We start from the raw sequence: 68,945 nt of genomic DNA, 5'->3' as shown, positions 1-68,945 counted from the left end.
GTAAAATGAGTAATTTTATAAAAATATACCACACTTACCCTTATTTAATGCAGTATTGACTATGCATTTTAGTGATGTTTGTTCTATTTTTAATGTAATATAGTATAATTAATGAGGGTATCCATGCCATTTTATCATTTTAGCAATAAATAACTGCCTATAATTTGGGACAAAAAAACTTAGAATAGTGCATATCAATTTGGGATGGAGGGAGTATCATTTTAGGTTATTTGTGCGCACACAGCTGTACTTTTCTCTATCTCTCTATATATATTTTTTCCTCTTAAAATTTTCTTTTTCTTTATTCTCTTCCATTCGTCTACTTCTCTCAACTTTTATTTTTCCATTCGTCTACTTCCGCTGCACATCGTTTTTTTTTTCACCTTGCCATCGCGCGTTTTTCAATGGATTTTTCACCGTTGTTGCGTTTTTCAATGGATTTATCATCACCGCGATTCTTTCAATGATTTTCTCGCCGCCGCGTCTTTGTGATGGATTTCTTGATATCGCATTTAGATTTTTTTTGTAATTTTTTAAATTTTTTGTGATAATTTATTTTTTTTATTCTTCTATTGTTCATATAATTATGTTGTCTTTCTCTTATTCATACATTTGTTCTTTCATTTTGATGCTACCGAATTTGTAAACAACAATTTTTTTTATGGTTATATGCAATTTTTTAAGGTGTATTTACGTTATAGTGTATTTCTGATGTATTTGTAGTGTATTTCTAGCATTTTTAGTGTTTTCTAGTGTATATATGGTGTATTCGCAGTGTTTTTATGGTATACACTACACTACAAAGCCACTATATATTCATTATATATACACCATAGATACACTATAAAAACACCATAATTACACTAAAAAAACATCATAGGTGCGCTATAAAAGTATCTCAGTTACACTAAAAAAAATGATAAAAAAATATCAGAAAAAAAATCTGTAAACAAGAGCATAAATCAATAAAAAGTGAAAAAAAGTATTTTAAAAATTAAAAAAAAAGATATTCTTGATAAAAAAAAAAGTCTGACTAGTAAATATATTTAAAAATATATAAAACCGAAAATAAAAAACAAAATAGTGTTGTAAAAAAATTCTCGCTAAACAGTTAAGATAATTTCCATCGATATAAAATAAATTTAAGAAACATAATATATCAGTACAAAAAAATTTAAGAAATTTGAACATTTGAATTCTCTATAAAAAAAATAAAATTTGGATTCATTGTTTTTTTCCCCAATGTTTTCAATTATAATTATAAATATATAAAACTCATTACTAATTAGTTGATTATCCTATTTTTTTTATACCTTTTAAATTTATTTATTAGTAATTTATTACATTTAATAATGAGGATATTTCGATCATGTTCAATTTAATTTAATTTAATAAACTCTAAAATTCATATCATACTTTAACGAATAAAATCAAAATTCTTTTAATCAAAATTTTTTATTTTTTTGGTTTATTTTTGTTATATATATAGACACACACACACATACATATACCGTTTTGGAATTTGATGTCTCAGTTGGGTTGGATAATAAATAATATAAAATTAAATTATAATTTTAAATTTAATTTTTAGTATTCACATTTAACTCTATTTTTTATTTTTTTATTAAATTAACATAAGTTTCAAATTAGTATAATTCATATCAATAATTCGGGTTTTACATTTTACTCAGTTCTAAATGCAATCAAAATTTTCCAGTAATTATTTTAGATTTTTGATTGATTAAATGATTTTCTTTAACTAAATTTGTTTCTATAATTTAATTATTAATTACTATTATTTGAGACTAATTATTATTATTAATTATTTTAACAATGCTAGTTTTCTTCTTTTGCCACCTTCTAGTTCCTGGTTCTTGACCTATTTAAAGACGGAAGTCTCCCTAATTGTAGCATTATTTTGACCTTAAAGTTTTTCTTTATTGGGTTGATTTAGATTAGGGCTTTGTTTTTAATTTCTAAAATTGATTACTAGTAATATATTTTCAAATGTCATCTTGCAGAAGTCAAGATTAATGTGCTCGTAAAAACATTTCTTCATTTTCTTAAATACTATAAATTGGTGGCATGAATGGAAAGTATAATATTAAAAAATCAAAGTACAACTAACTTTTCAATAATAAATTGATCAAAGATAAATTGCTAATCCACATTTCTTAAAAAAAAAAACCACATTGATCGAATAAGTAGTTTTTTTTAGAATAAATAAATAGTTATTGTTTCTTTTTTTCAACTATATAAGTATCATAACTAATGTGGAATCTTTGATTTAATTGAAAGAATATTTGAACAACTTTTGTAAAATTAAATTCATTATACATCATTGGCAAAAAATTAATTTTAAAATGAATATACTATAAGAATTCAACCCAATGATTGGATCATGACATAGTTGTTTTAAATTATTCAAAAAAATAGTTGTTACATATAAAAATAACATTATTTGAAAGAAAGTCATATAACTATATCATTCAAAAATCAAGAATCATATACAAATTATAAAGTCAGACTATGATAATAAAGATATTTAATTCATTAGTTGAAAGTGCACTATAAAATAAATAATTACAAAAAAAAATTGGAAACTTTACTTTTGATATTAATTTTTAGTTTTAATAATTGAAAACATTAACTATCAGTTTTTTATAATTATAAATAATGATCAATTTTTAATAAAAATTATTGTTGTATATCAAAACAATAATATGGGTAATCTATATTGTGACGTTCATATAATTATTTATTATCATTAAAAAAATTACTCAGTATTCTATATTATAGAAAAATTAATTTTTTTTATTTATATTTAAAATTTAAAATTAATATTAAAATTATAAAATATGTTAAGTTTATACTTTGTCTTAATAATGATACAATTGAAAAATAAGATTCTTTTGTGTGGACAATTAGGTTGGTGATGCACAGAATTAAAATTGACTACTCCTTAAATAATTGGAACCTGAGAAATTCTTAGGTAGACTCGGTCTACCACGTCATCCGTAGACCAAACCTATCACATTATGACACGTCATTAAAATGATGGCAATCTTGTAATATTTCTATTCAAAGGTGTAAATAAGTAAAAAACGAATTTACAGGATTGCCATCATTTTAATGACGTGTCATAATGTGATAGGTTAGTCTACGGATGACGTGGTAGACCGAGTTTACATAAGAATTTCTCTTGGAACCTCTGGTTATAGCGGACCTAAAGTTATCCATAGCTATTAAAAATGAAAAGTGCGGGTTATTTAATAAATGAATTAAAGGAGAAACGAAGATCAATCTCTCTAAACTCCATCAACATGCTAAATTGCTAATTATGTTATGTGCAAGAATAGATTATGATCGAGTGTTTTTCATGATATTTTAAGGTTAATTTAGTCTATTTTGGGATGTTAAGAAACTATACAGTAAATTAGAAGTAAATATATAACAACCACCTTGTACATTAACATATTAATATTAAAATTAGCTACATGTAGACGGTGACTTCAATCCTAACATAATCTTTTAATAGGCTGGATTTAATCTTTCTGATCTTTCATAGTTTTTTTTTTTAAATTCTGACGTCGGTTTAAAATGGAGTCTACTCTAGTTTTCAAAATAGTCTTCTTTATGCATGCAGAGACATAATTAAGGAGTCAAAATTAGTTTCGTCTTATAATAATCATTTATTGAATAATTTTTATTTATTTTTTAGTATTGATTATTTTTTATCTCATTTCATCATCTTTCCGGTCATTAATCGTTTTCTTTTAATTTTTTTATTTCATCTTTTAGTCATCTAGTTTTTTTTGTTGAATTTTATCTTTTTTGACTCCGATGAGGACTATATGATAATATTGTTGAACAAATTAATGTTGAGATACACAAATGAATGAAGGTCATTATGGTAATCGAATGATCCAATCAAAAGAATCAATGAAATAAAGAAAGCTGGCAGGAGACAAGAGCAACTAATTGCAGCCTAATGGTCTGTCCAATTATATTACCATTAACTTAATTTTATAGTATTAGTAATAAGTATAGGCTTTACTAAAGGTTATTAAAAACTACTTATGAACAATAACATTGATTAAAAAATGGATTCATGGTAATCATATCATATGTGTACAAAACTAATTAATCTAATGATTAATGTAAAGAGATAGTGTTAGTCCAAAAGGAGTAGACTGGGTCAAAAAGGTGATATTGCTTGCTTGGAAGTTGATGCACTTGATAATGAAATAAAAGAAAAAGAAACACTATGCTCTTAAACAGACGACTAAAGACAGAAACATAGTTCTAATTTTAATTTTTTTAGGGAAGTTCTAAAATTAATTTATCCACAACAAGCAGAAAAATAGAGGAATATTTAGAGAAATACTTTTTTCAACAAATATAACATTTTTAAACTCTATTTTCCAACTTGATTTTCCTACCCTAACCGCATCATCTAATTATTTGCATACTCTGCCGATTTTGTTTTTATACTCTATATCTATTTTATATGTTTTAGTTACAACTAGACCTGGCAATTTTAGACACGATATGAAGTTAAACGGGTTTGGATTTGATGTAAATGGGTTTGGGTCATAAACGGGCCAACCCGTTTATGACACGATTAATATATATTATAGTATAATTTATTTAAAAATCACTTAAAGACAAATTAGTATTTGATTAAATAAGGATAATTGAAGTATTTTTTTATAACCGAATTTATTTTACTAAGATAAATTAAATGTTTTTATATTTATATTTATGTCAAATTATTTATCAAATTAATTGAGACAGATGAAATATAATAATAGGATATAAAGAAATCAAATTAGATGGAACTTATATCATAAAACTTTTATGTAAAAAGATACATTTTCATGAAAAATTTAGAAGATTGTTAGTATTAGAGAAAATAACACTTACTAATTTATTGTTATGAAGTGTTATAGAGTCTAGACCATTGTTTTTTTTTTTTTAAATGGATAGGATTTGTAATTCAAGCTTCTATACCCATCAATTTTTTTATATTGGCATTTGGTTATAAGATATTGACATTTTAGAACTGTTGAATATATTACTATTGAAAATAAAAATGACAAAAGGAACAGATCATCAATTGTTGAAACATGTTGGACCCATTGACACTGAAATAAATCATTTTCTTTATCCGATCATTGCTGAGGCTTGAGAACGCGATTTCATAAAAAGGTTAAATAGTTTAAGTTGAACCGAACCAGTCAATTCGGTTCGGTAGTTTGTACCAAAAATGAACTGGAATATTTTTATGCAACAAAATTGAAACTTTTTTATAACTTCAAACCGAACTGAACGGATTTTTACACACTTGCCCTGCCTTTCCTTCTTCTACTTAGAAAATCACTTTATCTATTCATAATTGGTGACAAACTGACAATCAAGTATGCACACATAAGGATCAAGATGATGGATATGTAATCTACTAACAGTCTTAAGATCCCCCTTGATGATGCTAGTTCCCAAACTTATACAAAACATGCTCGTCCTCTACGGAAGCCGTATCTCCGGAAACTGAAACCCAAGCTTCTGCGATCTTATCTACTCTGCCTTGAAGAATCTCAACTAATGTAAAAACTCTCTTTGTTCCCCGTTCGTCAGCAATTTTTTTAACTCTTGGAACAACAGCTCCATTCAAGTATATGGTATTGTCAGCACCAACCACAATCATTTTCCGGAGACCGTTTCCATAAGCTAGCTCTTTATGCATATGCCCAAATACAACCAGAGGAACATTCACTTTAGTAGTCTCTTTTATGCGGGCAATGGCTTGTGCTAGATCTGTACCAAAGGGTATTCTTGTAAACATAGAATAATCATTATTGATGCACAAAACAAACTATGTACAAATTGGATGAACAAACAAGATACTTGTAACTAGAACCTGAGTGTCACAGAAAAAACAGTTACCTGCATCACCATGATCGCCGCCTTCAGGTATCCAGTCTTTTCCACATATATCCTCTATATTTGAACCAAGACCTGGAAAACACGATAACAAATAGATATCAATAAATATGAACAGTTTGCTTCTTGGGTAGCAGGTTTGGCCAGTAAATACACCTGTTGGCCCATTATGTCCAAGAAATATGGCGAAATGATCTTCCGGAGTGCCCGAAGCAGCATGATAGATCCTCATGGCACTGCCATCCATGTCTTTGATTCCATATCTGAGAGAAAATGCCAATAAAAAAATAGTTGCAGGATAAACAATAATATTAAGCAACATCTTTTTTTTTTGGCCAAATATTGTAAAAAGGCCAAACCTTTCACAAAAGTTTCACAAAAGTCCCGACCTTTCAATTTTGTCGATTTTGGCCAAAAACTGATTATTTGGTTTCACAAAAGTCTTAACCTTTCAATTTTGTCGATTTTGTCCAAAAATGGATTATTTGGTTTCACAAAAGTCCTAACCTTTCAATATTTGGCATGCCACATAGGCGTCACATAGGCTCCACATAGGCAAATTGAAATCAAATTGAGAGTTGGCCACAATTGAAACCAAATAATGTATTTTTGGCCAAAATCGACAAAATTGAAAGGTCAGGACTTTTGTGAAACTTTTATGAAAGATTTGGCTTTTTTAAAACATTTGGCCTTTTTTTTTTTGGAAAGAAACTAAAAGAAAAATGTTTTCCATATAAGCCAGTGTTACCATAGTTGTCTAACTTGGTCATTTTTTAGTGTTAGTAAGGATATCCTTACCGACTCTTGTCTAGCAAGTCTAATGACAATGAGACTAAGTTTTTCAATTATAGTATCAGGACAAAGGCATTTCAATTTGTTTAATGGAAAAAAACAAAATTAATCTAATACCTGACAATACATTCAACAATATATGTCTTCCACATATATTCTTTTAATTCTTTTTCAATTTTTGTAAGCAGCAATAAAACATAACCAAAAAAACGACAAATAATCATAATTGACCAATTTTCAGCAAACAATACAGACCTTGCAGATAAAAGGTTTTTCCGGAATAGCCGCTCACCACCACATGTAAATGGCCGGCCACCAATAATACTGAGTTTTAGTGTTGGGAAATCCAGACGTCTGTAACCTACATGCTCTTCGCCAAGACTGATCGTTTACAAAAAAAGTAAATTTATTCAGCAAACATCTTTCATCAGAACCAGTTTTTGCATGATCTGCAATGTGCAGGAAGATGTGTTCTAGAGTTTTCCTGCATCTTTCCCTCCATAACTTATGTCTTACATGAATGTTATGCACAAATCTCAAAAATTTAGTGTTGAAGGCTAGACGTGGATGAGAATTAATAACTTAGTCCCGCTTATTTGTATACTTACTCTTCCAGGTTATTTACACACTGAACCACTTTTCTCTTCCTTCCCTATTCACAGATAATAGCTCTGCAGTAAGAACTGAAATAATGACTTGATTTTACATTTAAGGGTTCTTTCTATTTTGCCTTATATTTTACAATTTTTTAAAAGGACAACTTTGAAGAGTGATTACAAAAAAGAACAAGGTGGCTTTTTTGACTTGCATTACCAGCAGAGGCAACTGATGAAGGAAAAATGGGTATAAATGCATATAAGTTAACTAGTGGGACACAACCAAGTGTTTGAACATGGATATTGTACGGAAATAAAGGATTTGTAGCAACACTAAAGTAGCCATTGCATGTAAGCTTCTTAGTTTCTGCATTAGCCACTGAAATTCTTCCCAAATGCATAGTCTCTCACCAAGCAACAAATATAAAAGGGTATGATAACTACACACAAACAAGTGAATGAAATAGGACCATCATATGTGTCCTACATACACTGTATATAAACAGAGAACTTAATGTTTATGAAAATGGAGTACAAATCAGAGACCTTTAAATTGTAAGTATCTGAACAATGATAACAGAGATGTAAGATATGAAGGGCATCATCCATAAAATTGGCATGCTTAAAGAAAATAAGCTCACCATTCCAGTTGAAGTTGAACAGCGTCCTTCTTCCTGAAATTAGAGAACGATTAGATGAACTAGAATTTACTTGTATGTCTCATAGCTTTGATGCCAAATCATAGAGTCTATACTCTCTAAAACTTATAAAAGTAAAAACTAGCTGCTTGTACATATGCACATATCCACCAATCCATGCACAGAATAAACACACACTTAGCAGAATTTTCATAATATATTTAGGACCTTTCTCTTTTTTAAAATCTGGCATTGCATAAAAGAACTGAAATAACAGTTCACAACTCAGATGGTTTAGTTTCTTTTTTTTTTTACAGAAATTCAAACATTTTAGTCCTGTATCTATCTACAAGATGTATTATTGAAGCGAGCTGGGGCATCTGGACTTACTTCTTAGAGAACTCATGAGTATACCAGGCATCGTGATTTCCCAAAATGACTGCTTTAGGAAATTTAAGATCTGCTACACTTTGGACAAGCTTAGCATTCTCCTCACCAAAATCACCTAAATACACCATACAGAAGGATAATAAATATAACCTAAGAAGGGGAAAAAAAGACTATAAAGGTTATTTTGTGAGTAATGCTGCAATTATGATCTCAAATTAACTGGACCATGGCGCATATTGGGCGAGTCTCCACATAATCTGATGTTAGACAAACCTAGTGCCTATAATGTGTTAGCTTAATCAATTAAAGCCAAAAGTTATGGTGTCTGGCATGGAACCAGAATCTTTGTAGAGTTCAGTTGATGCTTTTCTCAACATTTAGAACAAGTGAAAAGCGATTGTATAGGCACTAGAAATGAAGGCCAGCCAAATTTAATCAGTTAAGTAAAAGCTGAGAGAAAGAGAACATGCCTGTAAACAGCACCAAATCCGGCTGCACTGCCATATAACACATATTAGGTCTTATATCAAAACTAGAAATTATAGCAAATGCTTGTGAATATGCTAAAAGAAATTTGACAAAATATATAAGCAACTGGTGTATGAGTAAGCAAGATAAAATAGAAATTATATCGATCTCCAGGTCTAGGCAAGTGAACAACTGAAATGTCATCTCTACCCCGCTAATAGGCTGGAAGATAGTAATTTCTTCACAAAGGAAGCTCCAAACTTTTGGGGGTCCAAAAGGGTGAGAGTTTCCACAAAAAGTTGAAGTGTTATTTCTAAATCTTCCTGAAACTTCATTCACTAAATTACTTCCACAACAACATACACTGAAAGGAAGCTTCTTTCGTGATTTTGACAATCTCTCAATCATAATAGGATTGACAAGAAGAAAGAAAACTTGATTATATTGATAGCCTATATCTTTTGGATTTGGTTACTAGTGTTGGACTCAAATCCTTGACAAGGTTAGTTCGATTTTTTAATTTGTTCCCACATTTCCTTATTTTTGAAGGAATTGCATCCTAGTTCCTCTGTCTTTTCTTAGCTAACAGCTGTTCATGGCAGAACTATATTAACTTAAAAGGACAAGACAATTAATAAGACATCTTCATCTTTATTTCCATATTCAGAAAATAAAGCAACCATTGTTTTCCCCAAATGGAAGCTCAGATACCAATTGATCTTTCTTCGACTAAAGCAACCGAAAGAATCTGAAGCACTGCGTTTGAAAATTGATTTAATTCTAGAATTGAATTCCTTAACTGCCTATATATAATATTTTAGTCAAATGAGAATCAAAATAAAGAACTGACAGTCATGGGATAACTCTACTCATATATATAATTTGGGGAGGGGGGAGCGCTAGTGGGAGGAATCGAACCCACGACTTAGCAGTTTGCTGCTTAGCGCTTATACCATTTGAGCTATAGCTCATTGGTACAATTAAACTATCCTTAATTGCAGTATAAACCAGAATTCCAAATACAAAAACTACAAATAGCAGAATTAAGAAAAGAACCTGCAAATGTTGAAGTGCCTTTGTATCTTCTTCTAGATTCCAGTCATTATGCTTTTCAAAACCAAAAAATACTTGAAAAATTATGAAAAACGCACAAAATACAGTAAAATTACATTCGTAGCTAGGGTTTCAAAATTGAAACAAAAAGATTAGATTAATAAGTAGCGAAATAACTCACCACGTCTCCAACAATAGCAATTCGAGCTGAGACCGCCATAAAGGAGGAGGATGTGGAGGCGGCGGGCTTAGAGGAGAAAAAGGGGCGAGACGGAGTAGTTGTACAAGTAGAAGATGGAGAAAAGAGACTAGGAGCGTGAAACAACGCGCTTAAGCTGGTCATAACCTTTACCTACCGCTTTGGCGCGCTATTATAACTGAAAATACTACACCTAACTTGTAGTCGTTATTAGAGTATGTATATTTTTTATTATTATTATTATTGTATTTGGGGCGTGTGAGAATTTAAACTCACGACTTAATAATTTGATGTCCAATATTTATACGATTTGAGTTGTAATTCATTGCTTGGAATATGGACTGTTGGTTGGCGCACTTTTCCATATATAACTATTCATATTAAAAAAAAACATATTCTAATATTTTTTATTTATATTCATATTATACTTATTTTTATAACTGCAATTTTTATTATAAGCACCTTAAGTTTTAATATGTTATTAGTAAGTGTTAATAAAATACTTATTTGTTATTCAATTAATTAGCATTTTAAATCGGAATCATTTTAAAATATTTGAATTTAACAATTTATTTATATGTTTTTCACTATCTTTTCATACAAATATATTTACAAAAATAACTTACTATATATAGAAGGCTTCAACTCGTTTTAGGTTATAATTTCACATAGTCACCGCACATCTCTCTCTCTTCATTTCTCTTCCTTTCAAATTTCTCTTTTTTTTTCCTCTTCCGTTTGTCTATTTCTCTCAATTTCTTCTTCCGTTCTTCTACTTTTGCCGCACATTACTATCTTCCATCTCGCTGTCACATTTTTTTCGATGGATTTCTCATCGTCGTGATTATGCTATTGATTTTTATATCATCGCGTTTCTTCCGCTGAATTCCTCGACATCGTTTTTAGGAATTTTGTAATTTTTTAAGTATTTTTGTGATAATCTAAATTTTTTATAGTTAAATTATTGTAAATCTATTAATTTTTTTGGTCTATACAAATTATTCTATTGTTCATAAAATTATTTTGTCTTTCTCTTGTTCATAGATTTCTTCTTTTATTTGGATGCTACTGATTTTGTAAACAACAAATTGATTTATAGTATATTTGCAGTGTTTTATGGTATATTTATGTTATAATGTATTTCTGGTGTATTTACAATGTATTTCTATTGTTTTCTAGTGAATCTATGGTGTATTTACAGTGTTTTTATGGTATACACTATAAATACACTACATATACACCATAGATACACTATAAAAACACTATATTTACAATAAAAAAACACCATAGATATTCTATAAAAATATCATAGTTACACTAAAAACACGACAAATAAAAAACACCAGAAAAAATCTATAAAAAAGAGTATAAATCATTAGAAAGTGAAAAAATATATTTTTAAAATAAAAAAATATATTTTTGGTAAAGATAAAAAGATACAACCTATAAATATATTTAAAAATATTATCAAGTTGAAAAAAAATATAAAATAGTGTACTGCAAAAAAAATTCTTTTAAATCATTTAAGTTGGATTTAGAAATTTTATGTATGTTTATTGTTTTAGTAGTTATTGATTCTTTTAACTTATTTATAATTTTTATTAATTAATTTGGATTGATTTTGTATTTTTCTCACGCGTCTAGCTAGTTGGGTTATAATTTAGGAGTGTCCCAGTTGAGTAATTTTAAAGTGCATACAGTCAGCTAAAGGTCAAGTATACAATTGTAGTGAAGGACTAAATATCAAAACTTAAGCCAAATAACCAACATTTGATGATGCTCAATGAGAATTATGAATTCTTTCAACAAATACCCAAAAGTTAGATATAAGTCAAATTTCTAATAGAGATGTTTTAATCCACTAAAACACAGAAAAAAGCACAACCATTTAATCATTTTATGTACATTTATCTTTTATTTTTATCAAATCAGGAGAGATATATAAATTCTCAAATGCCGAAGCCATATCTTCGATAATACAAGGTCTTCGATAATACAAGGCCAAACGTGATTATAACATTTTCCATAATCACTGATTCCTCAGAAATAGATAATGCATAATGAGATAAGGTATGTGCAGTTTTGTCACGACGAGTAAAAACAAACTGATACTAGTAAAACGCAGAATCAAATCGAAAATATCATCCATAACAAGATTCTGGTGGGCTGAGTCAGTAACCTCATTATGTAGGCGTTGAATGATAGAGAGGGCATCACTTTCCGCTACCAATCCGAGAAGCCACATTCCAACGCGATATTCAACCCAAAAGAGACAATAAGGCTTTATCTGATAACGAAATTATGCATTGCCGAGATGGGCTTGCCTACGAAGACCATTATCTGCCCCTCATTATTCTTGATAATAATTATCAGACCTGCTATTCTACCATTCGAGGTGGTCGCCAAATTCGAGTTCAGCTTCATCACATTCGCAGGTAGAGCCATCCAACTAGTCTGCACAACAAAGGTCGACCGACTATTCACGCCGCCCTTGTTCATCACAGCCAGGCTGTCCCAACACTGTCCTATAACAGTATGGACCGTTTCTTCTTTCCCTTTGAACAGAAGAACATTCATGGAATTCCATAGCTACCACAAGATGGTAATGAGCGATGCTAGATCTTTTCGGCTCAACTTCTTCACAATCGCCTCTACCCAAAATGACATATTAGGGAACCAAGACCCGCCCAGTCTGAAACGTAGTCGAGATAAGAGCCACACTCCCCTTGCGCAATTACAATTTTTAAGACGTGTGGCATGTATTCGTGTTCATCGCCACACCGAGGACAAACCTCATTTGTATTAATACCCATGTTTTTCAGCACTTGGAAGCAATGCAAAATGTTTATTAGAGTTCTCCAAAGGAAGTGTTTAATTTTGGCAGCACTTGCACTTTTCAAACAACTTTCCAGAGGTCCGAGTTCAAGTAGGAAGAGGCTCCAACTTCATGATTGCACAGTTTCAGTTGTTGGCAAGCATAATAACCGGACTTGACCGGGTAATCTTCGTTCTTTAAATATGAATTTAACAACTTAGTCTACACTTGCAAGCACGTAGAGAAAAACTATAATTTTTATTATTGTTTTAAATTCCACAGACTTAAAAAAAAAGAGAGATTTATGAATTTACCTAAAAAAAGAAAATAATTTGAATTTCTACCTCAACACGGAAAAGTCAACAAAAATACTCCATGATTTGGCCACTTTGATATTTTTACTCTCCATGTCTAACTTATTAGAATTTTACTCTGCCTTTATTATAGGCTTCTCTGACACACTCTCTTTCCTTTTCTCTCTTTTTTCTTTCTCTTTCTTCCTCTCTCTCTTTTCATACCTGACGTCTCTTTCTTTATTTTTTTCAAACTTTTATTTTGTTTACTTGTTTCAAACTTTTTTCAAACTTTTTAAATTAGATATTTTTTATTTCTTCATACTTTAAATTAACAAATTTGCTATTATAAATTACCAATAAATAAAACATTTTCTTTTCATTTATTTCAGTATTATCAAATATTTTATAATTTATAAATATATACTACTATTTAAATATTTTATTATATTAATAGCATATTCAAAAATTATTTGAATTAAATAAAAAATCACAGTATCACATTATCATATGATTATCACTGTATCACTTTATCATATGATTATCACAGTTTCATCTTAGCATGTAATTATCAGTGTATCCTATCGTATTGTCATCTTATTATCATATTATTATCAGTATCGTATGTAACAGATTATTATATGATAATGTGATGATACTGCTGGATAATATTAGACAAAATCATATTATCATGTGATTATCACAATATTATATTATCATATGATTATCACAGTTTCACCTTATCATATAATTATCAATATATCATATTGCATTGTCATTTTATTATCATGTCATTATTAGTATCGTATGTAGCAGATTATTATCATCTCGTTATCATAATTTTTCTGTAATTTGTTTTTATATAGGTATCATATTATCATACCATTATCATTTTATTATCAATAAGAACCTTATCATACTACTCTATCTTCACATTATCATCTCGTTATCATATTTTTTATGCATTGTTTTCCATATAAGTATCATATTATCATACTATTATCATAACTTTATTATTTAATTATCATCTGGTTATCACTGGTGTCATGAATCTTTTAGTAATTATATTTTCACGTACATTATCATCCAATTATCGTATTTCATTATAATCTAGTTATCATACTGCAGTGTTATATGATAATATTATGATAATAACATGATAATCAGATGTTGTTTTTTTCATGCAGTGTTATGATAACAAAATGATAATATAGTGATAATAACATGATAATCATGTTATTATCACTATATTATCATATTATCATACTATTATCACAACTTTATTATTTAATTATCATCTGGTTATCACTGGTATCATGAATCTTTTTGTAATTATATTTTCACGTACATTATCATCCAATTATCATACTACTCTATCTTCACATTATCATCTCGTTATCATAATTTTTATGCATTTTTTTCTATATAGGTATCATATTATCATACTATTACCATTACTTTATTATTTAATTATCATTTGGTTATCACTGGTATCATGAATCTTTTTATAATTATATTTTCACGTACATTATCATCCAATTATCATAATCTTATCATATTTCATTATCATCTAGTTATCATACTGCAGTGTTATATGATAATAACATGATAACCAGAGGGTTTTTTTCCTGCAGTGTTATGATAACGAAATGATAATATATTGATAATAACATGATAATCAGAGGTTGTTTTTAATAAAAAAAATCAATTTTTTCTGCAATGTTATGATACTTACATGATAATGCAGTGATGATACTCATATGATAATCAGAATCTGTTTTTTTTTTTGCAGAAAATCATTTTTTGTGTATAAAATTGTTTTTAATGCAAATGTTTAGATCTAAAAATGAGAAAATTTAAGAGTAATTCTTTTAGATCTGAAAATTAAAATAAATCGTACTAATCACCACGAGTTGAGAAAAAATTTCCAAAATTAAATATAAAAAACGGCGGAGCAATGAAAGAACGGCGGCGGAGCAATGAAAGAACGGCGGCGGAGCGACGAAGGAACAGCGGCGGAGCGACGAAGGAACAGCGGCGGAGCGATGAAGGACGGCGGTAGAGTAAAGAAAAAAATAAAGAAAGAAAGAAGAAATAAAAAAGAAGAAAAAAGAACCAGAGAAGAAGAAGAAGAAGAAGAAGAAGAAGAAGAAGAAGAAGAAGAAGAAGAAGAAGAAGAAGAAGAAGAAGAAGAAGAAAAGGATGAGGAAAGAGGAGAGAGAAAAGGAAAGACAAAAATAAAAAAAAGCCAACTGTAACATGATAAGAGTAGGAAAAATATACTTGGAATAAAAAAATAATAAATAGTAGGTATAATTATAATATAAATATGTTTTAGAGTAAAAAAATAAAAACATTAAAATTGTGAGGTATTTTTTATATCTTTTTCTTGTTGAGGTAGGAAATCAAATTATTTTTAAAAATAGAGTATTTATCCTAATTTTCTCTAAAAAAAATGATAGATTAGAGATGGAATTAGAAAGTTGACGAATTGGAGCAACAATTTATTTATTGGGCTCCAAACGCAAGACCCCAAAACTTTAAAGTCTGCAAACCCATATTATTTTCAAAAGCAAGCATATCCACCCATGGCATAGTAGCCTGCTCATGATGGGATTTGAAAGTTGATATCAGTTATTTTACCGTCCCCACTTGAAAAACAACAACAATGCAAGTTTTGCATTTTTGCTACCTTTATAAATCCTTGTATAATATATGGGAATTTTCACTTCAGTTTTAGAATATAAAATATAGATTCTTGGACCTCTCTATGCTAACATAGGAGAAAAGTCACGTTAATATTTTTCTTCATAAATTGTTTCCATTATAAATTGAGTTGATTTCGTAAATTTTCCCTCTTTATATTTTTTTATATCATTAATTGAGTAAATGATAACTTCGGTCTTTAAATTTGTATTTTAGAACCAAATAACTTACTAACCATTTTGATCAATTAAAGATAATACTCTCAATTTTTTAACTACTAAAGATAAAATTATAAAATATGAACAAATTTATGGACCTAAATAATCTAATTTTATCTTTAATTGATCGACAAATAGAGAGTATTGTCCTTGATTTTTTTAAAAAAAAAGATATTATCCTTAATTGATAAAACAAAATAGAAAGTATTATTTGACTTTAAATTACAAATTTAAAGACCGGATTAATAATTCTACTATAATTTCAAAAGTTATGTCTCACTGTATCAATAGGATGTATCAATTCTTGGAGCGGATATTGGATAACAAATTAAGTTAAAAATAATCAATTGTAGTATTTAAAATTATATTGATTAAAATCTTACTAGTAAATTTGAGTAATTAGAACAAATTAGAAGCTGCAGGAGTTAGGCAGCCTATTTCAAATTGGTGATGGCTTGTGTGGCTAACTAGTTGTGCCTTGCTGTATACGTAATTAATTCAAATAGCTAGCGGTCCACCTTTCAATTTGAAGACAACTTTTAAAAGCATATTATTGTAGAAAGTCACCGAATACAATGAACTCGTTTTAATCAACTAAATTTTTATAAGCGCATTATTTATAATTTTTTTATAAAAATAACTAAAATTTTAAAAATATTTATAAAAATATCCCTTGACTTTTTTCATTTAATTATAAAAATACCGGATTGGCTTAAAATATTTATAAAAATATCAAAAAATAAAAATTATTTACAAAAATACAGTGTGTATAATGTTGGTATAATATTGATATAATATCGGTATATTAAAACTATGAACTAGAGAATTTGAAAACAGTATTTGGTTTAACATTGATATAATTTCAGTATACTTTTGAAATATCGATAATAATTTTTTGTATATATTTTCTAGTTGATAACATATACACGTTTTTATATGTATTAGTTTGTTCTGCACGTGCGCTACACGTGGTTTATAATTTATAATTATTTATATTTGAAATGTTGAATGTAATATATATATATATATATATATATATATATATATATATATATATATATATATATATATATATATATATATATCGTGATTTTATATTTGAAATAGTTAAATGTGTTTTTTTATATTTATCATCGTTTATATTTGATACTATTTAAATTTAAAATTAAAACAATTAAAAATTAAATTAATAATATTAAAAAACTAATACATATGGCCATACAAAGACGTTAAAACATAAAATGTATTAGTTGCATAAGATTTTTAAGATCTATTTTCTGCAAACTCCAAAATTTAACATAGGTATGTTCATGAACCTATTTGATAGTATTATTTATTTAAGATTATAAACTTAATTTATCTACTTATATTTTAGATGTGATATGAATGGTTAATTAATATCGTATTTGTAATATGATCTGTTAATGTAATATTTATAATAATAGATATAAAAATAAAAATATAAATTTTATAAGATAAATCACATATATATTATATTAAGATATAAATATTTAAAATTTATTACCTAATAATTTATTATTTATATTTAAAATTATTGATTGTGATTTTAAAACTTTTATGTTTAAAATTTTGGCATGTGATTTATATTTTTTATAAATTTATCGTAATTCATATTTAAAATTATTTAAATGTTGAAAAAAATTAAATTAATAATATAAATAAACTAATGCGTATAAAAAAACTCGATGTTATTCATAAATTGCAATATTATATGTTTGATTAGGATTAGGAAAGTTAAGAAGATATGTAAATAATTTTTATTTTCATGAAAGTGTTAGAGGTTGATTAGGATTAGAAAAGATTTCTAATAAGGAAAGTCTATTAGTTATGGAGAGGATATTTTTTTTCTATGAATGAAAGTGTTCCCCCGCTAATACACTTTTATATATGTTATAGATTATAGATATAGATTATAGATTTTCATTATAGGTGGTAGTGAACCAGAGAATTTGTATATTGTTTGTATAATTTTAGTATATTATTAGTTTAATTTTTAGTATACGATGTGGTTTAATGTTGATATAATTTTTATTTAATATTAATAAAATTTCAGTATGTTCTGATGTGTACTCTTGGTATAATATTAGTATAATTTTAGTATATTTTTGATTTAATTTTTAATATACGATGTGGTGTAATTTTGGTATAATTTTTATTTAATATTAATAAAATTTCAGCATATTCTGATGTGTATACTCTTGGTATAATGTTGGTATAATGTTAGTATATTTTTAATTTATTAGTATACTAACATTATACTAACAATATATATAATATTTTTGTAATTATTTTTTATTTTTTGGTATCTTTATAAATATTTTTAAATCAATTAGGTATTTTTTTTAAATGAAAAAAATCAACATATAGTTTTATAATTTTTTTTAAATAAATGATGTAACTTCTCTATTTATAATTGGCTCCAAATTATATTTTTGTGGACTATAAGTCAGACACTCCATTAAGAGTGAGCATTTATATATTACCTTGATTTTTTAGTGTATCAAAAATTATTAATTATTAATCCTTCCACGAGTCCTCAAACAGTAAACTGAATTTTATTTGAACGCCCAAATTATAAATTTATTATTATAAATCTATTTTTTTTAGTATATGATCATGAGGTGTTCAAAACGGATTGCAAATATGAAACGACATTTTTATGCCTTTCACATTAAGATTAATCCCCACTCGAGCTGGATAGGTTTTTTGTAGAAGGAAAAATTTTGACCCCATGTTTTAAATGGCCGCATAAATGAGTATGGTTCGAACCTACAACCTTATTTAGGTCAGAACGTTGCCTTACCAACTCATAAGCCTTTAGGTTTATAACCCACCTTTTTTAAATCATCTTTTATAACTCTTCTTATGTGGATATATTTCATTCGTCTAATTCCTTTTCAAAAGTGTATATCTTAAAAAATAAAATTTAATCCATCTATTTTTTAACTGTCACGTCAGAAGATATAAAAAAATGAATTAAAAGAGGTGGGGTTATATAGTATTTTTTAAAAAATATTATAGGTACTTAATATATGTATAATTCAAATAAGTTATCTTTTATGGACAAATTATACATTTTTTATTTCAATAAATAAAAGTCAAATCGAATTAAAAAAGTTGAGTTTAATTCAGTTCGGTTCATGGATACTCCTACACTATACTCATGAGTCATTAGCAAGCGCACCCACCCTATATATATTTAAAAGTCCATCAAAGAAAATTATTCACATTTCTCTCCTTTTACAATGGCATTCAAAATCCTCTCGTTTATCTTTTCAATCCTCCTCATTGCCTTCCAATCCCAATTATGCACTAGCCAAACCACCGTCGTCAAAGGCGGCTATTGGTTTCCCGGCAGCGGGTTTGCCGTTGCCGACATAAACTCTGCCCTATTCACTCACCTTTTTTGTGCATTTGCTGATGTTAATCCCCAAACCTATCAACTTACCATCTCATCAGCAAACCAACCTCAATTCTCAACTTTCACACAAACAGTCCAAAAAAAGAACTCTAAAGTCAAAACCCTTTTGTCCATCGGCGGCGGAGGAGCCAACGTCAATATTTTTGCTTCTATGGCAAGTCAGTCCAGTTCAAGAAAATCATTCATCGATTCGTCGATAAATCTAGCACGATCAAACAATTTTCACGGCCTTGATCTCGACTGGGAGTACCCTTCGGACGCCACTCAAATGACCAACTTTGGCAGTCTTCTTACTGAATGGAAAACCGCCGTAGCAACAGAAGCTAAAAACTCCGGCAAGCCGCCGTTGCTTTTATCAGCAGCGGTTCTTTACATATCTAACTACTATTCACCTTCTGTCTCGTATCCGATTCAAGCTATATCAAACAGCTTAGATTGGATCAACCTAATGGCTTATGATTTCTTCGGCCCCGGCTGGTTTCCTTCCGCCACAGGACCGCCGGCCGCTTTATACAATCCGGGCCGTCCAGAAAGCGGAGATAACGGTGTGAAATCTTGGATTCAGGCAGGCTTACCAGCGAAAAAATTAGTTCTAGGAATGCCATTCTATGGTTGGTCATGGCGTCTTGTTAATGCTAATAACAATGGTATTTATGCACCGGCTAACGGAGCTGGTCTCGCCGGAGATGGATCGATAGGTTATGATCAGATCAAAACGTTCATAACACAGAATAATGCCGTTAAAGTGTATAACGGCAGCATTGTTACGGATTATTGCTATAGTGGAACGACATGGATTGGTTATGATGATTTGCAGAGCATTTCTACAAAGGTTTCTTATGCCAAATCGAAAGGGTTACTTGGTTATTTTGCTTGGCATGTTGGTGCTGATTCTAATTGGATGCTTTCCACCAAAGGTACTTCATTAGTATTCAGTTTTGGTTTAAATCGAATTTAGCTTTGAGTTTGATACATATATTCATGCATAATTTAAATTATTTAATTATTTAGCTAGGTATGACTTACAAGTTGAAAATCCCATAATGAAAATAAGAAAAAAAAATCATACACATAACTTTGATTGCATAATTAAATATATCTTTTAAAAAATTGAATAGTCTGATCTATATCAATTTTATGAATTATGATAAACAAATTTTAAATGTGTCACGTAAATTGCTTATATAAATTTATCCTATTGGTTTAGTTAGAAAAGATAAATTCTATAACTTTAATTGAATTTAATTATCTCATGTTATAAAATTAACAGATCATTTATTTAGAAATATATTTGATCAATACAGTCAAAGTTATGGATGAATTTTTTTTCCTTTTTTATAAATCTTTTTTTTGTTGATAATTTTATCAAATTTAAAAAGCTGATAATATATTTTTGTAGCTCATTTTTATAAATTATTCGATAAACATGTGACATAGTGCATCAAATGTTAATCTTTATACAAGTCATATGTACAAAACTATGAAAAATAAAGTGATTTTTCAAAAATATTTATATAATTTTTTTGTAATTCTTTATTGAAAACATTAAAAATATATATCAAATGGAAAAAATAGTGGATCTTAGTGTTAAAATTACAGTTAACTTTTTAAATTAAAATAAAATTATCGAAATTGAAAATTTTGAATTGATTTATAAGGTAAAATGGTGCAGATTTTTTAAACCCTTAGGGCATAAGCAAATATTATTACTTTATTTTTCTTAGCATGAAGTGTGATTTTGTATTATTTTTAGGTTTTCATTAATCTAACGTGCAATTTCTTTTCTTATGGCAGCATCACAAACATGGGGAGCGTAATTAAGCTGGCTAAGTGTGAGAGATTACAAATTAAATAAACAATGCCTTTCAATAATCATCTACTCCAACTAAATAAAAATTGTTGCCAATATGGGAGATATGTTCTTAACTGTTTAATGATCATTAGAAGTGTTTCATAAGTATATACCACATCAATAAACTACTATCTGTATTTCACTCTTTCTTTTAAGAGGTAGGAATTGCGATTTTTTGATTTTATGCCAATTGAAATTGGTAGTTTCAACCATTGATTTTAGTTTTTTTTTTAATTGAAAAAATAAACATACATGCCAACAACTATAGTTTATTTGTTACACATATCACGGTTTTTAAATTTTGCCAATCTGATTAGTATTATCAAATATACACTTGGTTCATTTGAAAATCGAAATAGAATAAGACTTTAAAGAAGTTTTAGTTTCCATGATTGATTTTATAGTTCATTTTTAATCAAAGAAATATCTATTAAATAAGAGAATGGACATTTTTATGTTGAAACGGATAAGTAGAAGAAGATGATGGTAAGAAAAATGTACTTATTTTTGGTATGGATTAATGAAAATTTAAACTTTAAAATTTATCAAAAACACTTAACTTTTTGTAAAAAAATGCAATCTCATGTCTAAAATAAGAGTAAATGACTCCGAAATCCCCATATATGTCATAATTCACAATTTATTCCTTTTATTAGAAAATCCAACTATTTGGTCCTTTATTTTTTATTCCGTCAATGATTTATTCCTTCCGTCCATTTCTGGTGTTAGTTAACCGAGTCAAAAGACTAAATAAAAAATAATTAAAAAATGATTTGGTCTCCCACTTTTATTTTTATCTATGATTTCGTCCCTCAAATTTGAAATTAATTTACCCCTAAATCCTTTAACTTGATTGACTAACACCAAGAATAGATGGAGGGACTAAATTGTTGACAGAATTAAAAATATAGTATAAAATTGTTTGATTTTCAAAAAAGAGAGATCAAAGTGTAAAATTTAATAAATGCGAGAGGTTTTAAAGTAATTTACTCCTAAAATAATTGTAGAATTAAATAAGTATATGATTATTAAAGAAGAAAATGATATTTATTCCACCGTTTCACAATAGCCAATTCTGATACATGACTGCGTATCTGGTGGAGGAAGTATGTCAATTTTAACGGTGGAACCTGTTCAACAGGTCCACCGGCAACAATAAAAACCCGAAGTTGGAACGTTCAGGGTCTGGACTCCCTTAAAACGTTCAATAAGTCTAAATTTCATTATTAGATCTAGTTATTTTAGCCTATATATTTGGGTGACCCTTGGTGGTTAGTTTAGCCCTAGTCGATAACTGTATTTTTACAGCTCTCATCACCTTTTTTAGAATAGTTGACTCAATTTGTTGAGAAACCGTTCATGTAATTTTCGTTATTTTTAATGGAAATTTTAGCCTTTGAGAAAAAGAAAAAAAATTCTGATACATGCATGATTTAGGACTTTGATTCTCATTAAAAAAAAAACTAATTAACGACTTGTAAAATTAATGTATCGGATTACAATGCAACTTTGAATGTGAAATTTAATAAAACTAGCACAATTAAACAACAAAAAAAGTTTGGTATTGAAATGAATCATATATAGAACAAATTGTTGACCAAGCTACTGTGCAACTTACAATCTTGATCATCAAATTTTAAATTTTGTTGTAGAATTTTTGAAAGACTATTAAATTTTGAAAAACATTATTACAATATTTGTCTTATTCACTAAATCATTAGTATTATTTATTTTTAAATATCAATTTAATGTTTACGATAAAAACAATTTTTTTAATATCCTAATTTTAAGTATAGTTATTTATAAATTATCTTAATTTAATATTGATGAATGTGATTATTTAATGAGTGATATATTATCAAAAATTAACTCAAGGGACTTAATTTTAATAAAACTAGAAATGTAAGATTTAATTTTGATAAAAGAGAAAGACAAGTACTTTTTTTATGTAATAAAATTACTAAAAATACAAAATAAAGTTTATTCTTATTAACAATGTGTCTAATATACACGTTATTTTTCAATTGTGAAAGTACCTATTTATTATTAAAATAAAATTGCAATATTCTATTTTAATATAAATAAATTATAAAATCTGTAATTAAAATTGAGTGATAGTACGTGGGTCGAATATTTTCTTTTAATTAAACTGATTAAACATCTGAATAATTATAGTTTTCCAAAAAATAAGCATTTAGTTGAGTTATTTTCTGCAATTCAAATTTATATATTTTTAGATTTAATTTCCGTAAAGCTTTAAAAACTGTACATTATTTTTTTTTTTTATGGTGGTTTGACATTTTTTTTAGAATTTTCTAGATTTGGTATTAAAAGAAAATTAGAGTTCGTGGTGACAGTTTTGAGTAAAATATAGCGATTCTGAAGATTTAGACATTAACATATTTACTGTTGAGAGGGGACAAAAGTTAATAAAAACAAAAATAATATGCAGAAAAAAGAGTAAATGGGAGGGTCCAGGGAAGTATGAGAAGAGAAAGTGAGGGATGCAAAATGTTAATTTGAGTGCACAAATGAAGCAGTGGAGTGTAAAAATCGCTATCCAATCTACTTATCAAATACTCTATCGTTTTAGGGTTATTATTATAAAACATTTTTATGTTATGCGCTTTTTTTTTCGAGTTAATTGAAAAAAATTTATCAAACGTCTCACCTCACATTTCAATCTTAGTTCGTTTTATGAGTTATTTTTCGTAAAAATGATGTCGAATTGCCTGTTTTGAATGATTAAAATGACACGTATAAGGCAATTAGGGTACAAATGCCAAAAAAAGGGTTGGACTTTATAAGCCAAAAATAAAAAGTTAAAATGTATGGTGCCACACTTGGCAGAATGTGTTGAAATCGAAAAAACGCGAAAATGAGGATATTTTATTAAATAATCCTTTCTTTTATGACCAATTATTGGATTAAAATAATATAGCTACATATTCATTTCTACTTAAAGTTATAGCAAGCCAATTAGTTACTGTTATGTAATTAAACAAAGTCAAAATCAGAACTTTGAATAGGTCTTGTGGGACGGCTTCTAGAGAAATTGATTTATACCTAATCCATTAACAAGTCTAACAACTAATTAAATCAATCAAAGGAGTTTATCTAAGTTTGAATTCTATATTTTTCAATTTTAAAGCTCCTATACTATATTATACTCGATCAAATTAAAAGTTAAAAATATTATTTAATAGTTGAAATCATTAGCGAATTAATAATTTTTTTCAGCCCGACTTTAGTTTCTAATTGATCTTTGATTTTTGGTCAAATTGAACATAACGTCTCGAGCTCCAAATTTACTATAAACCTATCTCTATTTAAAAAATAATTACCTCTATTTTTTTTTAAAAAGCCTTAATTTTAGTCAGAACTGAAGCCTATACTAACTTAAGAGTAGTTCCACGCATGGTTGAACTATAGTGTTATTATATTGTAGCATTATTTCATATTGTATATGTGCAACACCTTGTGCCATGGATCAATTCAACATTCAAACCAATGTACGTACGAATTTAAATGAAAAATTGTCAACATCACCTTCAAGCAATATCTACATACTTTTCTTTATATACTCTTATCTTATGCAAACCTTTTAGAATAAAATCAGTGCATTTGACCTACTCCTCAATAACTTAACAATGGCTACCCTTAAATTTATGTGCTTCCTTTCAATCAATTTCTGCTTGAATGTGATGATCACCGGGCAAGCTGGACGAATAATTCCACCGGGAGCGATCGTCGGTGCTTATTACCCTTCATGGTCTGAATCTTCTTTCCCACCCTCTTCCATAGACACAACTTTCTTCACTCACATTTACTATGCTTTTCTCGTACCTAATAATGTCACGTTCGAATTTGAAATACCCAAGTCAACAGCGGGGGCGTTGCTCGATTTCACTACCACGCTCCGCCATAAAAATCCGCCGGTGAAAACGCTCGTATCTATTGCTGGTGGAGGTGCTGATCCTCGACTTTTTGCCAGGATGGCATCGGGAGAAAAGTCACGTACAACTTTTATAAATTCAGCAATTGAAGTAGCAAGAAAATTCGGGTTTGATGGGCTGGACCTGGACTGGGAGTTTCCTCAAAATCCAAAAGAGATGCAAGATTTGGGCTTATTGTTCGAAGAATGGAGAGTTGCTATCCAGAATGAGGCCAAGTACACAAAACAGCCTCCGCTGCTGCTCACGGCTGCCGTATATTTTTCAGTGGAGTTTTTATGGTCCAACGTCTACCGGAAGTTTCCGGTTGAATCAATGAAGAATAGTTTGGACTTGATCAATGTAATGTGTTATGATTATCGAGGTTTATGGGACACTTCAGTAACGGGGGCCCATGCAGCTTTGTATGATTCCAACAGTAACATAAGCACAAGTTATGGGCTTGAGTCATGGGTTAGGGCGGGGATGCCTCGGCACATGATCGTTATGGGTCTACCGCTTTACGGGAGGACTTGGAAGCTGAAAGACCCAAATGTAAGCGGGATTCGAGCCCCGGCGGTCAGTGTCGGTCCCGGAAACGGTGTGCTCACATTTTCACAGGTGGAGAAGTTCAATAAGGAGAACAATGCAACAGTGGTGTATGATGTGGAAACTGTATCCACATATTCATATTCTGGGTTGTCATGGATTGGGTATGATGATACCTTGTCAACCTCAGCCAAAATAAGATTTGCTAAGGCCCATGGACTTCGTGGATATTTCTTTTGGGCCCTTAGTTTTGATAATGAATGGAAAATCTCAAGACAAGGTAATTTATTCGTCTCATTAATTACTACAAACCATACTTCTTAATATATTGATTAAGTTGATGTTGCATTAATAATGTAATTTATGGTTGGCAGCTGTAAAAGCATGGGCTATTGGCAAGTGATGACAGTGTTGAAAAGTTCATTTGGAGATTGGGAGATTTTCTCATGAGAGCTGATTGGAGATGATGGTGATGCAATGAAAACTCTTATTTCATGTGTCTTAAGAATACTTCATCAGTATCAATGAATGATTCTCAAATTCAATAGACTAGAAAATAAGATGCCATGTCTAAACAATTAGATAACTTAGATTGTAATTTTATGAAGAAAAATTTGATAGTTTATTATGATGTTAGATTTCTACATGTTTTGAGTTTATGAAGGCAGCGCTATCGGTAGTATTTACTAGCAATTCTAGCTTCATGCAAGCGAGTTTCAAATATTTGTGTAAGATACTATTTGGTGTGGAGGGTTACTATAAAGCTGTAGCCTGTGCGAGAGTATAAAAATCAAACCAAACCGAATAACCGAATTAAACCAATAAATTCAGTTTACTTCGGGTTGACATCATAAAATATTTCATAGATGGTTCAATTCAAATTTAGGAAAAAAAAATTCAGTTGAGTTTTGGTACAAACTGAGCTAAAATAATCAACAGAACGTCATTTGAAGCGTTGTTTGTCCATAAAACTGGAGCAAGAGTTGCATATTTCATAAGAAACAAATTACACCTAAACACAACAGTACCTTTCTACAGCACTTCAATGGATTTAGACAATTAGCCCCAAACAGCAAAATAAACAATCATATTTTCTGAAGACACTGAGCTCAGAAGGAGTATTCTTGGTATCAAAGTTTGTGTGTAAAAACTGTTTCTATTAGTTGTAATCTGGTAAATCCCTGCGTAAAATACAGATATCTAATAAAAATACACCCAGGTTGTGCAAATCTAGAAGTAAAGAAACTGAGTATAGAAATAAAATAAACAAAAACAAAGATTACCTTACTGCTTAAGAATTTTACTCTCAAGCCAGGGAGCAAAATTGGTCATGAAAGTCCTACAACTACTGACGATTTTCTTTCATCCAGTCGACAAAATTGTCGAGGATCAATGGCCAAGCATCACTGGCGTCATACTTGTCAAGATCTGTAAAGCTAACCTGCAGATTGAATAGGGTACTTTACATTTAATATGTGCTTGAGCATCAACGTGAAATAAATAGACAAAAGTAGAAGTCCAGACTACTATCCGATACTGCAAAATTCTAAACATCATGGAAATGATCAGTCTTGCTACTGAAATATTAATGAAGATCCCAAGCAGGCCAGCATTCTTAAATCCTACGAAGTTTTACTATTGGTTCAAGAGCAATAACAAGCAAAGACTTCTAATGAATTTGACAGCAAAAACTAATAATAAGATACCTCCTTGAAAAAACGAAGAAAACACGTCCATTGATCCAAGTTTATCACCTTGTAATCACTCTGTATCTGTTAGAAAGACACATTAAGAGATGAATAAATGCACTCCCAAAGTTAACAAGCTACACTAGTACAGCAGTGGCAACAACCACCTACCTTAAGATACTCGGTCAAAGAAGCAACCTCGGAACAAAATCGGGAACGAAGTACGAGATTCAACAATTCACAAATGCTATCGATATCTACAGTTTTCTGTTGCTCTTCTGCAAAATTAATATGTACCAATAATTAAATGGAAATAGAAAGCAAATGCACCAAGCTACAGAAAATCCTTTCAAATACTAAGTATACCTGTAAGGCAATATCGAAATGCGTAAGAATAGAAATCCTCAAAATTGTTTGCCATCCCTACCTAAAAGAAATGAAGAGCGAATCAGTAACTCATATTTTCTAGCAGCTAGCATCAGACACAGGAGAAATTCAGTAACTAATCCAGAAAAGTGTAATACCTCTTTCTCCAGTTCTGGGAGTGCTTTCTTCAGTTGAGCGAGAGTATTAACTTTAAGGGCCTTCAGGCCTGTCTGCCACTCTTCCTGATAAAAGGAGGGTAAGTATCATCATAAGTAGAGAAATAAAAACAAAATCACATGAAATAGTTAAATTTGGCCAAGCTTGACATTCAAAGGAACAAGTTATTACTCATATGCACAAAATTTCACGTTTTCATGTAGTCTAATTTTCACAATGAACAAGTTACAGTCAAAATTGACATGTGTTCTCTTTTAAACTAAATAAACTAGAAAATCTCCTTCTATTTGTCAGGTTACTTCTGATATTAACATTTGCATCAAATTTAGAAAATGGATCTTCATGAACTTGTCATCAATCATATGATACACTAGATAGCAAGCAATTAGAATGATGCACTGCATGAACAACGGTTTTAAATACAGGAGCAGCAAACGATATAGATATAAGTTTGCTTTAAGCTTACCCGTGAGAAATAAGCCTGCTTTTGAGCTTTCATTTTCCTGATATACATAGACCACTAAATATAAAAAAAAATATATACAAGTAACTGATAATGAAGCAATGTGCCTACAGGTGCACGATAGTTAACATACCAGGCAAGCATCAAAATCCTAACATCAGTATATTCAACTTTCATGTCTGAACAAAAAGCCTCAATTCCGGCTGGGCTGGTTGAGCAAATATAAGAGAGAAAGAACTTTAACATCCCATTAAAGGTTGACATCTAATAAGTGATTATACACAATGCATAGTGAGCGAATTAGAAAGAGAATCACGTTTCCAGCAGTTTTCTTTAGTTAAATGGTACAAAAATATCTTTGAAATGAGAATTCCCCAATCTATCCACATACATCAAATGGAACAAAAGAATTACAAAATCAAGTTTAATTCTTCCCTTTTTAAAGAACATGCTTCCTAGAAAACTAAGTAAATCATCAACTGGAAAATAACATGAATGGCTAAATTAACAAAACATTGTTTCCGAAAGAAAACTTACTCAATCATGCCTAGTGATGTGTTTGCATATTTATCAAATAAGCTCTCTACCCGCGTAGTCTTCTTTGCTCTAACCTTAGCTGAGACAACAAACATCAAATCATGCAGCTTTACTAACAATGGAATGGAGGACATCAATGATCAAACCCTTAACATGAAATTTTACAATTACTTAGTAAAATAAAAAAGTTGTAAACTTGTTTTTCCAATTCCTAAGTATATAGGGTTCTAAGCTGAATCTTCAATTATAATTTGCAATTAAAATTAGAATTAACACTAACCTTTAACACTACACAAGAAAGCTCACATTAGATTTCTTGATTTTTCTTTTTCCATCAAGAAAGTTCACATTGCAAATACCAAAGATTCTTTTGTACTAATAAATCAGTAATTTTCTTGAATCTTCCCGCGTTTTATTGGAAGCAACCAAAGATAAGGATAAATTTTTTGAAAGAAGAAGAACTAAAAAATTGTAACAGTGAAGAGTTGAATACCAGGACGGGAGTCAGTAGTTGATGATGTGATCAAGGAGTCGTTCAGTGGGTCCGCTTTTCTCTTCGATGGTGACGGTGATGCTGACGGTGATGCTCTTGGTTTAGTCATTTTGCTTTATTTTTTTCTTATGATAGACGATAAACAGCAACCGTCGGATTCAACTACCAAAATTATGTCAAAAAATTTCTTATCGATTTCTTCGAGAGATCACAGTCGTAGTTTTATAAGAGCGATTGGAAGATTGCTGGGTGGGGTTCGTTTTGTGAACTCAGTGGTTCGCTGAGTTAAGCAGCGCGTCTCTTTATGTGTGGGAGAAGAAAGGTCTGGCTCAATAATTTTGGGATAATTAATTGTTCATATATTGTTTTTCCCGTCAAGATAAAAATTACTATATATTTTCAAGAATTAAATTTTTTATTTATAACTAGTTTCGCATTACGTGCTATGCACGTGGCTTGTAACGTAACTCGTCAATAAATATATTAATAAATTTATTATAATTATATCAATTTTTTATTTATAATTAATATTAAATTAGTTAAAAAATTTTGTAAAAATAAATATAATATATTCGGCTATTAAACTTTTTTCATACTGAATTTATTCTTCTTTTGGTTTTATAATAATCATAATTAAATAATTAACTTAATTTTATTAATAATATCTTTAAAATTAATAAGATAGAAATATAAATAATATTATAATAGACCAAATACAATATTTTAATTTTATAGTTCAATCAAACTAAAAGATACAGTCGACCCTCTAATAATTCATACACATAGTAGATCAAAATTTTATTAATTATTAAAATTATTAATTTATTGAATTTGTATAAAAAATAAATTATAAAAGATATTTTAAAGCATTTACATTAATAGACCTAATATTAATATTATATTATAAAAAAACTAACTAAATACACTTTACAATCACTCAATTAAAAGAAATAATTTTATATTCAATTTAAAAAATATCAATTAATATCAAACTAAAAAATAATTATTAAGAAGTTGTATTTATAAAATAAAATAATTGTCAATATTTTTATACTAGAGATACTTTACTTACTTTAATTTGTTTATCTAATAACTTCTTTTAAAATTTCTTAAAGAATAAGAAAGTTATAATTTGATGGTATTTTAACTTCCATTTTATAAATTAAGGTTAGTATTGCTTCAAATAAATCATCAATTGTTATATATTTCTTTAAAAAAATCTCTCTAATAATTAATATTCATGTAGAATATATTTTAAATTTTATTAATTATTAAATAATAGAATTATTAATTATTCGACGTGGAACGAAGCTGGTTCTCTCAATTTTCTATTAATTATTAGAATTATTAATTTATAGAATATTAACTATTAGAGGGTCGACTGTATTTTTATTAATTTGGAGACAATTTAGTTATTTTTTACATACTAAAAGCTAAACTAGAGATAATTTAGCTATCTATTCTAATTAGGACTTTAATTACAATAGTGATTAATTAAATAACTAATTAGTTAATGACTATAAAACCTTTATTTAGTAGTAAATTGAAAAGGATTATTCATTAAATTTGTCTGCCCCCCTTCCGTACTTTTATATATAGTATAGATAGATATAGATATAGATATAGATATAGTATAGATATAGATATAGATTAATTATTCACTTGAAAGTATCTACAATATCTTCCTAATTTCTTCAAAAGGGAATCATTTAAGAGTTTTAACAGAGCAGTAAACTGTTAAGTCGTTGATTAAATTTTTCCACAATTGCTCATTCTCTACAATTATTAAAAAAAATAAAATATTTAACTTTATGTTGATGAAATTATTTTGACAATTTTATCTCTAACTAACATTAATTATAGTGTTTTAGCCTTTGAAAAAAAACATTAATTATAGCGATTATTTTTTCGATTTTTGCTGGACATGAAAAGTAATTATTTTAAAAATATCTTTGTTTTCTTGTGTTATTGAAAAACTTTAAAATTGAGTTCTGTAAGTAATTTTGTCTAAGTTTTTTTTTTTTTTTTTTTTAACGGAGATAAATTCATATTAAAGAAGAAGATTAAAGTACAAATATGAAAGCCATATAACAACAAGCAAATATATGGTCTTTCAAATACTCTAATCTAATAAAAATATGAAACAATAAAAAATACAAGCAAAAGATAATAATCGATAAAGAAAAATTAAGAAACAAATCCCGCTAAGGTGACGCAACGAAGAACAAAATCCCGTTGGAGCGGCGTCTTAACTTGATTCTCGATCGACTATGCCGTTATACCGCTTGATCCTTTAAAGCTTCAAGTCTTGGAAACATATTCTTCATCATGAATTTAAAGTTAGAAAACTAACAACAAAAACAAACAATTAGAATAAAATATTGAAGAAAATCTTCAATATATAAAGGTTCATGGATCATCATCTAGACAAGAAGTTTTTAACATGCAAACCAAAAAAACTTCAAAATTTCTTCTTTGGATCATAGATCCTTAACATGCAAATCAAAACATCTTGATAAAACCAAGATTTTTCAAAAAGCATCAAAAAAAGAACCCACAAAAACACACCAAACTCCATCTATGGAGTATTTATTTGAAATAAAAACAACTTAAAAATAAAAATTAAAGAAAAGGGTGGTGGAGGAGGTGGTTTTCCGGCCAAAAGGCCAAAAAACCACCCCCTCTAAACTAAGTTTGTTGGGTTTAGCTAGAGAGAAGGGGGAGAGGTTTTTAGAGAGAGAAAGAGTTGGTTTCAAAATGTTTAGTTCACATTTTGTCTAAGTTGTTTTTGTGGTTATTTTATGAAAGAATCTAAATTCTTTCAGATCATGGGCTTATGCTCATAAAACGGCAGCCCACTACCGAAGCCCAACAATTTATTGAAAAATAAGGACGTCGAATATAAAAGGTTTTCACAATCTAGGGTTTCAATTTTTATCGCTAATTGGGATTTCAAGTCTCTTTGTTGCAGCCTCTCAAAGACGCGAAAATGGTATTTCTTACTTGTCTATGATCTTCTATGCTTTATTTATGGTGAATAAATCTGTTTTATATCGCTGAGTATGTTGTGTTCTGTTTTTGATTTGGTTAGCCGTCACACAAGACATTCATAATCAAGAAGAAACTGGCGAAGAAGATGAGGCAGAACAGGCCTATTCCTCATTGGATCCGCATGAGAACCGACAACACCATCAGGTGCATATCTTTTTGTTTCCTATTCTCGGTAATTCAATCTTCTTATGCTGTTGTGTTAATTTGTGGTTCTAATTTTTGTTTCTTTTGTTTTCAGGTACAATGCCAAGCGTAGGCACTGGCGCCGTACCAAGCTAGGGTTTTAAGGTGGAAGAAAGATATGATGTTGAACTTTTTACGGAGTTTGATTCTATTGTTTAGTTATTTTGCCAAGACAAAAAAGACTGATGTTTGGTTAGATGTTTTGATGACTATTGTTTCGTTTTCAGTTTAGATGCAATGTTAAAGTTTTATTTCTTATCTCATTTTACTACACAGCTTCTGTTTTCATTTGTTTGTTATCTGTTCTGTTGATTATTCCAATCTTTCCTTCTAAGTAGAGTTTAAGTTCACATTGATTTTGAAAGATGTTACTGCTTTTTAGATTATATAATCTAAGTTTAAGTTTTATGCTGACTTTTGTAGTAATAGTCATGTTGATTTCTGCTACAATATTTAGCATAGTGTTGCCAAGTTGGTTTATATTTGAAATTGTTACTTGGAAACGTGTTTTGAGGTTAAAATTTGTTATTTAAGCTGCCTTAGGAAACTTGATTGAATGGTTCCAGCAGCATTAAGGACGTCTTACCTGATGGTTGTAACATTTGTTGATAGAAACTTGATTGTATTAATTTCTTGAAGGAATTGTTGCTTGAAGCTTGATTAGTTTGGTTCTTGAAATGGAATGAAGAATTTTTTGTACTCTGTATTTGGCCAACTATGGTGTTTGCAAGGGTTGCTGCTTTAGTGGACTATATATATGGAGCCTTGTTAGATGTTTGAGTCTCCTTAGTTGGATGCTACTTTTCTTTTGTATACTTGAAAGATATACTGATTTACTTAGCACGGTCAACTAGATGCTCTGAGTGTCCTCAGTCAGATGCCAGTTTTCTTTTGGGCACTTCAAAGAAAACTTAGATTCATGTAACACTGGACAATTAGAGGCTCTGTATAAGTACACATTTCTATTCCATGCCTCTGTAAAGGGGAGAGCTTTGATGAGAGTGTATGTGATGTTGATGGATGAGGTCTGTTAACTTGATGGTGCAGATGGCCTGATGTTGTTTCATTTGACTAGCGCTGTTGCAAAGTTTTACTTTAAGCAGCTGATGACAGCATACTAGTATGCTAGAATATATATAGTGCTCTTTTAGAGATCTTGATTTGTAAGTATTCTTTTTCCAAATTATCTTATTGAGGGATGTTGGAATGCTAGGAGTGGACACTTAATTCGCAACACTAGAGTAGGTGTGTTGAATATGTCATAACTCTATGAGTAGGGGAGCCGATCAATCTCTATTAGTTCAACCGACTTCTCAGCATGGAAGGGGAAATCAAAATGGTGGTTGTATGCTTTTTTTTTTAGCTGAGGCTGACCAAAAATTTCTAGGCTACTTTGTTTTATACAGTAGACCCTCTAATAATAAATACTCTATAAATTAATAATTTTAATAATTAATAAAATTTTAGGAAACCAATTTGAATATTACGTCTTATAAAGTATTTAATAAATTAATAATTTTAATAATTAATAAATTTTTAGTCTACCATGTATATTAATTATCAGAGGGTTGACTGTATGTGTAGGTTGTATTTCATTATTTTTATTAATCTGGAGCTGTATTTATTTTTCAAGTTAGTATGAATCTTTTAGTACTGATGGTTGGAGACTCGGCACTGATAGCTATTACTGCTTACTAGTATGCAAACTGATCAGCTAAAGTGAATACCTATCTCTTAATCCCTTATTTGGTTTATGTAGATCAAAGTTTGGAATTATATTTTCTTTGTCTTAAGCATGATCCCTCGTCCATGTTATACTTTATAACTAAGACTATCTTTTGGCCTTTTTAAGGCCATTACAGTAGTTCCTCCATCCCATTTAAGATATCCAATATCTTATTTTATTAATGTCTCATTTAAGCATTCTATATCATATTTTTAGTATCATTTTATAGAAATTTTTCTTTTATCCTCTTTTTTCTTTTTAAAATTAGTGATGGTAACTCTAAATACAAATTATAAAATCACTATTAATAGAGGTAAGATGAGAAAAAAAAAACAATACTAATTATTGTTTTCTTAATGCATGTGCAATAAGTGTAAAAGAGGGTAAAAGAAAAATTAAATATGCATAGGGAGTAATAATATATCCTAATTAAACAACAGGACATAGGCAGTAATAAATTTTTCTAGTTAAATATGCATCTTTGTTTAACCTAAATGCTAGTATATGTATTCTCATGAAAAATAAGGTTACATATAAATTGAAATACTCCCAAATTAAAATATTATTGAAATTAATTTATCACAAATGATTTAGCTGATTTAATATATATCTTAAATTAAAGGTTACGTACAAAATTAAGAAGATTTTGGAGGAGAAAATATAAAACAAATTAAAGCTAATATAAAGTGCATATATATGAATTTCTTTTAGCGTATTATGAATGAAAAATGACATATTAGTAGCTAGCAATGGCAGCGACTTTTATCACTTTAATAATATATTTTAATCTTTCAATTTGTGTTGCTTCTTGTTGAATACTGATATTTTAAGAAGCACTGGATCATACAATATAATAATTATTATATTTCAATTGTTGTTCAATTTAAACTAATCAAATTCTCATAATTATATAAAGTACATTACGTAATTTATAATCTCATTTTTTCAGTTTAAAAATTAAACGACATGGACTTCAACACTTTAGTTCTTCTGTCTATTTTTTTCTGTATTTGTCAACTAAGTCAAATGGTTTAATTAAAATAAATATATTTTAATGTAGTCCTTAAATGGTTTTGACATAAATATAAATACAATTTATTTTTTATGAGATTTAATGATTTAATAAATATAATTTATAAATTTATTACTTTTTTATTTTTAAATTCTTTTAATATTAATTTTTTTAAAAAAAATTAAATACTAAAAAATCATTTTTAAAAAAGAACTAGAAGAATTAAAGCATGAATAAACAAATAAAAAAATAAATTGATTTTATTAAGTAATTAAATTTCATAAGAATATAATTTTTATTTATACTTAAATCAAAAATAAATTTAAGGACTAAACTAAAATGTAGTTTTATGAATTAAGTCTTTTAACTTAAATGACTAAGAAAACAAAAGTGGAGGACCGAATCGTTTGATTTTAAAATAAGGACGAAACTGTAAATTATGATAAATATGAGAGTATGATTTTTCTCTATTTTTTTGTTAAAATTTTAATTTAATTTTTTATCATCTTACCTATATAAAATACTACTGTTATAAACACAATTTGCAAAATAATTTATAAAATAAAAAAAATACATGTAATATGATATTTTAAAAGAGAGAGTATAGGAAAAAGAAAGAGAGGACATTTGTAAGAAAAGTAGAGAAAAAAGTTGAGAAATTTGAAAGAAATTGAAATGAGAAAAATCAGTTAGACGAAGAATGAGATTGTATCCAACCATGGCCACTTACGACAATCTGTCCTGGAAACTCTTACTACCACCATTACCATTACCATGGCCGCAGACTTTGGGTTGCCACACAAACAATAGCAAACAAAAGTTGGTTATAAAATTGAAACAACCTGTAATTTTCAAGAATTGCCTGCTAATATTCTTTCGACAACAATATTACTTATTTCTTTACGGTTTCCTTCTTTGAACTGTTCGTTTGTTGTTGTCTCTTTTAGTAGGCCAATGGAGGACGAGGTGGCCTATTAGAAGAGACTTATTTCCACCTTTTTTCAACCTTCTTCTCCTCTTATATAAATTATAATTGAAGAAGAAGAAGAAGAACAGCTTACAGAAAATAAACATTCAGTCAAAAAATAACCAGAGCCTTTAATCTTGTTTCTGTCTTTAACCATGGCTGACATTTCCTGGGAAGAGATTAAGATTGAGAATGTTGATCTTGTAAGCACTTGTTTATATGTTGTTATGTCATAGTTTAATGATAATGTGGATGCTGACGTTGTGTTTGTTTATTTTGCGCAGGAGAAAATCCCTGTCGAAGATGTTTTTAAACAGCTGAAATGTACAAAAGAGGGGTTAACTACAGAAGAAGGTGAGAAGAGGCTCCAAATCTTTGGACCCAATAAGCTTGAGGAGAAAAAGGAGAATAAACTTCTCAAGTTTTTGGGTTTTATGTGGAATCCATTATCATGGGTTATGGAAGCTGCAGCAATTATGGCCATTGTCTTGGCTAATGGAGGAGGCAAACCCCCAGATTGGCAGGATTTTATTGGAATTATTGTCTTGCTTGTCATCAATTCAACCATCAGTTTCATTGAAGAAAACAATGCAGGCAACGCTGCTGCTGCTCTCATGGCTGGTCTTGCACCCAAAACCAAGGTAACATTCCATTCCTAATCTTATGTTGCCACATCTCATTCCTTATGAAACTCCAAATGTGATGCCTTATATTGCAGGTGTTGAGGGATGGAAAATGGGGTGAGCAAGATGCAGCAATCTTGGTTCCTGGAGATATGATTAGCATCAAGTTGGGAGATATCGTCCCCGCTGATGCTCGTCTTATGGAAGGTGATCCACTGAAAATTGATCAATCTGCCCTTACCGGTGAATCCCTTCCTGTCACAAGGCATCCTGGTAGCGAGGTTTTCTCCGGCTCAACTTGCAAACAAGGTGAGATTGAAGCAATTGTAATTGCCACTGGTGTTCATACCTTCTTTGGAAAGGCAGCCCACCTCGTTGACAGCACCAACAATGTTGGTCACTTTCAGAAGGTATTGCTATCTCCTTGGTATACTTTTCACCCCTCCTATAATTAAAAATATATGTACATTGGGTTTTGACAAGTGAAGTCTCACAGGTGTTGACAGCCATTGGTAACTTCTGTATCTGCTCAATAGGAGTGGGTATGGTGATTGAGATATTGATCATGTACCCAGTTCAAAAAAGAAAGTACAGAGAAGGTATTGACAACCTTTTGGTACTTCTCATTGGTGGTATCCCCATTGCCATGCCTACAGTCTTATCAGTCACAATGGCTATCGGGTCTCATCGCTTATCCCAGCAAGGTGCAATCACCAAGAGAATGACTGCCATTGAAGAAATGGCCGGTATGGATGTCCTTTGCAGTGACAAGACAGGGACTCTTACCCTCAACAAGCTCACTGTCGACCAAAGCCTAATTGAGGTTATTCATCTGAGCTACTATTTCAATAACAAACATTATTATGACCATCTATAGCTTGGTATTTATGTTGAATGTTGTTTTGAAAATGCAGGTATTTCCCAAGGATGCTGACAAGGACACTGTTATATTACTTGCTGCCAGGGCTTCCAGAACTGAGAACCAGGATGCTATCGATGCTTCAATTGTTGGGATGCTGAGTGACCCGAAGGAGGTAACTGGATATGTCAGTCAATTCTCTTTTTATAACTTCATTTTCTTGGTGTGACTAAAATAGGATCCTTTGTATATTTCTAGGCAAGAGCTGGAGTTACTGAGGTTCATTTCTTGCCCTTCAACCCTGTGGGGAAACGCACAGCTATGACTTACATCGACAACAATGGTGACTGGCACAGATGCAGCAAGGGGGCACCTGAGCAGGTAAACGGAACATTTCTGGACTCCTATCCTATGTTTCAGCATTATGATAATAACCAGTATTAAATTAACCATTATGTTGCCAGATAATTGATCTATGTGAGCTCAAGGGCGAAACGAGGAAAAAGGCCCATGAAGTCATTGACAACTTTGCTGAACGCGGCCTTCGTTCGCTAGGTGTTGCTCGTCAGGTAAAAATGCATCAACGATGCTTAGTATAGGCGAAGATTAAGTGAGTACAATAATGTGGTTTTTCTAATCTTTTTATTGTTCATAGACCGTTTCAGCAAAAACCAAGGAAAGTGATGGAGAACCATGGGAGTTTGTGGGTCTCTTGCCTCTTTTCGATCCTCCAAGGCACGATAGTGCAGAGACTATTCGTCGGGCTCTTGATCTTGGTGTCAACGTTAAGATGATCACTGGTGATCAACTTGCTATTGGCAAAGAGACTGGACGAAGACTTGGCATGGGCACTAACATGTATCCATCATCATCTCTTCTTGGAGACAGCAAGGATGAGTCAGTTGCCGGCATTCCAATAGATGAGCTCATCGAGAAGGCTGATGGTTTCGCTGGAGTCTTTCCTGGTAATAAGATTTCCATTTAGCAAACTTATATGAAAACGTGAATAACATGCTAATTTAACTGATGCAACTTTTGGTTTTGCAGAACACAAATACGAGATTGTTAAGAAGCTCCAAGAGAGGAAACACATTTGTGGTATGACAGGAGATGGTGTGAATGATGCCCCTGCATTGAAGAAAGCAGATATTGGTATTGCAGTGGCAGACGCAACGGATGCTGCCAGGGGTGCCTCAGACATTGTTTTGACAGAACCAGGATTGAGTGTGATCATTAGCGCTGTGCTAACAAGCAGAGCCATCTTCCAGAGGATGAAGAACTACACAATCTACGCAGTTTCCATCACAATCCGTATCGTCATGGGATTCATGCTCGTTGCACTTATCTGGAAATTCGACTTCTCACCGTTCATGGTCCTGATCATTGCCATCCTCAATGACGGTACAATCATGACCATCTCTAAGGACAGAGTCAAGCCATCTCCTGTGCCAGACTCATGGAAGCTCAAAGAAATCTTTGCTACTGGCGTAGTCCTCGGAACCTACATGGCAATAATAACTGTCATTTTCTTCTGGCTTGCTCATGACACCGATTTCTTCCCCGTAAGTATAAATTGCTCTTGATGCTAGCAACAAGCAATATCACAAACAATCATTCCAAAATCTCAATCTTTGTAGGAGAAATTCGGCGTGAGAGTAATCCGAGATGAACATTCTGAGCTAACAGCTGCTCTATATCTTCAAGTCAGTATTATAAGTCAAGCACTCATTTTTGTGACTCGATCAAGAAGCTGGTCTTATGTCGAATGCCCCGGTCTCTTGCTGATTGGTGCTTTTATTGCAGCACAATTGGTCAGTGCTTGTCTTAATCATTTCTAGCTACTTGTATTATTGTATATCATCATTTAATTTTTTTCAACAGCTAACTATAAAACCTGTTTGATAAAAGGTGGCTACTATTATCGCCGTATATGCAAACTGGGGATTCGCAAATATGCAAGGCATTGGTTGGGGATGGGCAGGAGTTATCTGGGTTTACAGTCTTATCACTTACATTCCTCTTGATATCCTCAAGTTCATGATCCGATACGCGTTGAGCGGAAAGGCATGGGACAATCTGCTGCAGAACAAGGTTGTTGAACAAAATTTAATGTTATTGATAACATGGCTCTTCAAACTGTTGGTTTTAGCTTATTTAATATTTCTTGTCTAATCCATCCAGACTGCTTTCACTACCAAGAAAGATTACGGAAAGGGCGAAAGGGAGGCTCAATGGGCTATGGCACAGCGTACACTTCACGGTCTCCAGTCAATAGACGGTGTAATTCATGACAAAGCAAGCTACAAGGAATTGAGTGAGCTTGCAGAGCAGGCTAAGAGGCGTGCCGAGGTCGCTAGGTAAAGTTTTCGTATTCTAAAGAAGTTTCATTAATAATTTCATTACAAATAACTACATTTCTATATGAATAGCGTATGCATATATATTTTCAGAGTTTTATGAGCGTTTCAAAATCGAAAACGATAGTATCGAAACGTAAGACTCCATAAGTTTAGGCGAATTATTAAGCATATGTTTGTTATAAAATGTTTGCAGGCTGAGAGAGCTTCACACATTGAAAGGGCATGTGGAATCAGTAGTGAAGCTAAAGGGACTTGACATTGACACTATCCAGCAACACTACACAGTCTAAAGGGTCTAACCATGGTGGAGATGGGGAAACACATTGCCATTGGGGAACACAAAAAGAAGCTATATAAATCTCCATATTTTGTTTTTTCTTCAATGTAATATTTCCTATATTTTTTTTTCTTTTCCTCCCAAATTAGAGGGGAAATAGATCACAAAAATGAAATTTGTTGTAGCTAATAATATAGATGGAGGAGCTAATATATTGACATTATAAATAACTTGGTATCACAGATTTTGCAATCCAAATCAAATATCTCAATTTTTAAGTTTTTCATTGATTTGTGTTTTTTTCCCACTCCCTATATGCTTGTTTGCATCACTATTTTATACAGTATCATCTTTAACGGCTTGAAAGACCACTAGAAAAATAAATGAAATTAATAACACCAATAATAAAAAAAAAACAAAAAATCTAGTAAATAAAGAGTATTTTAAGTTTAAAGATTAGTTTTTTTAATTTTACTCCAATAAACTCTCCAATCTTAACTCTTTAATATACATCTTTTTAATAAATATTAATTAAATCATTTTTTATTTTTTATTTTATTTTTATTTTTATTTTAGATTAGTAAAAAGAATATATATTAAAAAAATATGTATTTATTTTGATTTAAAAATTAAATATAATTGATGAAATATGGAATAAAGATTGAAAATTGTAGAGAGCCAAACTCACTCTTTTCTCTAAATATACGTAATAGCTAGTCCATTGGAATTGTATTGAACAAAGGATCACTTTACCCCCCGAACTTGGCGCAAAGTATCAAAAACGTCCAAATTAGCAAAACAGGATCACTTTTACCCTGAACTTGTTAAATTTAGTACAAAAAGCCCCCTCCCCACTCTCACCTCAGAGAGTGAGATACACTCTCCGGTTTTAATAGTGGTTTTGTTTTATAGGGTGGTTTTTTAGTGGTAAAAAGGTTTAAAATAGTCCTAATATTTATTTCACAATATAAATTAATACCTAATAAATTAAAAAAATACAATTTAATCCTTTTAATTTTAAAACTTTATATAACAAATTGACCCCTAAATTTTATATATATGACCAATTAACTCCCATATTAATTTTTTAACAAAAATATTAAAACTTTAACAAAAAAAAATTTAATTTTTTTTATTTTTTTTTAATCATGAACAGACCCATGGGTCTTGATGAACAGACCCATGGGTCTATTTTTTGTTCATCAAACTGATGAACAAAAATGTTCATCAGTTTGATGAACAAATCTGTTCATCAAAAGATGAACAGAGTCGGTTCATCTTTTGATGAACAGAGTCTGTTCATCAAGCTCAGGCGAGGAGGAGTCCTCGCCTGAGCTTGTTCGTAGACAGAAACGGGTTCGCCTCAGGCGAACCCATCTCTGTCTGGGTTCGCCTTTGGCGAACCCAGATGCGTTTGCATCTGGGTTCGCCAAAGGCGAACTCAGATGGGTTCGCCTGAGGCGAACCCAGATGCAAACGCATCTGGGTTCGCCTCAGGCGAACCCATCTCTGTCTGGGTTCGCCTTTGGCGAACCCAGAAATGCGTCTGGGTTCGCCTCAGGCGAACCCAGACAGAGATGGGTTCGCCTCAGGCGAACCCAGACAGAGATGGGTTCGCCAGAGGCGAACCCAGAACCGGCGAGGGGGAGACATCAGAAAATTAATTTTTTTTTGTTTTGAAAAAGTTCGAAAAAGTCCCTGAATTAATTAAGAGTTTAATTTTGGTTAATTAGGTTTAATTTTGGTTAATTAGAATTTAATTAGAATAAATTATTAATTTATAAAACTCACTCTCCAATTAAGGTGGCACATCAGCGTAAGGGGTTTTTTGAGCCGGTTTTGACAAGTTCGGGGTAAAAGTGATCCGGTTTTGCTAATTTGGACATTTTTGATACTTTGCGCCAAGTTCGGGGGGTAAAGTGATCCTTTGTTCGAATTGTATTTTATTGTTGCACTCTTTAATTTAAAGAGTTTGACTCTTTTAGAGAATCCATTGAAAATGCTCTAATAGAAGGTGAAAACATGTGAAATCATTCAAAATCCAAATCCTTACTTAGACTTTGTCTATTACGTCATTAGTGAACAGAGTCAACAATATTATGACACATTATTAATATAGTTGAGTAATTATATTTTTTCAGACACTTAATGATGTATTATAATATTATTAATTTTTCACAAATGATATGGTGGAAAAAAATATATCAACGAATTCTTAAAAATCATATTATATGAAATTTAATTATTCCATAAAAAAATTAATATTCTTAAAAATTATTATTTTTTCATGTTTTATATGTAGTGTGATGAAGTAGAAATAATTTATTCAGAAAACTATATATTATATTATTATTCATTAAATATATAAACATGTATTCTTACTATATTACTAATCCAACAGACTAATAAATAGGGCGGTGTAAAGAAATTATATATTTTTAAAATAATGTCTGAACATTTCTAAATTTATTATATAAGTATTTGAACGTTTATTTACTTTAAATTAGTATTTCATTTTTTTTAGATATCAAACAAATAATTCTTAGCCATGTTTTTTGTTTATTAGTATGCTAAGATCACATATTTTTTGTTATATTAGTAAAAAAATAATATCAAAGTGTACAGATGATTTAAGCTTATTTTATAGTATAATTTATTTTATAAACTTTGTTCATTTCACCCCAATAAAAGTGAAAACAATTTATTTAAGGCTTAATCACCAAAAAATGCCAAACCTATACGTTTTGTGTCAATTATAGCCAAACCTTTAAAAATCACCAGATTTAGCCAAACCTTATATGTTCTGTTTCTTTTTTAGCCATTTTTGAATCGAACCGGTTTTTTTGACACCGTGTCGTCCACGTCACCGCCAACTAAGCAATTGGCTGGCATGTCAGCTGAAATATTTAAATAAGGTTTGGCTATAACTGACACAAAATGCATAGATTTGGTATTTTTTGATGAATAAAACTAATTTTAAAATTAAATAATTAAATGATTAATTATATTATAATAAAATTCATATATATTTAAAAAATAATATTTTTATTTAACGCTAATTAAAATTAATTTATTTTTACTAAATTTAAAAAATTATAATATTTTTTTTACATATTTGAGTGATATATAATTAATTTAAATTCTAATAAAAACAAAATATGTCATATTCATCTTAAAATTTATTTTTTTAAATTCCAGTCGTCGATTCTTTGACACCGCCGCCATAAGCACTACCTCCAATTTATTTAGCGCTACCCCCAAAATATGATGATAAACAATTTATTTAGCGCTGGACACAAAGTGTTAAGGTCGTGGATTCATTTTCTCCCATAAGCACTATCCCCAATTATATAAAAAAAACATCTATCTCTTAAAAATTATAATAATCACAAAAAGCACCAATGATATAATTGATTATGCGAAATAAAAATGGCAAATTATAACTATACATTTATAATTTATTTTATGATCCAAAAATGACTAAAATCTCTTATTTGATGAAAAGTTGGAATATCATTTAAAAGAAATACTGTTAGATATTAAAATATAAGATTCATAAAATTTGAGATACCAATGTTACAAATTTTTATATTTTAGTTTGTTCAAATTCAATTTTTCTATATTTTAATTTCAACAATTCATTTCACCCTTTCAATTTGGATCAAAAAATCAAACAAAATCAAATTCATGACTTTGAACAAACACATTATTAAAATAAGCGTTTTGGACAAAAATATTTTTAAAATAGGAATTTTGGCTCGTCTTTAACTCTAAATGGTTGAATAATTTGTTGCCACCTCAGCTTCAACTGTTGTTATCATTTCTTGCCACCTCGGTTAAAATGAGCGGAATTTACTAATTTGCGAGTGTTTTGTGTAAAATTATAAATTTATTCTTAACTGATATTTTATGCTAAATTAAGGGGGCGAATGTTGATTTTAATATGTTCAAATTCAAAGAGTCTCCCGTCCCGACTCTCCTGTTTATATCTGTTGCTTCACTTGATTGACAAATAAACCGCCACGTAATTCCCGCCAAAAGTAATTTTGCCGCCTATTTCTAACCAATTCTAAAATCAATATTGTAAACCTTGAACAAAATCCACTCTCTCTTCTAACTTGAAAAAACCCTCTCTATCTCTCTGCTGTTTTGAATTAGGGTTTCCATGGCGCCACAAAAGCTAACTGAATACGAGAAGAAAAGACTCGACAACATTCGTCGGAACGATCAAATGATGGCCGCTCTCAAAATCCATTCCACCGCCTCTCAACTCTCAGCCGCTACCAAACGCCAAAGGTTTATAATTTTTTCTTTTTAGTCAAAACCCACTTAAATTTAGTCTTCCATTGCTGACACGTTTGGCTATTGTGGATGTGTTTATATTTATATGTATGTTCTAAATTTTTAATTGCAGAGTTGGATCTTCCAAATCATATAAAGTAAGCCCAGAAAAGAAAAAACCTAAAAATGATTCTCCAATTGTAATCAGAAGATCATTACGCACACGAGGAATGCCGCCTCCTGATTCAATTGGTTTAGATAACGACTTAGTTGACACGCCATCTACTGAAACTGGAAATTCAAATAGTGAGGAGAAACCCTCTCCGAATGTTATGGGTCCTCTTAATCTGAGTGATGCCTATAGTGGCACGGGATCTTATCGAGCTCTAATTGCCACCATTTCGTCTCTTGAAGATAAAACTTTTGTGGCTAAAAAGGAATGTGATATTTCTTGTGAAAAAAAGCCCCATCTGGGTGGTTCGGTTATGAAGGAATTTGATGAAAATGAGGTTGGGAAGAAGGAAAAAATTGATGGGCCCTCGAGTGGTTTGGTTAAGAGTGAGTATTTGGATTTTGGAATCAAGATAGAGAAGAAGGAAGAAACTAAGGGTTGTGAAGATTTATGGTCGATGAATTTGAAGGAGGAGAATATAGCTAGAATAATGCCAGGGAGGATTATGGTGGTGAAATTTTTGCCTTGCAGTGATGTAAGGATGATCGTTGGGGGGAATAAGTCTGGTAATGTTGCGTTTTGGAATGTGGATAGTAATGGAGAGGATGGGGATGGAATATATCTGTATCGCCAACATACTGGTCCCATTTCAGGGATTTTGTTTCAGCAATCCTGCCTCTCTAAGGTACTTGCAATATTGGATTCCTAGGAATCTCTTTTATCTCTTTCCCTTGAATTTTTTTAATATGTGAAATTTCTAATGTTTAGTTTAGGCTTATAATTTGCCATAAATTGCTTGCTTAATTATTATATGTTTCGAATGTAGCATAAGTTTTTAAAGCTTATAGTATCATAATATTTCATGTTGTCGACTGCATCCATTATTGATTGTTTTATAAATACTACTGCTGTGTTTCTTACACATTTTTTTCTTCACCTTTTGTGCATGTATAACCTTCTATAGATCATTGTATCAAGTCGGTTATTAAAGCTTTCATAAATTCCAACAGAGTTGACATGGATTTTCATGAAATGTCTATCTGACACACCAATTTCTAAATGTACTCTAAATTTCAATGCTTCTGCATATAGGCCTTTTTATCACCGATTAATATTGCCAAATTAGGTAGTGGATTTCTTTTCGAAGTCATGTTGACACAAAGTTGAGTACAATGATGACCATGAGCAAGTGCATGCATGTGCGGTCGTTCAAGTGAAGTTCAAGCATTTTGTGAACTTTGTGTTTATTTAAGATGCCCTTAGGAGCATAGTGAGAAGGTTGAGTAAAGTATGTATTGAGGGTATTTGAGATTTGGGTTAGTCAAGTCAAGGGCTTTTCTATGCCTGTCCTAGATCATAAAAACCCAGTTGCGGCCTAGTCCATTTAACGCAATTTGTTGACTACTTTAATTGCCCAAGCCTTGATCGTGTCACATGCATCATGCATGTATATGGACATGGGAATTTACTTCATTGAAATGTACAACATCATCCAACTTGTGTGTACAGTGTATTGCATGAATTTGGTGAGTACAGTGCAATTGAATTGCACATCAGATAGTTATGTAACATTATCATTAATTGTCTCAGTTTAATTTTTTCATACTTTGTTGAATTCATTGTTCTGTGAGAGATTGATGTATGGGACATATTGGGGTTCAAGACATTTTGAGTGTTGTTTTCCGCATTTAGTTTTAAGTTTTTACCACTTCAGACTTCAATTACTAGTTAATTTTACTTGTTTTTTTTCTTCCAGATTTTACACTTTAATTTTCTATCTCAAAATTTAGTCTTCTGCAAATGCTTGCTAACATATTTAAATGTTTGATCTCTGCATTTCACTTTCTCTGTCAATGATATAGAAATGTACAAAATTTGCATTTTGTATCAACTTATTCATTTATTTATATCTGGTGATTGTTGCTTGTACATGTTTAATTATAATTTTTTTTTGATGAATGTTTCATTATAATTTTAACACATATTTTAAATCAAATGCAGATAATTACCAGCTGTTATGATGGTTTTATAAGGGTAATGAATGTTGAGAAGGAAGTGTTTGATCTTGTGTACTCAAGTGATGATACTATATTTTGTCTCTCCCAACAACCAAATAATATGAATGGCATATATTTTGGTGAGGGTCATGGAGGATTGAGTGTCTGGGATGAGAGGACAGGAGGAATTTGTTCACAGTGGAATCTGCATGAAAAGAGAATCAATTCCATAGATTTCAATTTACAGAACCCCAATGTTATGGCCACTAGTTCCACAGATGGGACCGTTTGCCTTTGGGATATACGAAATGTTAATCCAAATAAACCCGAGAGTTTGAAGATAGTTAGCCATAAAAGGGCTGTGTATTCTGCTTACTTCTCACCTTCTGGAAGCTATCTTGCAACAACTAGGTATATCCTGCTAATAGATATCTAACTATTTTGTTTTTAAGCATTCGCGTCAATTCAAAAAAATGTTTTGTGTTTTTCTACATGCCGTTGTAGTTTATAGGAGGAAAGAAAAGATGCATCTGTCGCATCACGAGCTTTTTGAAATGTATTAGCAATAGATATTTGCACACTGGTTTTGCTCAATCTATGTTAGCTTATGTGCTGAGAATTGGACCTTTAAATTCATTAAGCGTGTAATTATGTGCACAGAAAGCTAGATTTCCTGTTCCAGTAGTGTTAAGATCCTATTTCCGGACAGCAAGTAGCTTATGTTATGTTCTTATAAGTTCTGAGTCAAAATATTTTCACATGCTTAGTTTCAGACAATGAGAACATTTGTGGTTTAGTCTGATAAATTAAAATTCTTATAAAATTATTTTTGTTTTTTGTTTTTGTGGCAGTGCTGATGATACAGTTGGAATACAAAGCACTGCTAATTTCGAAGACAGTTCTAGAATATACCATAACAATCACACAGGCAGATGGCTTTCTTCTTTCAGGTTTGCTGATGTGGATGCTAAGTAATTTTTTTATGTGTATATGAATTCGAGTCCTTGTACACTATCAGTATTGCAGCGTTTGACTTGGTTATACAAGTATATGATGTGTAGATTTTTTTACTAGGAATGCTCCTGAAAGTAGTTGCTTATGGAGTACTGTATTGCGACTGCACCATATAATCCATCCACTTTATGTGCTTGGGAACCACCATAGTGTTATATCTGTCACTTAACTATGCTCTGTAGGCTCAAGTTTCCTTCTACTATCTACCACCTATATTGCATGAAAACTTATCGAGTCCTACATTTTATTGTTTTTATTTCAACGTTTTCCATTTGAGCCTTGTCATTTCTCCATGCAACATAGTCGAGCACTATTTGTCAATGTCTGGTCTCTTTTTGAAGTAAGAAAATCACATTTACGTAGTTCTAGTTCCTACTATGTTCTGTGTAATGATTAGTAAATGCAAAGCCATGTGTCAGTCTCTGAAGTTCTAATATCATACTATCAAATTGTGATACTTGATATTAAAGTAGTTTTGAGTATTTGCTCTTAACAGCTTTCTCCCTGTTTTTTTGTTTTTTGATGGGGATAGAGCAATATGGGGTTGGGATGACTCGCACATCTTCATCGGCAATATGGGAAGAGGAGTGGACGTGATCTCTCGCACACAAAAACGATTAGTTTCAACACTAGAAAGTCCCTACATGACTGCTATTCCTTGCAGATTTGATGCACATCCTTTCCATGTTGGAACCCTTGCTGGAGCAACTAGTGGCGGCCAGGTTTACATTTGGACATCAAGCTAGGATTTATTAGTTAGCATGTTTTGATGTTCGCTTTCAGTATACAGGAAATTCTTGCTAGACTGAGTTTTTTTTATCGACCACTCTCACATTAGTGAACTCCACGATTAAAGGACAGTGAAGTTTTTGTGAGAAACATTCACGAAGGACTCGGTGGACGAAAGTACTTCCCATCAGTTAACATGTTTTAGCCTGTAGCTGTTTTCGTCATGAGCTATGTAATTGTTTTTTGGAACATAATATTACCAACTGATGTAAAATGACCATGGCAGTGTCAGAATTGTGAATTATGTATTTAAGCTATTTCTTTTTTGTCCAATTAAAAATATAACGGTAAATATAAAAGCAGGTTCATAAAAAATGTAACAATAAAACTCATTTTTTTTTAACAAAGATGAATTCTTATTAATGAAAATATATCGACTACACAAGTCCCGAATCTAGCCACACCAATTGTGCTGCTAGAGTATTACAACAAAATTTGTTATCTCTGAGGGTTTTCTTGGCTAACGAATGAGCCACCCAGTTGTGTGATCTTCTAACAAAATGAAAAGAAAACTAGCTTCACTATCTAAGTCCATACGCGAATTTCCATTCATGAAGTTGATGGTCCCCTGCGCATCGCCTTCGAAGATAGCTTGCGATACCCATAATCTAATTGCCAGAAGAATGTCTTCACGGATTGCCAAGGCTACAACCCCTGTTGGCGAAGATATGTTGGAGAAACGACGAGCATAGGAACCTACAATTTTACCACAGTTGTTACACCCCATGCAGGCACCCCCTGGAGCAGATTGACTTTGAAGGCTCCATCAAAATTGAATTTTATTGTCCCTGCAGGCGGATTACTCCAACTTCGATTGTTATGATTGTAGTTAGTATAGGGAATTAATAAACTTTTGATGTTTGAACTTTTTAAAAAATAACAATATGGTATATCAACAAAAATTTATATCAATATGATGTCTGAACTTGTTAAATAATTACAAATTAGTTGTTCCAGCCGGTTTCGTTTTGGTAGCAGGTAAAAATACCAATTAGTCACCTGTATATTTCAGCCATGTCATATGCCATGTCACTTTTTTCTGGCATAAACCGGCTAGAACAACTAACTTGAAATTATTTAACAAGTTCACGTACCGATTTGATATAGATTTTTATTGAGACACCATATTGTAATTTTTTAAAAAGTTCACGTACCAAAAGTTTATTAATCCCTTAGTATAGCTGGGTTTGGCAAGAAAAGTTAAGGTCTTTTGTTGCTGAAAATTTTGGCTGGAAATGAAAAGAAGTAACAGTAATATAGCAATTATTACTTTTCTTATTTTATACAAAGCTAAAGAAATATCAATTAATCCCCAAAATTGAAACCTAACCGGGTAAATCGAAGGTTAATTTTCCCGCCAAAACTAAAAACAGTAAAACCCTCAAAACCTTTCACTTCACCTGCAGATTTTCATTTCTGGTATTGCAAATGGCACCAGCAAAAAAGATGACAGATTACGAGAGAAAGAGGCTTGACAACATTCGCCGGAACGGAGAAATGATGGCAGCCCTCAGCATCCAAGCCAAGCTCTCTCATCTCTCCGCCGCCATCAAACCCAAACGGAGGTAATAATCATGAATTTATATTAATCCTAACTCTATCTTAATATGCACTCTGTTCTTTATTTGCAGGGTTGGACATAATAAGAAATCCAAAACGGATTCTTCATTAATTGTTAGAAAGTCATTGCGTGTTAGTTCCAATCAAATTGCAAAAACAAGAAGCACCAATAAACAAGAACCCTCCTTTTACAGGGGAAGTGGGTCTGATCAATCTCTGAGACACACTCTTTTATCTCTCGATAAAGAATCCCAAGTGGGTGTTTTAGTAAATGAGGGCCTTGATGTGAAAATGGAGCAAAGTGATGGAATTTTGAGTGTTATAGAGAAGAAGGAAGTTGAGAGCTGTGTGGATTTATTTTCGTCGATGAATTTGAGGAAGGAGAATGCGGTTAAATTTTATTTGCCGAGTATCAGCGTAGTGAAGTTCTTGCCTTGTAATGATGTAAGAATGATTGTTACAGGGAATAAAGGTGGCAATGTTGTGTTCTGGAATGTAGATGGCAAGGTTGAGGAAGGAAATGGGCTGTATTTGTATCGACATCATTCTGGTCCTGTTTCAGGGATTTCAGTTCATCAATCTTGTCTCTCCAAGGTACTTTTTATAACTAGAGGCTCATCTTTATAGGTAAATTGTTTATGACAGGTATCTAGCTTGAATATCAGTAGTCAATATCCTATTGTCTACCTATGTTGCATGAAAATTTCACTATTATTATGTTTCGGGACTTTGTTTTTGTAATATTTTTGAAACTTTTGAATTTTATACTTATAACGTATTCTTGTAAAAAAATATTGTTTCGCCTTTCCAAGCTATATAAATGTCTACAATATGCATTCTGTGTTGTATTATGTGCTGTGTTAAGTAACATTACTTGAGTGAAAATATGCCCTGTGAAAATGCGGGAATGAGAATGTAAATAGAAAATACCGAAATAGGAAACATTAAATCGAATTAAAAGAATCAACACTCTTTCGCATGATTAGGTTATAAAAACTATAGCTCCGGAGTTTCAAAAGTATCTTTAGAAATGAAAATGAAATACCGATACACAAGACTCGAGAAGCTTCCGTAAATCATAGCTATCTAACATATCAAATATCTGCTCATCTATTTGTCCTAGCCGAGTTTTAGTTTCAGCTAATTTTAGTTTAAATCAAGTGCAGATCTATTCCAGCTGTGACTATGGCTTTGTTCGGTTAATGGATGCTGAGAAGGAAGTGTGTGATCTAGTGTACACCAACGCTGAGGGTGTATTCTCCGTCTCCCAACAACCAGATAACATGAATGTCTTATATTTTGGCGGCGGCCATGGAAAATTAAGTATCTGGGATGAGAGGACAAGAAAGCTTTCTTCCCAGTGGAATCTGCATGAAAATAGGATCAACACCATAGATTTCAATTCACAAAATCCTAATATTATGGCCACTAGCTCCACAGATGGGACAGCTTGCCTGTGGGATTTAAGAAACATTAGACCAGATAATCCCCAAAGTTTAAAGACAATAAGCCATCAGAGAGTTGTACATTCTGCTTACTTCTCACCTTCTGGAAGTTACCTTGCAACAACAAGGTACACACACTTCATGGTGATTAGAGATTGTTTATGTGCTTTTGTAGTTTTACTTCCAAGTGGTAGTCTTTGAGTATGCTAAATTTTCTGCTGGAGACTATAAATTCTCTTATGAAATTCTAGTTTATGTGGGTTTAATCTTATGTTGATGGCTCTTTAAATCTCTTTCTTTTCTCTGGTAGTGCTGATGATACAGTTGCGATACTAAACAGTGCCAATTTGGATGAAACTTCCAGGATTTACCATATGAATAAGATGGGTGTCAGGTATGCTTTTTGCTGATCACTTATGTTTACTCTTGCCAACTGCAATGGTTAGTAGTAAGTTGCTATGTTGCTCAAAAACTTGTGGAGTCGTGCGTTTTGACGTTTTATGTCCCTTTCTGAAAATATATCTAAACAACTTTATATTAATATCTTATTTCTATAGAAAAAATTATTTTACCATTTTCCATTTCAGCATATTGACGTGCAACATTGGTAATCTCAAACCATAGATTTCATGTGTAATGTGTTGATTTTAGCTATTTCTGTGTTAATTGGAGCAGAGGAATATGGGGTTGGGACGATTCGAGCATCTTCATTGGCAACGTTGAAGTAGGGGTTGATGTCATTTCTTGCTCACAAAGGACAGTAATTTCGACTTTAAAAAGTCGGTACATGACTGTCACTCCCTGCACATTTGATGCCCATCCTTACTATGTCGGGATGCTTGCCGGAGCAACTAGATGGGGCCATCTTTACATTTGGGCACCAAACTAGGAATTTTGAGATCTTCTATTTTGTCAACAACCAACCTTCCTGTAATATATGATTAGGGGTGTTCAAAAATTAACCAAGCCAGATGAAACTGAAAAATGGCTCAATTTTGTTTTTAAGGTAGCTGTGGCTGAGTTACCATTTTCTCGCTTTCATATGATCGTTTGCTTTTACAATGTTAAACACAGAAATGCCTACAAGCTAACATTCAGCTAAACTATGTTTTGATAGTCAAAATTGTCGATTATCAATTCTTAATTTTCCAAGAGGTCAGCTCATCAGGTATAAGTTGTTCATTAGAGGAAATCACAGCCCGTGCCATCAAATTTCCTAGGAAAGCATGGTATAATAATCCTCTCGAACCCAGTCCCCCAATTAACCAGAATTTACAAGTACTACTTTCACCAACAAAATCATTAACACAGCCTAAAAGTGGAAGTGAACCATTAGGAGTTAGTGGCGGCATTGCCCTCAAACCTGCTTTTGCTCCAGCAAAACTCCAATCCTGTATTCTGGGGTAAAATGCAGATGCCTTCGGCAGAAGCTCTTGCAGGGCTTTCTCAGCTTCGTCTGCTGAGACAATCGGAGACGAGTTTCTTGATTTCCATTCCCAAGTCGAGCCCATATATAAACTGCGACTCCCTTGCACGGCAAGCCATGCATCCGACAAAATTGAAGGCGCACAATTGGGATACTCTTCCCTGAAATATTTATCCATAAGCTGAGTTCCATAAGATGAGTTGATGAAAAATTGGTATTTCTATCCATCATTCGACTCCAAAGTGTAAAACACTAATCCTAAAGTATAAAACATTCAAGAACACGCTTTCCTCATGACCAAAATTTATCCATTTTTGAGATTCTTATTAGTCCTGAAAAGTGAAAACATAAAGAAATTGGTTTTAAATATTCAACTTTTAAGCATTTCAAAACCTTGTTTCGTATGTTAACTTCTTTGAATTAGGTTTATTCCTAAAAAACTCCAGAAGAAGGAACCTCATACTCCTCTGGTGTTAGAGATCAACTATCTCATTAAAAAAATTATATATTGAATTAAAGGTTCCTGTTACATTACTGTTCTCGGCCTATAATGTAGATTTTACCTTATATTATCAGGCAGCTGCATATGGGCAATTATACCTCGACATGTTCTCAAGGGAAGCCTCCCGGCAAGCTCTGGTAGCATGTTTGCTTTGGCACCTAAAGATATTATCACTGCATCATAGTCCCCTACGTGAAATGAAAAGACAAATTAATTAAAAAAATTACAAAAAGTGACATGAACTTATGCGAGTATCTAGCAAATCATCTTATGTTCTGGAAACACCAGAAATATCCAGTAAGTGAAAAACAAGTTGACATAGTGAAGAACGGTCATGTTCACCTGTTAACTTAGTAAGAATTAATTGATGCAGTTCTGGCAATTCAGATAAATTGCTAAATTACCGATCATAATTTTTATTCCCTTCAGATTTTAGTGCAAGAAACTAAAATTACACATTCGAAGACTTAGCAATGTTTCTTTTCCATATTTCGGTTTGGCCTACCATAAAGTTCAAGCAAACGTGCCACATTAAACAGCCTAATAATCAAATGTTGCAAGTTTAATATTTAAATTTCCTTGGCAAGTCTTACCTTCTAATTCAACAAGTCTTTGAATAGATTGCTTATGCAAGAATATCTCTTTCTTTCCATGGCAGGAAGCAGATAAATCTCTCACTAGTTTTTCACATGCCAAGAACAGTGCCTGGTAAGATAAATAAAGACTAAACAAAACTATATAGAAAACAAAAAACAAACTATTCAAAAAAAACACAAAGCCGAGTAGTTAATTCTTCAGACCCGAAGATAGCGCAGAGGATGGACATTTACAGCTTGAGGCATGTAGAAGGCTGATTTGAAAGGTAGACATATATTAGGCACAAGATTTTGTGCACTATCCGCATCAACGGTCTCTATTCTGCAACTAGCATCGCAATTCTGAGCATTCTAGTTGGAAGAAGAATGGTGACGTCGGATATTTCTCTAAATCAATGTATAATATATCAGATTCATTTGAGGAGGATAGAAAGATTACATCATATAGCACATTTAGATTCTTCATGCTTGTTGCTGGTCTCAAAATGCCCCTGTTGCCAACAGAAATCAAATTAAACCAACCAAACCAACACACAAACCTACAAATTAATAAAGGTAAAAGCATAAACCTTCTCCTAACAATGAAATTGTTAAACCCGTGACACGAATCACCAAATTCAGAAATTGAATCTATGGGGAGAGCTGCCTTTTCAGCAATACTTAGAAGCTTCAAACATTCATTCCAACACTCAGCACCCCTCCAAAGAAGCTTAGCTGCATGCCACCCACAAAATTCCAGTCCAAATAAGCTCATTAACATAGTACATATTTGGAAAGTATACAAATGCAATAGTTCAATTTTTTTTGCTAATCGGGGAAGGGAGCGCTTGTGGGAGAATTTGAACCCACGACTTTGACAGTTGCTGTCCAGCGCCATTTGGCATGTCACATTTTCATTTATGAAGAACTCATAAGTGCTACAACTCAATGTTAGAAGAACCCTAGTCTAGATTAAAGGGAAAAGAAAAATAAGGAGAAAGATTGAACCTTTAGGAGAATAAGGGTGAAGAAGACCACCGGAAACACCAGAGGCACCTCCTCCGATACCCACTTCGTCAAATATATCAATCCTCAAGTTTACATCTTTATCATTGTTCTGCAATTGGTGTAAATGTGAAATTCCCCAAACTAAACAAACAAAAGAAAAAGAGAGAGTAAGAGAGACCTTTAACAAATGCCACGCCACGGAGAGACCAGCAAAACCAGCGCCAAGAACAGCGTATCTCCTGGCTGGACGCAGTGAGACAGAGATTGAAGAAGAAGTAGAAGAGTGTATAGAAGCTGAAGCTAACATCTTGCCCAAACCTGCAAGTTGGTAAGTAGGAGAAGATTCAAATTTCGCTAGCCACTTTATATCAAATATAAAAGGGATTGTTTCGTAACTACCTCAAGATTTTTTTTTATACATAAAAATGCCGGAAAAATTACTTTTTCTTGAGATACAGAATAAGATATATTTGTAAAATTTTTTTTTTTGATAATTGAGAAGGGGGGAGCGCTTGTGGGAGGAATTGAACCCACGACCTAGCAATTTGCTGCCTAGCGCTTATACCATTTGAGATACAGCTCATTTGAGATATATTTGTAAAATTACTAAATTAAAAATATATATTCTTTTTAAAATAAATAAAAATTAAATCAGTTTACTTTTAGTTTATTTTTTTGGTATTAAGTATTAACATATGCCATGTGTAAGATTTTTATTGGGTGAAAAAACAAAGTAAAAATAAAGTAACTCTAGCAAAAGCCAAAATATTTACCTAATAAATAATTTAAAAAAAAACACTTATACATAACAGTCAACAAAGTTAACAATCCACTAGTCAACAATAAAACATACAACATGTTGACCGCTTGCTGATTGTTGTTGACCATCGCTTGTTGGACGTTTTTTGATCAAACTCTATTGACTGGTCATCGGACTCCAGCAATATTTTTTTTATATTTTTTTAGTATGTTTTTAAATACAATATAAAAAATAAAAAATATTTAAATAGTCTAGTATGAAGTATAATTTTTTTTACTTTGCAATATTTTTCTTGAGAATAAATTTTAAAAGACGGTGACTGATGTACTTTTCTCAAGATAAAACGTTAAAATCCCAAGAGCATCTAAATTTTATTTTTTATGCAACAGTCGTAGAGTATTCATTAATAATTTAATAATAATTAATATCTAAATTTTTTTTTTGATAATTGGGGAGGGGGGAGCGCTTGTGGGAGGAATCGAACCCACGACCTAGCAGTTTGCTGCCTAGCGTTTATACCATTTGAGTTATAGCTCATTGGTTAATATCTAAATTTTATTAATAATTAATAAGTTAATACACTACTGCTACCGAAAAAAACTAATATGAGGTAAATTACTCTGTTCAGGTCAGTGAAGACACAGTGAGAGATAACTGGAAAGAAATTGTACCTTGGAAAGTTAATTAATGAGTGGCGACGGAGAGAAGAGAGCAATACTGCAAAATCAAATATGTGTCGGCATTTTTTTTCTTATTGCACTGCAATGGGCTACACTTGTTCATGGTCGGGCTACCGAGTTTGGGCAGATTCAGCCATACTTGAGCGAACTTAATTTTTTAAAAGTAAATTCAAATTATGTCTAATATTTGCTAATCAATAATAGATTATAGCTTTGGTTGGACAAATAATAAAAATTAACTAATTATATAAGTTTAAGTATGTCCGTAAACATGTTGTGTCTATGTATTTTTTTTTGTCAGTTAATATATTTTCTTCAGTTTTTTGCAAATTTAAGATTTAAATTAATGAATTTGACTTGTTATATAGTTTATTTATAAAATAAATGAAATTATGTTTTAGTAAATATAATAAAAAATTGATTATAGAAGTTATATAAATCTAAATTTAATTGGTAACATGCTATTTTATGTTATTTTTTACAACATTTTGGTCCTTTAATGAGAAAACTAGGACGAAACCATCGCTTCGCTTCGGGTCGAATTATTTTTTATCGGAAAAATAATAGATAAATAAATACGAAATTAAAAAAATATGTTTTAATATGGTAATTAACCATCAATTAATATTAAATTTACATAAGTAAAGACACATATTTAACAATAATAATAATAAATTAAATATTTTTTTCTCTCTCTACCACAATTTTTTAGTTTTCTTTCTTTATAAACCCAAAAACAAATTTTTCTTTGACAAAAAAAATCAACATCATGTGTTGTTAACTACATTTTTTTGCTATTTTTGATTGTTAAATTTAAACGACTAATTGTAATTTACTATTCTATAATTTTTTTATAATTATTTAATTTGAAATCATGAATTAAAAATAAACCTCATATTATTTAAAATAAAAATCATCCAATTATGTATGCACACCAATATTCTAGACATAAAGTGTTAACAGAGATCATGACACCGACGTTAAATGATGAAAAGAAATCCAGAGGTAGAATTGGTGAAGGTTGAGATGGGAAAAAAGAGAGAAAATTAGGAGAAAATATTAAGTGTATTTTTATTTAGGGAAATCTATTTTTGTTCGTTTTTGGCTAATATGGGATGACTATTTTATTTCCATTAAGGGCATTGTAATTTGTATTTAGCAGGAGAAACTAAAAGGGGCATAAAGGGAATGAAACAATTAATAAATATGTGGGACCAATATATATTTTCCAATTAGGGCAACATAATTAGTATTTGATAGAAGGATAGATGAGGATATAAATGTAAAATAATAAAAAGATGTCATGTTGGCATGGAAAAACCCTTGCACTTGCTATTAATGACACGGAAAATAAGTTGTCATCCATTGAAATCTATAGAATTTATAAGGGTATAAATGAAATCCAACAATTTGGGTTCAACTTTATACTATAGAGAGCATTTTCCTATTTTGTAAAGAAAGAAGAGAATATTTTTCTATTTGGGACATATGAGCGTTTTCTAGTTGACAGCGACGTAACATAATAGTGGTTAATGAATTGATTATTGGCACATCAATTAATGAAATTTCAGTTTAAACTTTAAACTAATGAGATATTTTCCAATTTAAGAAAATGCACGTTACTTTTTAGTATTCCTATTTGGGATTCAGCTGCACAAATCCAAATTGAATATGGATAAGAAAAGATGCCAAAATGATCTTTTGGATAAATTCTGTGCAGTCCCTAAAATTTAAAATAAATTGCTGATTTGCCCCTTTGATAAAAGTTCAGTTAGATCCCTGAAGTTCAAAAAGAAAATATATAATAGACTACCTCCATGGAAAATATGCAGTTGGTCCTTTGACATTTTTTATTTAAATGATAATATGATCCATTTAGTTTATTTGTGGATTTGATCATTTTTCAAATTCACTTGTAAGTTTATATAAAACAAACATTAATAAAAAGAATTAATTGCCTTTGCTTATTTCATTGTGTTTATTCAATTTAATTAGACTATTAATTAAATAAATTTAAGAATAAATTGATAAAATTACCGATGGCAAAAATTGGACATCAACACCGGTCACACTTATATTAAAATTTAAATCTTATAATTTAAATTTTAAAGTCCTATAATTAAGATATATTTCTAATGACACATATAAATTCAATTCACGTTTAAATTTAATTTACATATTTCTGGATATAAAGATCTTGACACATGGCATAGCTCGACTATTAAAAATTGCGGGGCATTACACTAATGCTACTGGAAAAACGAATACGAGGTAAATTACTGTATTCATATCAATGAAGAAACCAAGAAAGTGAGAGAGATAACGGGAAACAAATTGTACCTTGAAAAGTTAATAAACGACGACAAGCGGCAACGGCGACGGAGGAGAGAGCAATATTGTAGAATCAAATGAGTCTAGGTATTTTTTTTTATTGCACTGCAAGGATTTAGACTTGTTCATGGTCGGGCTATCGAGTTTGGGTGGATTCGGCGTGCTTAATTTTTTAAAAGTAAATTTAAATTGTGTCTAATATTTGCTAATCAAGTATCGATTATAGTTTTGGTTGGACATATATTAAAAATTAACTAATTATATAAGTTCAAGTCCGTCCGTATTGCATCGATGTAATATTTTTTAGGTTTTTAAGATTTAAATTAATGATTTTAAACTCAAACAATACAACTCTTTTAGTTATCCAATTAGTTCTTTTTTTTTTAAGTATGATTTTTTATGATAATTTTGACTTTTATAACATAATATCACTGGATGAATAATTTTCTTCCAATTTTAATATATTTAAAGTAAATTAAAAATAAAAAAATATAAAGAAAATCTATAATGCGACGTTAAAGAGAATTAGACAGCCTATATGGTGGATAAAAAATAAAGGGAATATTATAAGAGTGACGGATAATAATAAAAATTGATTATAGAAGTCATAGTAATCTAAATTAATTGGTCATTTTGGTCCTTTTTTAATGAGAAAATAATAAAGTAATGAGCATTTTGCTATTGAGTGAAAAAAGAAGAGAATATTTTCCTATTTAGGACATATGAGGGTTGAGAGCCACGTGACATAATTAGGCATTAATGAAGTGGCACATCAATTAATGAAATTTCAGTTTAAAACAAAAAGTAATGAGTTTAACGTTACTTTTTGAATTTCTAAATAGGAGTATTTAGGATCCAGCTGTACAAATCCCAATTGAATATGGATTTGTAGCCCCAAATGAATATGGATTAGTAGCATTATAAAAGGACTCGCAACAAAACAAATAGTATTTGTTTCTCACTGTCTCTTTCTAAGTGTGGCTGTTTATGTGTTTTTGTGTTACAAATGTTCTAAGTGTTTGGGTTTATGTGTTTTGTATGTGTTACTGTGTTTTTTGATGCTTGTTTATGTGAATGTGTCTGTCTATGTGCTTTGATGCTTTTCTATGTGCGTGTTTATTTGTTGCTGTGTTTTCTCTGTCGATGTTTTTGTGTTTTTTTTTTATATTTTATTTTGGTGTTTCCGCTTCAAGCTGCTAATGAGGATCTCTGTCCACAACGTCAGGTATGCTTCATAAAACGATCCTTGCCTGTAGATATTTGGGATTTTTGTATCAAGCTTTGTTTATCAATGATAAGCTATGGAATTTTAGTATTTTTCAAGATGGTAGCACAAACTGACGGGCTTAATTACAAAGTATTTCAGATGGGAGTAACAATCTCAGGTGGAACTTGTCTTTTGTCATGGTACAAAAACTTTATCAATACTGTTGTTACCTTTATAAAATTCTAATATAAGTCATGTGAATCGTGTTTATGTTTAAGGGAATTCTCAAACTCAAAATGTTTCCTCTGAGGTTTGTAAGCCTCCATCGACTGGCAAGAGTGGAATACTGAGAGCTGAGGGAGACAACTCAGCTGGGTAAGAATATACTTTTACCTCCAGTCACCGAAAAGTTATGAAACTGAGATTATTAATGTAATAATAATTGAACAGGTTTCCAAATATAATGACACACGATCCATATGGAGCTCCAGCACAAGACTGCAAGAAGTATTGATGTGGTGCTGCTGATGGGACTTGGGATTGGGGTGACACCTATGATCAGAATCTTGAAGGATATCATTGATAACATGGAGAGGATAGAAAGGGAAAGAATTAGGGTAGCAGAAAGATTAGAGAAAATTAAGGTTATTGGCTTTAACAGGAGTATTTACAGTATGTCGTATAGGTAGTTGCAAAATAAAATCTGCAGGCATATGCTGAAAAATATGCTCTAGATAAGGAATAATTCTTCAAGGACTATGCTGAAGCCCATGCTAAGCTTAGCAATGTTGGGGTCAGGCTTGTCATCATGAGTGCGCTTTGTTCAAGCCTGAAGTTGCAACTACTAACATGAGAGGGAGAGAGAAGAAGACAGAGATACAGAGAGGAAGAGGTAGTGCTAATAGAAGTCTCAGGTTTGAAATTGAGCTCAAACATGGAGGTAATGCAGGTGAAGTCATGTATATAGTTATTTATTTATTTTCATAACATTGGTAAACTTGCCTTTTTGTTTGAAAATAAAAGGCCAAGTGTGAATAACGATTTGTTTGAGGTCTTGTTAATGCGCTGGAGCTTCTTAAGCCTATGAAGGATTAGTACCCTGGGATAACATATGCAAATCTGTCTCAGTACTGGTATTGAGGTAGAGCCCTTTTTTCTTTTTCTTTCTTAGTATGAAATTTCAGTCAATTGTTTAAATTTTTGTAATGGATATTAAAATGTAGGTGACTCCAATATATATTTTATAAATCTAGCTAACTATCCATTATTTTTCCTATCTGGTTTTGGAGTTCTGGCTTGCTACTTAATTTCATAATCAAGTCATTTCAATCTTTGATTATTCAAACACATTATGATTTATCTATATGGTAGTTCTCATACACGGATCAGTTTCATCTATATGTCAAATTTCTTTCATGTATTGCCTGTTTTTTCAATGAGACTGAATTCTTTTATCATCAACCAGCCACTTGTCAATTAAGTATGCCTTCCAGATAAGGGAGGTAGGATTGTTTCTTATTTTTCATATTCAAAGTGTTTTTCTTTTTTCCGTTTTACTTTCCCAATAATTAACAGCTGCATATATAAACCTGTTGCCGAGTAGTCTCGACAATGTTTGAATTTTATACGCTGATTTTACTTCTGATAAATTTAGGTGAATTGTACCTAAAAATGTTGTCTGTTAGTGAAGTTACTACGGTTTTAAGGCAAGAGGCTTTTTGTTGGTGAAATAACATATGTAGCCGATGCTTACAACTTTCTCATTCTTTTCTTAACCATCTGAACCTGCCACAAACATTTTTCATGTAACTGATTGTTGAAATTTTTATAATATTTAGGTGCTGGTCCCCCTAATCATTTACTAGAAGTTTTATACAGCATGGGATTCAATGACAAGGTAACCTAAACCACACCCATAGTTCACTTTTGTTATCATCTTAACACCTATCTGGGCTTATTGTGCGATGTTTATCATTACAGGAAATAGCAACTTGCTCAATAGCCTGCTGATCATTTACGAAAATATGTTTCAAACCAGAAGTAGTCAAGGCAGCAATTGTAACAAGTCGTGGATTATGTCCTGGTCTCAATGATGTCAGTGTCGGTCAGGATTTTATTAATTCTCTTTGCTTTTATACATACATGAAAACTTGAATTGTGTAACACTTGAAAGTCTCTGTAATTAGTGGAAAAAAATATATAATAGAGATCATACAATATATGTAGTATTTGAGGTTTTTTGTGCATATTTATTTATAGTTTTTAACTTTGGCAGATTGTTAGCCCACTTGAAATATATGGTGTCGGAAAGATAATGGGGATTCCTTTTGGTTCTCGAAGATTTTCTGATAAAGGCTTGAGTGAAGCGGCGGTATATTCCGATCAATTATTATATGTATGTTATTGTGCTTACAAAAGTCTATGATTTGCTCTCTTCTTAAGCTGCTAGATTTATAAGTTTCTTGCTATATTCTGTTAAGCAATGTAGCTTGTAGATGAGAAGACAGTTACCTCCAGGATGGACCAAAGAAAGGTCATAAGATCAGAAGAGATTCGGTACTCACCCTTTACATTCTCTTTTCATATTTCAGTCACCTTCTTTGTGATATCTTTTAACTTTGAGATCTTTGTATAAGGTTCCTTTTTCTGCTATTTAAGCTATTCTTTTCTTTTCACCTTAATTAATACTATTGTTTTCTTTTCAAAATTTTAATATTAGTCATGTGAGATGAATGAATCATGTTTCTTTTTTCACCTTCTTTGTGATATTTACCAGACGACATGATTCATCAATTTAATCAAGGTTCAGCAGTCACATCTTTACCTGAACGTGTAAGAGTGAAGATCCTCCCTTTTTTATTTTGGTGTTTTGGCTTAAAGCTGCTATTGAGGATCTATGTCGACAACTTTATGAATACCGCAAACACTCAAGTATGCTTCATAAAACGATTTTTGTCTATAAATAATTGGAATTTTTATATCAAGATTTGTTTATCAATGATAAGCTGAACATGTAGATATGAAATTTTATTATTTTTCAGGATACTGTTATGTAAAAACTGACGGGCTTAAGACGAGTTTGCGAAGTATTTCAGATGGGAGAAACAATGTCAGGTGGAACTTGTATTTTGTCATGGTACTCACCCTTTACTTCCTCTTTTCAACTTTATTGATACTGCTGTCACCTTTATAAAATTCTAATATAAGTAATGTGAAATGAATGAATCATGTTTCTGTTTAAGGGAATTCTAAACTTGAAAGTAAAAACTGCTTTGTGATATTTTACCAGATGGCAGGATTCATCAATTGGATTCGGTGCAGCTGTTCGTGATAACACGAGAGCAGGTTTTGCAGTCGCATCATCTGTAATTGAATATGTAAGAGTGAAGATCCTCCTTTTCAGTTAAATGGTAATTCTTTTCGTCCTCTTTTTAATGGACATAGTTATGGATGATAGTTGTAAATTAAGGAACAAGTTTGAATGTTCATTTTTCCTTGCAGGTCGAAAGTGCGGGTCTATTAGCAGAGTTTATTGGGCGTCTCCCTATTTTAGTTCGTTTATGGGCTCTTACAGAGGATCAACTTGTGCAGGTAGTACCTCATAGCTCTGGCATTACCTTATAGGAGGGATTTTTTTGTATCCCTCTAAAGTATTCTGAGCATGCAAAATGGATTTTCAGGTGAAGCTACATCTTATAGAAAAAGCATTGAGATTGATTGCAGAAAAGCCATACTGAGAGTATTCTAACTGAAGCATGTATGTGGTACGCAAGATTCCCTTATCTAAGTACTAAAATGAAGACTGTAATTTAAATTAGCCAACTGAATTGTTTCTTCATGATAGGTGGATTGTACATGTCAAAGCCGCAAGTCTTCAGATATAAGAGACGACAGTGCATGCTTGTCAACTACGCTGCCGTCTCTTCCTTCCAATGGTAATTAGTTAAGCCATTTATCAGTTAGACAATAAAATAAAAGGAATCTAATGTATTGCAGGCACCCATCTTCAATCACATCAGCACCAGCAGACGACTACCTCAGTGACTGGATGCGCAAACCCAAAATGTTTCCTCTAAGGTTTGTAAGCCTCGACCTGCTGACAAGAGTGGAGTGCTGAGGGAGACAACTCAACTGGGTAAGAATATACTTTTACCTCCAGTCACCGAAAAGTTATAAAATTGAGATTATTAATGTAATAATAATTGAACAGGTTTCCAAACATAATGACAGACGGTCCATATGGAGCTCCAGCACAAGACTGCAAGAAGTATGATGTGGTGCTGCTGATGGGACTTGGGATTGGGGTGACACCTATGATCAGAATCGTGAAGGATATCACTAATAACATGGAGAGGATAGAAGGGAACGAATTATGGTAGCAGAAAGATTAGATAAAATTAAGGTTATTGGCTTTAAAGGGAGTATTTATAGTATGTTGTATAGGTAGTTGCAATATAAAATCTGCAGGCATATGCTGGAAAATAAGCTCCAGATAAGGAATAATTCTTCAAGGACTATGGTGAAGCCCATGCTAAGCTTAACAATGTTGGGGTCAGGCTTGTCATCATGAGTGCTTTGTTCAAGCCTGAAGTTGCAAACACTAACATGAGAGGGAGAAAGAAAAAGACAGATAGAGAGAGGAAGGAGCCTAATGGAGAATGTGAGAGGGAGAGAGAGGGAAAGAAAGGACCGTCAAAAAGAAGAATGTGAGAGGGAGAGACATAGGCAGAGGTATAAAAGGGGAACGAAACTGACGGGCTTAATTACAAAGTATTTCAGATGGGAGTAACAATCTCAGGTGGAACTTGTCTTTTGTCATGGTACAAAAACTTTATCAATACTGTTGTTACCTTTATAAAATTCTAATATAAGTCATGTGAATCGTGTTTCTGTTTAAGGAAATTCTCAACTTGAAAGTGAAAACTGCTTTGTCATATTTTACCAGATGGCAGGACTCATCAATTGGATTCGGCGCAGCTGTTCGTGGTAACAAGAGAGCAGGTTCTGCAGTCACATCGTCTTTAATTGAATGTGTAAGAGTGAAGATCCTCCTTTTCTTCTCTTTTTAATGGACATAGTTATGCATGATAGTTGTAAATTAAGGAACAAGTTTGAATGTTCATTTTTCCTTGCAGGCCGAAATTGCTGCTCTAATAGCAGAGTTTATTGGGCGTCTCCCTATTTTAGTTCGTTTATGGGCTCGGCCAACTTGTGCAGATAGTACCTCATAGCTCTGGCATTACCTTAGAGAAGGGTTTTTTTTGCATTCCTCTATAGTATTCTGATCATGCAAAATGGATTTTCAGGTGAAGCTACATCTTATAGAAAGAGCATTGAGATTGATTGCAGAAAAGCCATACTGAGAGTATTCAAACTGAAGCATGTATGTGGTATGCAAGATTCCCTTATCTAAGTACTGAAATAATGAGACTAATTTAAATTAGCCAACTGAATTGTTTCTTCATGATAGGTGGATTGTACATGTCAAAGCCGCAAGGCTCCACATATAAGAGCGGACAGTACATGTTTGTCAACTGCGCTGCAGTCTCTTTCCTTCCAATGGTAATTAGTTAAGCCATTTATTAGCTTGACAATATAATAAAAGGAATTTAATGTACTGCAGGCACCCATCTTCAATCACATCAGCACCTGCAGACGACGACCTCAGTGACTGGACGCGCAAACTCAAAATGTTTCCTCTGAGGTTTGTAAGCCTCCATCGACTGGCAAGAGTGGAATACTGAGAGTTGAGGGAGACAACTCAGCTGGGTAAGAATATACTTTTACCTCCAGTCACCGAAAAGTTATGAAATTGAGATTATTAATGTAATAATAATTGAACAGGTTTCCAAATATAATGACACACGATCCATATGGAGCTCCAGCACAAGACTGCAAGAAGTATTGATGTGGTGCTGCTGATGGGACTTGGGATTGGGGTGACACCTATGATCAGAATCTTGAAGGATATCATTGATAACATGGAGAGGATAGAAGGGAAAGAATTAGGGTAGCAGAAAGATTAGAGAAAATTAAGGTTATTGGCTTTAACGGGAGTATTTACAGTATGTCGTATAGGTAGTTGCAAAATAAAATCTGCAGGCATATGCTGAAAAATATGCTCTAGATAAGGAATAATTCTTCAAGGACTATGCAGAAGCCCATGCTAAGCTTAGCAATGTTGGGGTCAGGCTTGTCATCATGAGTGCGCTTTGTTCCAGCCTGAAGTTGCAACTACTAACATGAGAGGGAGAGAGAAGAAGACAGAGATAGAGAGAGGAAGAGGTAGCACTAATAGAAGTCTCAGGTTTGAAATTGAGCTCAAACATGGAGGTAATGCAGGTGAAGTCATGTATATAGTTATTTATTTATTTTCATAAAACAAAAGGCCAAGTGTGAATAACGATTTATTTGAGGTCTTGTCAATACGCTGGAGCTTCTTAAGCCTATGAAGGATTAGTACTCTGGGATAACATATGCAGATCTCATCTGTCTCAGTACTGGTATTGAGGTAGAGCCCTTTTTTTTCTTTCTTAGTATGAAATTTCAGTCAATTGTTTAAAATTTTGTAATGGATATTAATATGTAAGTTACTCCAATATATATTTTATAAATCAAGCTAACTATCCATTATTTTTCCTATCTGGTTTTGGAGTTCTGGTTTGCTACTTATATTTATAATCAAGTCATTTCAATCTTTGATTATTCAAACACACTATAATTTATCTATATGGTAGTTCTCATACACGGATCAGTTTCATCTATGCGTCAAATTTCTTTCATGTATTGCCTGTTTTTTCAACGAGACTAAATTTAGTTCTGATAAATTTAGGTGAATTGTACCTAAAAATGTTGTCTGCTAGTGAAGTTACTACGGTTTTAAGGCAAGAGGCTTTTTGTTAGTGAAATAACATATGTAGCCGATGCTTACAGTTTTCTCATTCTTTTCTTAACCATCTAAACCTGCCACAAACATCTTTCATGTAACTGACTGTTGAATTTTTTTATAATATTTAGGTGCTGGTCCCCCTAATCATTTACGAGAAGTTTTTTACAACATGGAATTCAATGACAAGGTAACCCAAACCACACCCATAGTTCACTTTTATTATCATCTTAACACCCATTTGGGCTTATCGTGGGATGTTTATCCTTACAGGAAATAGCAACTTGCTCAATAACCTGCTAATCATTTATGAAAATATATTTCAAACCAGAAGTAGTCAAGGCAGCAATTGTAACTTGTGGTGAATTATGTTCTGGTCTCAATGATGTCACTAGACAGGTCATGAATTGAATTAATTCTCGTTGCTTTTATACATACATGATAAATTGCATTGTGTAACACTTGGAAGTCTCCGTAACTAGTGAAAATAAATAAATTATTGAGATTACACAATGTATGCAGTATTTCAGGTTTTTTGTGTATATTTATTTATAGTTTTGAACTTTTGCAGATCTTCATCACACTTGAATAATATGGTGTCAGAAAGATAATGAGCATTCCTTTTAGTTGTCGAAGATTTTCTGATAAAGGCTTGCGTGAAGTGCCGGTAAATTCCAATCAATTATTATCTATCTGTTATTGTGTTTACAAAAGCACATGATTTGTTCCCTTATTAAGTTGTTAGATTGATAAGTTTCCCGCTGTATTTTGTTAAGCAATGTAGCTTGCAAATCATAAGCGCAACTAGGAGTGTTACCTCCAGGATGGACCAAAAGAAGGTCATAAGATCAGAAGAGATTTGGTACTTACCCTTTACATCCTCTTTTCAAATTTGAATCACCTTCTTTATGATATGTTTTAACTTTGAGATCTTTGTATAAGGTTCCCTTTTCTGCTATTTTAGCTATTCCTTAGTTTTCAACTTAATTAATACTATTATTTTATTTTCAAAATTCTAATATCAGTCATGTGAGATGAATGAATCATATTTCTGTTTAAGGGAATTCTAAACTTGAAAGTAAAAACTTCTTTGTGATATTTACCAGACAACAGGATTCATCAATTGGATTCGGTGCAGCTGTTCGTGCTAACGTGAGAGCAGGTTTAACAATCACATCATCTTTACTTGAATGTGTAAGAGTGGAGATCCTCCCTTTTAGCTATATGAGGACTTGCAAGGTTTTTAATGGACATACTTATGGATGATAGTTATAAATTAAAGAACAAGTTTGGATGTTCATTTTTCTTTGCAGGTTGAAAGTGCTGATCTAACGGCAGAGTTTAATGGGCGTTTCCCTATCATGAAGATCATAAAGGAAAAATTCATCGACTTTGACATGTATGTGGTATGCAAGATTCCCTTATCTGAGTACTAAAATATAGACTGCAATTTAAATTAGCCAACTGAATTTTTCCTTTATGATCTTCATGATATGTGGATTGTACATGTCAAAGTGGCAGGGCTTCATAAGAATGGACAATACATGTTTATCACCTGCGCTGCAGCATATTCCTTCCAATGGTAATTAGTTAAGCCATTTATTAATTAGAAAATAAAATAAAAGGAATTTAATGTACTGTAGG

The 68,945-nt window shown here is 31.5% G+C and overlaps 9 protein-coding genes and 1 long non-coding RNA gene across 62 annotated transcripts in view; 7 read left to right on the top strand and 3 right to left on the bottom strand.

Annotated features, from left to right (window-relative positions):
- Positions 1-5,181: 5,181 nt before the first annotated feature.
- Positions 5,182-10,260, bottom strand: LOC126664238 (uncharacterized). Its single transcript, XM_050356522.2, has 9 exons — positions 10,062-10,260; positions 9,884-9,934; positions 8,830-8,851; positions 8,360-8,474; positions 7,973-8,005; positions 6,991-7,116; positions 6,100-6,206; positions 5,947-6,018; positions 5,182-5,817 (listed from the first exon to the last, which is right to left on the bottom strand). Exons 1-9 carry the CDS (start codon positions 10,221-10,223, stop codon positions 5,492-5,494), a joined length of 1,014 nt encoding a protein of 337 aa, XP_050212479.1. The 5' UTR covers positions 10,224-10,260; the 3' UTR covers positions 5,182-5,491.
- Positions 10,261-19,349: 9,089 nt separating this feature from the next.
- Positions 19,350-21,547, top strand: LOC126666064 (class V chitinase-like). Its single transcript, XM_050359019.2, has 2 exons — positions 19,350-20,470; positions 21,348-21,547. Exons 1-2 carry the CDS (start codon positions 19,378-19,380, stop codon positions 21,368-21,370), a joined length of 1,116 nt encoding a protein of 371 aa, XP_050214976.1. The 5' UTR covers positions 19,350-19,377; the 3' UTR covers positions 21,371-21,547.
- A 3,386-nt stretch (positions 21,548-24,933) lies between these two features.
- LOC126679031 (class V chitinase CHIT5b-like) lies at positions 24,934-26,530 on the top strand. Its single transcript, XM_050373970.2, has 2 exons — positions 24,934-26,166; positions 26,261-26,530. Exons 1-2 carry the CDS (start codon positions 25,056-25,058, stop codon positions 26,287-26,289), a joined length of 1,140 nt encoding a protein of 379 aa, XP_050229927.1. The 5' UTR covers positions 24,934-25,055; the 3' UTR covers positions 26,290-26,530.
- Positions 26,531-26,728: 198 nt separating this feature from the next.
- LOC126666350 (uncharacterized) lies at positions 26,729-29,934 on the bottom strand. Of its 2 annotated transcripts, none has more exons than XM_050359377.2 (10): positions 29,611-29,934; positions 29,118-29,196; positions 28,714-28,788; positions 28,584-28,620; positions 28,099-28,182; positions 27,941-28,001; positions 27,746-27,852; positions 27,593-27,658; positions 27,170-27,327; positions 26,729-27,067 (listed from the first exon to the last, which is right to left on the bottom strand). In XM_050359377.2, the coding sequence occupies exons 1-9, from the start codon at positions 29,717-29,719 to the stop codon at positions 27,232-27,234; spliced, it is 714 nt and encodes a 237-aa protein (XP_050215334.1). In that variant the 5' UTR covers positions 29,720-29,934; the 3' UTR covers positions 26,729-27,067; positions 27,170-27,231. The 2 variants fall into 2 exon arrangements, with proteins under 2 accessions (XP_050215334.1, XP_050215335.1); XM_050359378.2 differs by lacking the exon at positions 29,611-29,934 and adding an exon at positions 29,398-29,582.
- A 2,557-nt stretch (positions 29,935-32,491) lies between these two features.
- On the top strand, positions 32,492-33,102 carry LOC126666108 (60S ribosomal protein L39). The gene is made up of 3 exons (XM_050359065.2): positions 32,492-32,602; positions 32,702-32,805; positions 32,900-33,102. The coding sequence occupies exons 1-3, from the start codon at positions 32,600-32,602 to the stop codon at positions 32,946-32,948; spliced, it is 156 nt and encodes a 51-aa protein (XP_050215022.1). The 5' UTR covers positions 32,492-32,599; the 3' UTR covers positions 32,949-33,102.
- Positions 33,103-36,424: 3,322 nt separating this feature from the next.
- Positions 36,425-40,954, top strand: LOC126663278 (ATPase 8, plasma membrane-type). Its single transcript, XM_050356412.2, has 13 exons — positions 36,425-36,752; positions 36,834-37,190; positions 37,268-37,582; positions 37,669-37,995; positions 38,087-38,206; positions 38,290-38,412; positions 38,496-38,600; positions 38,687-38,996; positions 39,079-39,593; positions 39,669-39,842; positions 39,940-40,122; positions 40,213-40,388; positions 40,585-40,954. The coding sequence occupies exons 1-13, from the start codon at positions 36,705-36,707 to the stop codon at positions 40,679-40,681; spliced, it is 2,850 nt and encodes a 949-aa protein (XP_050212369.1). The 5' UTR covers positions 36,425-36,704; the 3' UTR covers positions 40,682-40,954.
- Positions 40,955-44,686: 3,732 nt separating this feature from the next.
- LOC126666201 (uncharacterized) lies at positions 44,687-49,178 on the top strand. Its single transcript, XM_050359201.2, has 5 exons — positions 44,687-44,964; positions 45,083-45,806; positions 47,123-47,529; positions 47,970-48,068; positions 48,665-49,178. Exons 1-5 carry the CDS (start codon positions 44,834-44,836, stop codon positions 48,876-48,878), a joined length of 1,575 nt encoding a protein of 524 aa, XP_050215158.1. The 5' UTR covers positions 44,687-44,833; the 3' UTR covers positions 48,879-49,178.
- A 961-nt stretch (positions 49,179-50,139) lies between these two features.
- Positions 50,140-52,935, top strand: LOC126665551 (uncharacterized). Its single transcript, XM_050358375.2, has 5 exons — positions 50,140-50,486; positions 50,553-51,075; positions 51,648-52,054; positions 52,237-52,320; positions 52,602-52,935. Exons 1-5 carry the CDS (start codon positions 50,350-50,352, stop codon positions 52,813-52,815), a joined length of 1,365 nt encoding a protein of 454 aa, XP_050214332.1. The 5' UTR covers positions 50,140-50,349; the 3' UTR covers positions 52,816-52,935.
- On the bottom strand, positions 52,920-55,778 carry LOC126665552 (uncharacterized). 3 transcript variants are annotated; one of them, XM_050358376.2, is made up of 8 exons: positions 55,616-55,778; positions 55,438-55,546; positions 55,020-55,164; positions 54,890-54,941; positions 54,655-54,801; positions 54,448-54,559; positions 53,916-54,042; positions 52,920-53,513 (listed from the first exon to the last, which is right to left on the bottom strand). In XM_050358376.2, the coding sequence occupies exons 1-8, from the start codon at positions 55,742-55,744 to the stop codon at positions 53,060-53,062; spliced, it is 1,275 nt and encodes a 424-aa protein (XP_050214333.1). In that variant the 5' UTR covers positions 55,745-55,778; the 3' UTR covers positions 52,920-53,059. The 3 variants fall into 3 exon arrangements, with proteins under 3 accessions (XP_050214333.1, XP_055960311.1, XP_050214334.1); XM_056104336.1 differs by having other exon boundaries at positions 53,050-53,513; positions 53,953-54,042; XM_050358377.2 differs by lacking the exon at positions 52,920-53,513 and adding an exon at positions 53,525-53,684.
- Positions 55,779-60,682: 4,904 nt separating this feature from the next.
- The window catches only part of LOC126687760 (uncharacterized), a 19,636-nt gene continuing 11,373 nt past the window's right edge, over positions 60,683-68,945 (top strand). For 24 of the 50 annotated variants that reach the window (XR_008789957.1, XR_008789943.1, XR_008789926.1 and 21 more), the window contains exons 1-24: positions 60,683-60,790; positions 60,866-61,556; positions 62,254-62,312; positions 62,396-62,509; positions 62,691-62,810; positions 62,896-62,971; positions 63,192-63,346; positions 63,457-63,551; positions 63,705-63,825; positions 63,917-64,006; positions 64,096-64,179; positions 64,260-64,550; positions 64,626-65,235; positions 65,361-65,448; positions 65,551-65,805; positions 65,886-66,184; positions 66,260-66,926; positions 67,433-67,491; positions 67,575-67,700; positions 67,873-67,968; positions 68,078-68,163; positions 68,408-68,495; positions 68,615-68,707; positions 68,817-68,945. The exon at positions 68,817-68,945 is cut by the window's right edge and continues 166 nt beyond it. This is a non-coding gene — a long non-coding RNA (uncharacterized LOC126687760). Of the gene's footprint in view, positions 60,791-60,865; positions 61,557-62,253; positions 62,313-62,395; positions 62,520-62,690; positions 62,811-62,895; positions 62,972-63,191; positions 63,347-63,456; positions 63,552-63,704; positions 63,826-63,916; positions 64,007-64,095; positions 64,180-64,259; positions 64,551-64,625; positions 65,236-65,360; positions 65,449-65,550; positions 65,806-65,885; positions 66,185-66,259; positions 66,927-67,432; positions 67,492-67,574; positions 67,701-67,872; positions 67,969-68,077; positions 68,164-68,407; positions 68,541-68,614; positions 68,708-68,816 lie in introns of all 50 variants that reach the window. The other 26 variants (XR_008789929.1, XR_008789914.1, XR_008789933.1 and 23 more) reach the window with 26 other exon arrangements.

This window comes from Mercurialis annua, linkage group LG1-X (genome assembly GCF_937616625.2).
Source record: "Mercurialis annua linkage group LG1-X, ddMerAnnu1.2, whole genome shotgun sequence".
NCBI lineage: Eukaryota > Viridiplantae > Streptophyta > Magnoliopsida > Malpighiales > Euphorbiaceae > Mercurialis > Mercurialis annua.
Note: the sequence above shows the minus strand (reverse complement) of the source record. Positions and strands in the feature narration are given on the sequence as shown.

What these genes read in the sequence shown, in the direction of transcription:
- LOC126664238 (XM_050356522.2), bottom strand. Translation starts at nt 10,223, where the DNA reads ATGACCAGCTTAAGCGCGTTGTTTCACGCTCCTAGTCTCTTTTCTCCA. An exon ending in TTGCTATTGTTGGAGACGTG is followed by an intron (nt 9,935 to 10,061) that starts GTGAGTTATTTC and finishes GGTTTTGAAAAG; the next exon opens with CATAATGACTGGAATCTAGA. An exon ending in ACTCATGAGTTCTCTAAGAA is followed by an intron (nt 8,006 to 8,359) that starts GTAAGTCCAGAT and finishes CTCTAATTTCAG; the next exon opens with GAAGAAGGACGCTGTTCAAC.
- LOC126666064 (XM_050359019.2), top strand. Translation starts at nt 19,378, where the DNA reads ATGGCATTCAAAATCCTCTCGTTTATCTTTTCAATCCTCCTCATTGCC. An exon ending in TTGGATGCTTTCCACCAAAG is followed by an intron (nt 20,471 to 21,347) that starts GTACTTCATTAG and finishes TTCTTATGGCAG; the next exon opens with CATCACAAACATGGGGAGCG.
- LOC126679031 (XM_050373970.2), top strand. Translation starts at nt 25,056, where the DNA reads ATGGCTACCCTTAAATTTATGTGCTTCCTTTCAATCAATTTCTGCTTG. An exon ending in ATGGAAAATCTCAAGACAAG is followed by an intron (nt 26,167 to 26,260) that starts GTAATTTATTCG and finishes TATGGTTGGCAG; the next exon opens with CTGTAAAAGCATGGGCTATT.
- LOC126666350 (XM_050359377.2), bottom strand. Translation starts at nt 29,719, where the DNA reads ATGACTAAACCAAGAGCATCACCGTCAGCATCACCGTCACCATCGAAG. An exon ending in AGCAGGCTTATTTCTCACGG is followed by an intron (nt 28,183 to 28,583) that starts GTAAGCTTAAAG and finishes TCCTTTTATCAG; the next exon opens with GAAGAGTGGCAGACAGGCCT. An exon ending in TTCTTCGTTTTTTCAAGGAG is followed by an intron (nt 27,328 to 27,592) that starts GTATCTTATTAT and finishes TTCAATCTGCAG; the next exon opens with GTTAGCTTTACAGATCTTGA.
- LOC126666108 (XM_050359065.2), top strand. An exon ending in AGAACCGACAACACCATCAG is followed by an intron (nt 32,806 to 32,899) that starts GTGCATATCTTT and finishes TTTTGTTTTCAG; the next exon opens with GTACAATGCCAAGCGTAGGC.
- LOC126663278 (XM_050356412.2), top strand. Translation starts at nt 36,705, where the DNA reads ATGGCTGACATTTCCTGGGAAGAGATTAAGATTGAGAATGTTGATCTT. An exon ending in ATGACACCGATTTCTTCCCC is followed by an intron (nt 39,594 to 39,668) that starts GTAAGTATAAAT and finishes CAATCTTTGTAG; the next exon opens with GAGAAATTCGGCGTGAGAGT. An exon ending in ACAATCTGCTGCAGAACAAG is followed by an intron (nt 40,123 to 40,212) that starts GTTGTTGAACAA and finishes TAATCCATCCAG; the next exon opens with ACTGCTTTCACTACCAAGAA.
- LOC126666201 (XM_050359201.2), top strand. Translation starts at nt 44,834, where the DNA reads ATGGCGCCACAAAAGCTAACTGAATACGAGAAGAAAAGACTCGACAAC. An exon ending in GCCGCTACCAAACGCCAAAG is followed by an intron (nt 44,965 to 45,082) that starts GTTTATAATTTT and finishes TTTTAATTGCAG; the next exon opens with AGTTGGATCTTCCAAATCAT. An exon ending in AGCAATCCTGCCTCTCTAAG is followed by an intron (nt 45,807 to 47,122) that starts GTACTTGCAATA and finishes AATCAAATGCAG; the next exon opens with ATAATTACCAGCTGTTATGA.
- LOC126665551 (XM_050358375.2), top strand. Translation starts at nt 50,350, where the DNA reads ATGGCACCAGCAAAAAAGATGACAGATTACGAGAGAAAGAGGCTTGAC. An exon ending in AGTTACCTTGCAACAACAAG is followed by an intron (nt 52,055 to 52,236) that starts GTACACACACTT and finishes TTTCTCTGGTAG; the next exon opens with TGCTGATGATACAGTTGCGA. An exon ending in ATGAATAAGATGGGTGTCAG is followed by an intron (nt 52,321 to 52,601) that starts GTATGCTTTTTG and finishes TAATTGGAGCAG; the next exon opens with AGGAATATGGGGTTGGGACG.
- LOC126665552 (XM_050358376.2), bottom strand. Translation starts at nt 55,744, where the DNA reads ATGTTAGCTTCAGCTTCTATACACTCTTCTACTTCTTCTTCAATCTCT. An exon ending in TCACCCTTATTCTCCTAAAG is followed by an intron (nt 55,165 to 55,437) that starts GTTCAATCTTTC and finishes GGTGGCATGCAG; the next exon opens with CTAAGCTTCTTTGGAGGGGT. An exon ending in ATCTAAATGTGCTATATGAT is followed by an intron (nt 54,802 to 54,889) that starts GTAATCTTTCTA and finishes TCTTCCAACTAG; the next exon opens with AATGCTCAGAATTGCGATGC.